The sequence below is a fragment of the Passer domesticus genome, chromosome Z, assembly GCF_036417665.1.
Source record: "Passer domesticus isolate bPasDom1 chromosome Z, bPasDom1.hap1, whole genome shotgun sequence".
NCBI classification, from domain to species: domain Eukaryota; kingdom Metazoa; phylum Chordata; class Aves; order Passeriformes; family Passeridae; genus Passer; species Passer domesticus.
In genome coordinates, this window is record NC_087512.1 from 32,800,471 (window position 1) to 32,861,418 (window position 60,948).

General features: G+C 37.2%; 1 protein-coding gene across 15 annotated transcripts; it reads right to left on the reverse strand.

The window, feature by feature from the left end:
- Positions 1 to 13,725: 13,725 nt before the first annotated feature.
- ZDHHC21 (zinc finger DHHC-type palmitoyltransferase 21) lies at positions 13,726 to 60,684 on the reverse strand. Of its 15 annotated transcripts, none has more exons than XM_064404798.1 (11): positions 59,989 to 60,434; positions 59,758 to 59,890; positions 59,038 to 59,195; positions 57,605 to 57,697; positions 54,192 to 54,390; positions 53,327 to 53,425; positions 50,504 to 50,615; positions 49,450 to 49,588; positions 40,318 to 40,434; positions 26,969 to 27,012; positions 21,276 to 26,476 (listed from the first exon to the last, which is right to left on the reverse strand). In XM_064404798.1, exons 5-11 carry the CDS (start codon positions 54,343 to 54,345, stop codon positions 26,344 to 26,346), a joined length of 798 nt encoding a protein of 265 aa, XP_064260868.1. In that variant the 5' UTR covers positions 54,346 to 54,390; positions 57,605 to 57,697; positions 59,038 to 59,195; positions 59,758 to 59,890; positions 59,989 to 60,434; the 3' UTR covers positions 21,276 to 26,343. The 15 variants fall into 15 exon arrangements, 13 of the variants coding, with proteins under 13 accessions (XP_064260868.1, XP_064260874.1, XP_064260873.1 ...); XM_064404804.1 differs by lacking the exon at positions 59,038 to 59,195 and adding exons at positions 55,049 to 55,183; positions 55,294 to 55,450 and having other exon boundaries at positions 59,758 to 60,434; XM_064404803.1 differs by adding an exon at positions 55,294 to 55,450 and having other exon boundaries at positions 59,758 to 60,434.
- Between the last annotated feature and the right edge of the window lie 264 nt (positions 60,685 to 60,948).

Sequence of the window (60,948 nt, forward strand, 5' to 3'; positions counted from 1 at the left end):
CAAGGATTCCACTGAAAGAGCCTTGATTTACAAATACTCATGAAGGAACGGTGCTGTGGCTGGGATGCTGAGGCAGTAAACTCTGCTTAAGAAACATCAGTGCGCCTGCAGAGGTGCTCTGAGAGTTAAAAACCTCATCAGACTTTCAGGATAGCGCAACAAATCTCGGTGGTTTCTGAAACTATATGAACTGTTACTGTCAGGTAGCAAAATTATGCCTTCATGCAAGGAACAAGCACAGTCTGACCTATTTGGTGAAAGAAGCTTGTTTAATATCCTTTAATGGGTGATTTTTAAAGGTGTTATAAAAGCAGAGTTTCTCCAAACGTGTATAAGGTAGTTAGAGGAAACAAACACAAGTCAGAGCAAATGGAATACGACTGGTTAAATGGGACAGCTTGGTGTGCCATAATAGGAAGATGAAGCATTTCAAGTATATAACTGGTTTAATTTAATGACACAGTATTAACAATTCAGTTTGATCCTCTACTTGTTTTTAAGGAGAACATAGCTTCTATACTGTATCCATGACTCTCAAGATAATAGGTTTTGGTAACAGCTTTATTTTACAGATTTCTTACCCTGAACAAAAGATCATATAACTTCATTGGTTCAAATTTATTACATGGAATAAATCAGAAGTCTTTATTACATGGAAGAAATTAAAAACCCTCTGTCTCATTTTCTTGAGCATTGGAAAATTTACATCTAGTCTAACCAATCTAAGCACAATCTTTCCTTGACTTGCAAAGAATTAAGTTCACTTCCACTGGCAGGTAATATCATTCCATATTCCTTAAGAAATGAGTCATCATTTAAAATGATGCTACATAGAAAATCTCTCCCTTAGTGCTGAATATCTTTGAGAAACTGCTATTCTACAATGACAATTTGAGAAATTACATTTGACATTTAATATATGTTTAGCAACATAGATCTATCACTCCATTCTACTGCAAGGACAGAAAAATTTTTGGATTACATTGAACATTCAGAAGAATATTTTGATGTTATTGCAAAGAACGGGATCTGTTAAAATATTGAAAGCGTGGCTTTGTTTTGTTTTGAATTCTGAACAGTAGTAGTAAAATTTTAAGACAGTTAATTGCACTACCGCATCACAGCACAAAATGTTAAAGTTACTATTAGCAGTTCAAAAATAAAACAAAGCTAGTTTCTAACCAAATAGGGCTTAAAGATTTGAAAGAACTGATTTTATTTTTTCTCAGTGAAGCTCTTTCTTCTGCAAACTATCTTTGCATGATGCTATAATTGCAATGCCAGTTTTAGCTAACACCTGGCTATCTCTTATTTCGAATTACTAAAGGAGTGACCTACTCAGCTTTTTTTTCTGAATAACTTCTGTTTCTAAATTAAACTGCAAAAAGAAATTGCAGAAAGCTTCACCTGTCTTTAATTTAGCTTTTCCATTTCTCTCTTGTTTTTTGCTTCATTCAAGATTGCAATTCTATTGTCTCACACTAGAATCCTGAAAATATATCTTAAAGAGAAAATGTGTTTTTGACAGAATTTTCAGTCCAGTAGTATCAAAGCATAGAAAAATCAGCTTTATTTCTTCATAATTTGGATTCAATCATCATCAAATAAAATTGGAGGCCATAAATTCCAGCTAGAAAACAACCTTTTTCACATAGGTTTTTTGTTTTTGTTTTTGTTTTTAAATGGAGCAAAGAAATCAAATATCTGGGGGGAAAAAGTGAAAGAGTCAGGTGATAACTTCAGAACAGAAAAAGCAACTTTATTATGAGTTGCACAGAATTTCTGCAGGTCCTACAGAAGATTCAGATACAGCAAGGTGCCATAGCCTAATGGGAACACATATTTCCTCAGTCATAATACATGTTCAGAGAAGTTACAAAGTATAATTGAATAGGTACACAAAACACCGATGTTAATTACATCTTGAATACTACAGTTGTGTAATTCTCAAGCACATTACTGAAAGTACAATTGCATTTTGCATGTTGCAGATAGATGCTTTAGAATTACATAGTTGCTTTCTCCTGATATTGGTGAACTTTGGATCGTGCCATAAGCCAGCACAGTGCACACACGTTTATATACACAGTCACAAGCACACCTTCCCACAAACTAATGTTCATAGTACTGTTGACATACAGTTTTCACCATAAGAAAACAATTAACATTGCCAGAGTGAGCAGACAAACTGAGGCACTGTCAGAGTGCCTGATAAAAGTATGAAGCCCAAGCAGAAAAGGTAACTTTGCTGAGAAGGTGCTGCAGCTGCTAAACACCCCACAGTAGCAAATCTAACTGGAAACACAGTTATAACAAGTGTCTAAAGACAGAGAGGAGTTCGAGAGGTATGTGCTTGTCAGTAAGCACAAATATATTTTTCTTGGGACATATTTCAAAGGGACACATTTTTTAAAATCAGCAATGAAAGAGTATTGAAAGTGAGCAAAAACACCTTAATTCTACCTCAGTACATGCTGTTAGTATGTGTGTAATGTAAACAACTGCTACTGTGTTGTGTTTTTGGTTTTTTGGGTTTTTTTGTTTGTTTGTTTGTTTTTTTGGGTTTTTTTTATTTATTTTGTTATTGTTGTTCTTGTTGTTTGGTTGGTTGGTTGGGGTTTTTTTTTAATGAAGTAAGATTATTCTAACATTCCCTAATAAAAAGCATTAAAAAATAAAGCTGAACATGCATTCAGTATTTACAGTTCTCCATACAAACCTTTCTGATTTTAAACAAATTTATTCTGAGTTGTCCAATTACACAGATTACCTGAGCCAAATATTTTTATAGACAGAAATTCAATGGTTCTGAACAAGAACTAAAAAGTGAATATTTATAGTGTCTCATAAGTCTAACAAACATGTCTTCAAAAAGATGTCTTATGGCTCATCATTCAGAATAACCATTAGGTAGTCAGTAAATGATCTTGTGGTATGTTATATATGTTGTTGCCACTTATGTAAAGAAAACTGAACAACTGCTTATGGATATAACCTTATATCCTTCTACCCACTCCTTCCCCTGAAACTTACAGAATTATGATCTAGTGTTCTAGGTGCCCGAATAAGCACAGCATGTTCAATATGTCCACAGTTATATTGACATTTGTATCTAAATCATTTAATTAAAAGTCATTATTGAGAACAAAGGATTCATTAACAAGCTGTACTTCTGAACAACTGATGGAGTTGTTGTGTTATGAATATCATTTTAATCCAAATTAGAAAACAGCGCAGATGTGCTGCTGCAAAATATTGACATACTGCAACTCCCCTGGAATGTGATTAACATTTGTGTTAAACCAAAAAGTACATTAAAACCTGGATTTACTAATAAAATTAAGGATTGGAATAATTCTTTTTAATGCTGAAATATAGCATCTAAATTGTTATTATTTTAACCTCCACTTGGGATTATTTACCCTATTAATACGCCTTAATACAACATGATAAACTTTGTATTGACAGATTTTTTTATTCCGAAATTTTGTTATGATGTCTTTGATCATCAGATCAAGCCATTAAGCATAACAAAATGTGCAGTATTTACAATAGATCAGAAGTTTTCATTGTCTCTGGTTAGTTCTTAATAAAATCTGTGATTTCAATACTTTTTTGCAAGAGTTTGAAAAGGCCGTTTTTTCATTATCTCTACTGCAGATGGATGTAAATTTGTGCACAAATATAGGATTTTGGTATTGGGATGAAGAGATTTTTCTTTAGAATATATATTTTTCCCCCTATACAATTGCATGAAAATGATCTGCAAACCAGAGACATTGATTCAGATTTAGGCACAGATTTAAAAAAATAGCTTTCAAGACGTGCTAGATGTAAATATTTGGAATCTTTTCACACAAGAAAAACCCAATAACCTATTAGCAATTCCATGAAGTTTCATAAATAACTACTTAGATTTTAATTTCGAGACCTGTAAAGCGATGAACTATTAAATTTGTGAATTCAATCACAAAACCTGATTTTGACTATAATCCCAAACTAGCCATTTGTCATTAATAAAGGGACAATGAAAAAATATCTAGCTTTTCTATGGGTATCATTCTCTCAATCACCCTCATTAGCATTCCTCCCCACTTCTAAGTGGAGATTTTACAGCAAAAGAAGTTCTTTATTATTTCCCAACTGCACTGAATAGCACTTTACAGAGACAGGTTCTGTCTCTTCACTTCATGTCCTTTCCCTCATCACAAAGTTTAATGCAAAAATATGATGCACAATTAAGATGGTCATATTTACACAATTACAAAAGAAAGACATAACCAGTTAGCAGATTTCTATATATTCAGTTATTTAGTATATTAAAAGTTTACTTTTGTTTGCATGTGGTTGTTTATTGCATTCTAAGTAAAACCTTTGCCCTTTTATGTTTTAGTAAATATGTCTGAGTTTAGGAGAACACAGAGGGGGAGTGTGTAATATATGTTTGTTTGGTTGTTCCCTGACAAACCACGTTTTTATTGTAGCCAAATAAAAGAATATGAAGGAAATAAACAGCAAGATAGAAAACAAAATGCACCCTAAAAACTTAACAGTCATTCCACTTAATTTAAGGAGAAAGATAGAATGTTGTCTTTCTTGATGAGACTAGTTCAACATAATTATTTTAAAGTTATCAAAAGCCAATATTGTAGGTTTATTCAAATGGAAGTCGATACTAATATTTACATGTTGCAAAGTAGTTATAGACAGTTTATGTATAATAAAATCCCACTAAGTTAATAATGATGCTTGTCATAATAACATTTGTTAATAAACTTTTTTATAACTATGTGTAACCATCTTATACAATATTTCCTGTTCCCCATAAGGCATTTACAATTCTGTGTTTACAATCATTCAAGAAAAGCAGAAGCAGAAAGATAAAGTCTGTCTTCCTTGTTGTTTCACTCAGAAGTCTTAATGTTTTACTTACACTACATATTTTAGATAGGAATGTACTGTAAATAATTACACAATAATCGTGATAATATTTTGCATGCTAAGACATTGCAACATGAGGTTTTTCTTTTCTGAGAGAAAACAATTTGTATTAGTAGTGCACACACAGGTTTACTTTAGATTTTACAGCTGCGAATTTGAAAGTTAGAAATATGATGCAAAATAGAATGCAGAGCTAAAATATCATTGGATTTTTACCCATACAGAACCGTCAAGCATTCTTAAACTCCTTTTCCAAAGTGTGCATGAAATACACACTCAAGACAATGAACATTTATTTTACATGTATTTTACAGATTAACATTCAGGATAAAATACTGCAGTGAAAGTATTGATTTTCTTTTCCCTTTGGAAGCAATGCCATCTCACTGAAAGGTATCCTTAGTGAGCACTATATTAAACTTAACAAGTGCTGCTTAATAAAAGCAAACCTTCATACATGCAATATTAAGGAAATACACTATGCAAACATTTCATAATGTCCTTGTCTAAACAACGGTCAGTCACTTCAACAGCTCTACTCAATAATGTACAAAATTACAAGAAAATCTGATTAAAGATCTAAACCTGAATCAAAAGGTGATATTAAACAGTGTAACCCCCAGCAAAATAGCAAGTTAACAAAACAGCTTTTTATCATCTACATTCTACTGTTCTTTTTAAAGTTACCCCAGTAGTTCAACAAGTAGCAAAGACAGAATAATTCTTCTTCCCTGTACCCAGAAACCACAGAAACAATCACAAGTAATAACCATAATTTAAATTAAATACTCCCTTCAGGTTTGATACTCTCTCTGAAGGCACGTATCAACGTATCCACCTTTGGAAAGATAACGAAGTCCTTGCAAAGCAGTGTAGGAAGGCAGTTATAATCAGAAACCTGCCTTCTGTCCAGGCACTGGGATGTGCTCTCCACTGGTGCTCCCCAGACCCACTGCCCAAGAATAAAGTGCCTATTGTCCCAGCACTGTACTAATTGTAAAAATGCAACGCATGCAGCAAGCATTATAATTATCCAGACAAACAAGCAAAGGCAATCAATGAAGGAATGAAAAGGATAAAAATACGCCACCAGACAAAGCAACCCAAGAATGAAATTAATATTCATACTGGAATGCAAGCTAGCCAAATGTCCCTTTCACGGCATAGCTATGGCATACAAGAGACCATTGTCCACAACTGAAAAAAATCCATATGTGGAGAAAATTTCATGTAGTTCTGCTGTGGAGAAAAGCTTTTCATTCCCAAAATATTTTCTCCTGGTCTCACTGTTTTCATTAAGTAAAGTTTTGGGCTCCTTTGCCTGGTAACATTAAAAAAAGTTGTCTTTCAGGATCCGCCCTTCCCTGAGCTCAGTAAAGTTTTAATTTTTTCCAGCTCTCCGCTTTCATTTGCAGCTGTATAAATATGAACAAAAAAGCCATGCTCATCCAAACAAAGAAAAAATGGACTGAATATGCATATCCTCATTAACTAAATTTAATTATGACAAGCAGCATATTAATCAGTAGTTGCTCCAGTTACTGCATTCATTGGTAGGGAGGAGGACTCCAAATTAAAGAGAAGCGTGGGGGACAATCGCATAGTGATTAGGAGGCTGCTCACAACATGATACAATACACTTTCTAAATAATTATTCAGAGGAAACAGAATAAAGAGGCAGATTGCTCTATTTTTGAGACCAACTCAAGAACAATTAGCCAAGAGCATGATGACAAGGCTGCTTTCTTTTTTTCCGTGACTGCTTCCAGCTCCACGTTCTCATACCAACTAGATTGGCAAACTGAAAAATTTGCATTTCACAGGGTGCAAGGGTAGGGGAAATAAAAAAAAAAAAAAAAGGAAAAAAAGAAAAAAAGAGGAGAGAGAGCTGAGCAGGAGACAAAATAAAATTGAGAAAGTAAAATAAAAATTCCATGCTGTACTTGCTGCTGTTTTAATGAGAAGGCCCATGCTCCTACAGCAGCAGAGAAACCCTATCTATCTCACTGTGATGTTAGGAACTCTGAAGAGTCACTGAGCTGGAGCCGCAAACTGCGCGCTCTGAACTTTACAGCACGTGCATTGCAACAGTAAGGAGGAGTTCAGAAAAGAAAAAAAAAAAGCTTCCAGGGAGAGGAAAAAAAAGTTATCACTCCAACTTACCATCCACCAGGTCCTGGCTGACATGTCATAGCAAAGCTGCCATTTTATGGAGCTGTCCGATGCTTTTCCTGCCATTACGCTGTCAGCAACCTTCATCAGATGCAGCTCAATGGAAGATAAGACACCTAATCAAGAAAACATCAGCAGTGGCTTGCTGGGCTACATGTAGGCCAATCCTTATCACACTGCATCATGGGAAAAGCTCCTTTATTAGCAAGAACTCCAACCTCACCGATATAAAGACAAGGATCAGGTCTTTTTTTTTTTTTTCTTTTTTTTCTGAAGGGATTGGTGAAACCAGCCAGCATTCTTTGTGTATCATGTGTACACCAGTTTAGTATCTCACAAGTGGGCGGCTAGCTGCATTGCTGGGCTGCACGGACTTAAGTTTATTTGCATTCTTCTCAGTTGTATATTGTTTGACATGATCCATGGTCAGCTCTGAGTGCAAGAGAGGAGGGGGAAGAAATTACTCTGAATTAGGATCTTCCCCAAGAAGGACAGACGGGTTCAGCATCACAGTAGGGCCCTGGCCCAGAGGTCAGAGCACACGTGTGTGCACACGTGGATCTGGGCGCTCGCACACGCATGCACGGGCGGGCGCCCGGGAACACACAGGTAGCAGCTGCAGCAGGGTGCAGCAGGGGCTGCCAAAGGCTACAAACTCTGGAACTGGACATATGGAAACAGTTTAACTCTTTGCAATCAGGTTTAGCAAGAAATAGGAAGGCTGTAAGTCCTCAGGAGGAGATGGGAGGTGCAGTTAGAATTTCAGTGATGCAGACTTTTCCTCCTCCCTTTCCCATGGATGCTCTTGATTTTCTCTGCTCTGGATGATCTAGCTGAGAAGGGGGAAGTGAGTGGGCAGGGAACTATTTTAATCACGGCTCCCTTCTGCCCCACAGCTTCAAGTAATTTGCCTCTTCTACATACTGCCACCAGGGTGAGAAGGCATTCTTCCTACAAAGTTTTCCTTCTGGGGCTTTTTCTCTAATGGAAAATCTGTCATTCCCTGAAGGAAGGACTAGCTTAGAAGAACAAATAATTCTGACTTTGTTTTAAGGTGCAGAAAAGAAAAAGTACTTACATAAGCACACAGAGGAAATCCATAAACCCTGGCTTACATTTAAAAGCTATATAAAGGACTGGGATTTGCCAGTCCTGGATGAAGTGATCAGCATCAGTTTTACAGATGTATTGCAGATCCTGTATGTCCTTTAGCAATAAATCTTTCTTTAGCAAAAACCAAATTAAAGCAATTGCCCTCTCCACATCTCCAAAATTTTATCCTTAAAATGAATACTTTAAAATAGTAACAATAACAATAACAACAGAAATAACAACAAAGCAACAGCAAAAATTGTTTTAATTTTTTAATTATTATTATTACTACTTTTTTTTTCTTTTGTTTTAACAAGATCAGCTCCTGAGTTAAGGGCCCATTTATTGAGGTCCTGAAACACTGACAGCACCTAATGAAATGACTCCCTGAGCCAGTCCAGAATGCTGAAAACAGAACAGCTCTGTACTAGCACTCAGTACATCAAAATATAAGAGCTGTTTTCCCTTCTCTCTGTGTACTACTGAGGCTGGCTTGCAGCCTCAGTTTCTCAGTTGTTTTATTTTAAATGCACATGATGAAACCAACATCAAAAAAGTCAGACCAAAAATTAACCAGGATTTTGGCCAACTCAATCCCCTAAATTTGCATAGATCTCTTTCTAGAAACGTTTCTGTATAATAGATGAGGATGTGTCCTTTTTAATTTCATTTAAGTCACAGTGATCAATTGGGACATGAGAAAATTTTTGAATACTGTAAAATCTGCCTATGATCAGGTGCTACAGGATTGCTCAGCACATTTAGAGTGCACAGGAGGATTAATTCAGGCTCCATACCCTACATCCTGCTCAAACCCCCTGGCTTTGTGATAAACATTATAAGGTATGGAGAGCAGCAGCAGCAGAGTTTTATCCAGTTTTTGGCAAGCAGTGCACAGGCAGATGTCCTGAGGCTGAATCTTTAATGTGGCCTTCACTAACAGGCTCATCATGGTGGGACTAGAGAAAGCTGTGGGTGTGACATAAACCCTGGACACAAATAACCCCTAACTTCAAACATGCTAACAAGCATATTTGCCAGCACAAGGGAAAATGGGACTGATGTTGAAGAGGGAGATTCTCTGCAATTTCCCATCCACTGAAGTCTGATCACAGGTGAAGTGACCAATTGCTTCAGCCACTAATCTGCCTTACTAGGGCAATTCGCAAATCCCCAGCAGCCCTGTGACGGCTGGGAGTGTGAGCCCACACTTTAGGTAATCATGAGCCAGTTCACTGTGCTTAAAAGAGGATAAAAGTTTTATCACACGGTAGCTAACTGAGAGGTCTCAAGCTGCTCTCAGATGCCCAGCCTACAGCAAATCCAATCGTGCAGCAACTTCTTTTACTAAGTCAGTCAGCAGTGGAGATTCTCCATCCTAGAAAGCTCCTGAAGTTTCAGGAAGACTATGCATCTCCTATAGCCACAAGCTATAGGAGAAAAAGCATGAATATTTGCTTTTGTACATCCAGGATAGATAGAGTTAATGATAAGCCTCCCTTCTGCTGCAGCACGTTGCCTTCTGGCATTAGCTGAAGGCAGAATGGGGATTTCTGGCACCCAACGCCTGCACTGCTGGTCAGTGTGTGCTCCCCCTACACAGGCTGCTCCCATGCCTCATCCTGCCTGCTGGGAGGTCTGCCTTTCTCCCAGCCATGCCTGTTTTGCAGATGGACTTTTTAAATTGCTGTAATACGTGGAGAGACCACATCTCCTATGCAGCTTGAAGATACAGTCATAACCAACATAGACACATATGTTATTGGACAAAATTTTTCAGATGATGACCCTTTTTCCTCTCAGAAAAAGATAGATTTATGAAGAAAACATATAGTACAATAGGCTTGTTACATAATAGCAATTTCAAAGTAATTCAGGCTTCCATATTGATATAAGTTTGGAGGTATTTTAATGGAATGATTTTAACTTTCAAGTGAGCTGGATTATTTAAATTAATTTTTCAAGTGAATTTGACACAAATTTCTTTTGGCTAAACATTTTTTAAACATTTTCAAAGGAAAAAAGACATGTATGAAAATATAAAATTTGGCAGAACTAAAATCTGTTTAATATTTAAAATAAATTAGATGCAAGCAAGTTCACCCACTTCTAATATCTGTCTTCCTAACACATGAAGAAATAATTGCCAATTTGGCTTTTCCCCAAAGGTTTAGGTTTTTGAAAGGTTTGTTTTCTCTAGGCTGACTCAGCTTTTGATTCTGCTCCATTTCATACCCAGAAGGAACCTTTAGGAATGCTTTAATTTCTATAAGGTCTCAACACCTACTAATAGGCTCAAAGAATTCACAGTGCTCTCCTCTGGAAGACAGACAGTGCTGGGACAGAGACCTAAACTAGTACTGTAGTAGAGAACAAACTCATCCACACTTGCACACACTCCTTGGTGACGGGCTGCAGCTGGGAGATCAGTCCCAGCTATTTACATTGACAGATTTTACAGGTTTTAGATAGGTGTTTGGAAAGCCCATTTGGCGTTCCTTTCTTTAGCCAGGTGTGCATACAGCCCTGCCTCAGAGATTCATGGGAATCCAGAAGGACTGCTGATCTCTAGAACCTCAGGAGACTTCCCCACATTGCTCCTCACCATGTACCTTTCCTGTTTCTCCTGCTGTTTTCTGGTAAATATTCAACATAATTGACAGATGCAAAACCTGTTGAAATAAAGTCACAATGAAACATCCCTAATGGCATTAGGCCTTTTCATTTCTACTAAGGGAGCAGTGCATGACTATAGAAGCCTGACAATCTGCTGCCTTTGACTGAGTTACATACCCTGGAAAATATAAATTGGATTATTCCTTTATAATGTGGCAGTAATGGGGGTGGGGTATAACTGCTGTTAACTTTGCTTAGCCTTTCTATTTTTCCTCATTTGACATTAGTGAAGAGACAAATAAAGATTAAAAAATTAATAAACTATGGCAGTATTTGCCCAAGAAACATCTTTGCTGACTTCCAGAGTGATGAAAAGCCATCATTCCTATTAAGCCATTTTCTGGGCATCTTACAACCAGACACTTCCCTCTTTCTTATGGGTAGAAATGTCTCTTCTTTTGTGAAGCTCTAGGGTATCCAAGACATGGCAGGATACTTCCAGGAATGCAAAGGGCTCCACAGTTAAGTCACAATGATTCTTGGCAGAGGATCCAGCAGAAGCCACAGCAGTTCCACTGAAAGTAAAAGTGAAGGCTGACAGGGAGGCCATCTAATAATGTTCTTCCAACACTTATACTTCTTCTCCTGTCACAAGTGCCTGCTAGTCTTCCAGTCCTAGCACAGCACTTTTTTGGGACAGGCAGAAAGAGGATGGAAGGTACCATCTGGGGTGGACAAGCTGGCTTCCAAAAGGCTAGAGACTTAGTTCCTGGTCTGTGACACTCAGGAACAAAAGTAATGCTAAAGTATTTGTTTCAAATAGTTTTTGGAAATAATAGATGTGAAGTGCTGACTAGCAAGGCAAATAAGTGAAAACTGATGTTATATTCAAAAGCACACATCAGTCCAACTGAGAGGCAAATATGATGGTTTAACTTGAAAAAGGAATAATGATAAAATTTCATTTTGTCAAAAGAACTGATGATACCTTGTGTATATATGTATACATGCTTGTGGGCTATGATACATTGCAAATTGGGCAGAAGACAGTCAGATAGTCAATGATGGAGACTGGAATATTCAATTGTACAAGAAAAATGTATTAAAATTATTCATTTGCATTATTTCCATAAAAATAATCCATGTGTAATAATAAATCCAATGCACAATAAATCAATATGCTAAATTTCCAGCATTCTTTGCATTTATTTCTTTAAAACAGTTTATAAAATGCAGTACGTAACTTTTTTCATGTCTAAAAATAATTTTCCCAAAGGAAAACCATTATTCAAATGTGGAGTTACACTCGCCATTAAAAAAAAAAAGTTTGACATTTAAGAATTGTGTCTCACACAATCATTCTTTATTCAGTAAGTACCTGTTTCATGAGGAGGGTAGCCTTTAATGTTCCGTACAGGATAATACTCCATCCATCTCATTTGTGGATTGGATTTCATCCCTATGAGCAATGTGAGAATCATACAAATCTGAATTGTATCCCCTGAGATGCAGTGCTAAGAAGCCCAGTAATAAATGGAGGCCATTATGCTGCCTGCTCACAATTTCCTTAGAAGAAGGGATGGATTCTTTTCACCTTCTCTTTGAAGAGAGGGGCATACTGATAGGCTTTATCAAATACAGTGCACTTTTGTTACTGGATGTGGAGCAGGCACTTTACTTACATCCCATCTCCAGTTCAGTGGCTGCCAAAACAGCTCTATCAGCCAAGACCAAAACACTCACATCGTGTTCACTGTGAGCTGGCGTGGACAAGAGTAAAGGCAGAGGGCTCTAGGGAAAGCAGTGCCCTTACCCCAGAGCATTGCAAATCTGAGGGGGTGGCCTAGGTACTAGAAACAGCAAAGCTGATTGCTGCCCGTTCCTAGGACATGGTAAGCAGTAAAGGTTTGGAAGCCAAACTCACCCCTTAGCAGCGACTCCTTGCAATTTCACTGCCATGAAATGCTCTTCCTTTGGCACAAGAGTGCCCAAAGGCTGCAGTGTCACACTGTGCCCTCACAGCCATGCTGAGTGCACTCAAGGTGGGCAGGAGTGGGGGGATACTGTTGGTGCCCAAAGCCAGCACCAGCCTCTGGAGCAAACATATCACTTACACTATTGAGAAACCACTTACGCCACATATATATCAGTTCACAACTGCTGCTCTTCTCTCAGGCTCTATCCCATTCTTTTCACACTTCACAATTTCTCAGTTCTTCACACCTCCAGGTTAACTCAGTTATTATTGGATATATTAAATGCATAAAAAAGTCTAGATAGATTTCCCTTATTTAATATGATATGGAAATAAATTCTTTCCAAACAAAAGTAGGTTGGCAAATTTTCATGCTGCAACACATTCCTACTCTATTTTAGTTCCATTTTACATTCATTTTCACAACTTTAATTGTTCCCAGTATATCTTTCTATATTTAGCATTAATGTTAGTTTTGTGTGAGAGGAGGCTAGCTCCAAGACATTTTCTGCTTTGTCTTCCCTTTTAACTCAGGTGTTTCCTTTGCTTGCAACCCATCAGAAGTGGCAACTTTTTCTCCTAATTTGACAGACTTAAAACTTTTGCTAGTGATTTTGCAGTTCTGTATGGTTTGTATTGGGTTTGTGCAGCAAGGTTTTGGAAGAAGGAGGCTACAGTGGTGGGTTCTGTGAGAAGCTGCTGGAAGCTTCCCCCACATCCAGCAGAGCCAATGTCAGCCAGCTCCAGGATGGACCCACTGCTGAGCAAGGCTGAGCCTATCAGCAATGGCAGTAACACCTTTGTGATAATATATTAAAGAAGAAAACAATAGTTCTTGCACAGAAATAATTGCAGTCACAGAAGAAACAACCCTGCAGACTCCAAGGTCAGTGCAGAAGGAGGGTAAGAAGGTGCTCCAACCATGGGATGTGAGATTCCCCTGCAGCTACGAAGCAGCTCTGTCCCTGCAACTCATGGAGGTCCATGCTGGAGCAGAAATCCTCTTTCAGCCAACTGAGGAGGCAGGAGCAGGCAGATGCCCAAAAGATAGCTGTAATTCCATGGAAAGCCCACTTTTTGCAGGATCTATGGCCCTGTGGAGAGAGAAGCCCATGCTAGAGCAGGTTTGCTGACAGGACTTGTGACCTCTGGGACCCATGCTGGAGAAACCCGTTCCTGAAGGACTGCTCCCTGTGGAAAGTGACCAACGCTGGAGCAGTTTATGAAGAACTGCAGCTGAAAGGATGGATTGAGTATGCAAACGTTCATGGAGGACTGTCTCCTGTGGGAGGGCTTTCACACTGGGAAAGGACTCCCCTACTTGAGCAGAAGCAGAAGCAACATGTGATGAACTGACCACAACACCCATTCCTTGACGGGGAGGAAGTGGAGAATCTGTAATAAAATTGAGCCTAGGAAGGAGGAGTGAGGCAAAGGTGTTTTTAGGATTTGTTTTACTTTTCACTATAATTTTCTGATTTTGATTGGTAATAAATTCAACTAATTTCCTTATCTCAGCTGGCTTTTAATTATATTTTCTCTCCAGCTGAGGAGGGGAGAGACAGAGCAGCTTTGGTAGACATCTGGCATCCAGCCAGGGTCAACCCACAACAGGGCTTCTGGGGCCACTTTGCCTACAGCAAGCAGGTCTGACATTGAGTCCATAGTCACCACATATATTGAGTATTCTGCCTGTCTTCTATCAGCTGTGAGGACTGCTTACCTCAGTGTGGGTGAGAAGATGTGGGAGTTGAATTATGACTGACAATCATTGCTCCTTAGCTAGAGATTGTCCAGGTAACCTCTTGGTATGGCAGACTATGGGATGGGAAGAATGTGATGGATAACTGGCTAAAGGACAGGGATTTTCCCATGTGGTTAAATACCAGCTCTGGGCCCTTACAGAAAATTGTCCCAGTGCAGATGGACTGGGCATGGCAGGTGCCTTGGTTTGAGTGCTGGTCAAACCAGAGATGGCACAGTTGGGCAGGAAATATGGTCTCCAACAGTTTTCTTTGATGAAACAAAACTCCTGAGAGGGGAAGTGCAAAGAAAGGGGAAGGCCCTGTTCCAGATAATTTCTTCCAAGAATATTTATAATTAGATCCTTAATTTCATTTTGATGTTTTTGGCAGAATTATGTAAAAGGGGTTTATTATTAGACATGAGGCACAGATAGTGAAGTCTCCTTGGTTTGGGGGGGCATAATAATCTGCTGAGAATAATCCAGTGGTACCAGTGTAGCTAACTGGCTTATCTCTGAATAAGGCTTATGGTTATCTTCATTCCACCTGGCTGCCCAGGTAGTAACGGTAAATGATTTCCCCATGATGAGCATTTTCGTGCTCTTCCACATCCTCACGCATGTCATAGTCTGAAAGCCCATTTTGCTTGTAAAGAGAAAACTACAGAGGTATGGTTAGCTTTATGTAGGGTGAGGCATTGTAGCACAGCTGCAATTGATTTCACCTGAGTGATTTTCAACTGAAGTGAGAAAAGGGGGACAATAGGCCAGGACTAAAAGAAAAGATCCTACTTAAAACATCTAGGAACTCTATTTCCTATTAACTCCACTTGACCCATCAATGTTTTTGACAGCATCTGCCAGCAAAAGGAGACTTCCTTATATGTTGATAATAATCATAATTCTCTCCAGATCCTAAGCAAGAATTCTGACTTCACTGAGCTCCAGGCTGGGTAAGGCCCAGCACCATTCTGTGATGAATGCTAATGAGGTATGAGGTTTTCAAACAGTGTTCAGCTGCACACTCAACACAGTGAGTCTTTACTGCTGCAGACAGTCACAGAGGCTGTGCTATCTCACAACTGAGTATATGCCTCCCTTGGCATAAGGTTGATTTCTATTTGGTCCTCCAAGAGACCACCACGAAGAGTCCCACACAGGGGGTATAGAAGCAATCCCTGCAGATATGAGATGTTAATGTAAGACCTGTGATTTCTCAGCAAGTCTTTTTCTGCTGGAGTGCCCTGTTGTTAAAAGACTTGCATGTGCCATGATCTGCTCTTCTACATTCTGTCCTGCTCAGTTCTAGAAGGTTGGTACTGTTCCAGCAAACAACACTTCAGGCTATTCCTCAGTTTGCAGCCCATGGTAGGAAAGAGATGTGTGAAGGGTCTATGCACACATATTTTGCCTTGAGTTTTGGTTCTAGATCATTGGACCTCACACAGGTGTCTGTCTGATGGCAGAGGGGGGGATTGAGTTTTCCCAACAAAAGCACTAGCTTTTTAACTGAGTAGTTATCAGCATTCCTGTGACTACAGATGTGTGATTTAGCTACCTATCTATATATGCTGGTAGTAATCAATGCCTGCTACTGTGACTATTGCTATTGTGCACAACGCTATTGTAACTTGATACAAGTTTTGACATGCCTTATTGTTTAGGTGTTTTCTTTCATTTTCATGTGTTTGTGCATCTTCTTTTGTCCAGTTTTACCATATGAAGGTTAGAACACTGTGGGCAGAGTATGAAGTAACTCAACAAATTGATAAATCCTCTGCTGCCCCATTAGACATCACAAACCTGCAGGGAAGAGCCAACATGGGTAATTAGAAGTTCACAGGGAGCTCAGTGGTACAGCACTGTAAGAAGCTAGATCCATTTCTTTCAGTTCGTCATCTTTCTATACCCCAATGAAGCACAGAACAGCAAGCTACAACAGAGAAGAACAAACTGTGTATAAATAGAAAGAATTGTAACATTTAACACAGTTCACATCTGGAAAAATTACTACCTGTGTGAAAACTGCTCCAGGGTGTCAGCAGGGTTTGTTTTTTAAAGCTTGTTTCTGAAAGGACTTTATATAATAATGTAGTTCAATTCATCTGAGCAACTTAAAATTCTAAGGACATATTAGACAAACTGAATGAATTATTCTAAAACACCCAGCCACCTCCTCTGGGTGATAATAACTGAAACATATTTAGTTAATGATAAAGACTTCTACCTTCAAATGCCTTTGGAAAAAACTGCACAAAATGTATGGATTGAGATAACATCCTGCAAAGAGCTCACTAAACCTGGAGTTTCTGTCCTCCTCAAAAACCAATTACACAGTGCATATTTGCTATCCATTTTACATGATAAATAAATACAGCTCAACATTCATAGCATTGGTTTTGTATACAACCCAACTGTAAGACAATACAGACCTTCACATTCAAAGACCTTAGACATTATAACTGAAAGTGCATTTAAGGTAGGTTTGCCAAAATTTTGTTAGGCCTAATAATGGCAAGTCGTCATATGGAGGCTCATCAGTATTCTCCTAGATGGAGACATAATATCTTTCTCTCCAATCCCTTTTAAGCAATACATTAATATATTTACTGCCTATCTTTTATGAGAAAACAAACTGCTCTTTCACTCAATCACATATTTTTTCCAAACAGAAACAATGTGCTAAAAAAAAGTCTAATCTTTTGTCAGAATCAGCTGCAAACAACTCAGAAAATTTGCCATTGTTGACTTTCTCAAACAAAAAAAATGCAATTGAGATAATTGTTTCAACTAAATGCTGCTCTGCATCATCTGCGTTTATTAATTCAAGATTTATTTGTAAGAATAATAGTTTCATTCAGACTTCTCCAAAACTGGAAAATTGTTCCTATGAATCATACATGCACACTGATTTCAACTGTGACAATTTTTCTAAATTTTTCTCTTTCTTGAAAAAAAATTGAAGTCAATTTTTCTCTTCTTTCTTCTTTCTAAGCAGATAAGATATGTAGGGAGTGACACATCTGAAGTGTAACATTAACATCTGGCTTTTCAACTGCCTTTGAATTAATTTTTTAGAAAACCGCACTGCACTTCTATTTTAATGAGAACACACTCTGAGGTACATAGGTATCAATTTGGCTGGCTAGTACATTCAGAAAGGAAAAAGTTTGTTGCTTTGAAAAAGACATGCAGGTGAGAAATCTGATCAATTGGACATGACTGTGGCTGAACTTCAACCATTCCATGAGTGCTCCATCTTCCAAGTATCTGCAGTTTTGACACAGCTGAAATGTCTAGTTCTTGAAAAGTAAGATCTCTAGGGAATTTGCTATAAGACTCGGGAAGGGTGCACTCAGTGTCCTATCCAGACGCACCCATTCATAACTCAGCTATTCCACAGGAAAGCTCCAAGGAATTGTGCTTGACAGAACAAAAGCAGCTGAACTGATGGCAGCAGAAAGGATAAAGAGACCAAATAAGACTTTTCACTGCTATTACTTGAAAGTTAATAGAAACTTAGTGACAAAAATTTTATCGCCCACCCATAGGGAGATGTTACTCGAGATATGGAGGATGGTGCTACATCTCTCTGTTCATCTGCAAAAACAAGCAAGAAAGAAGGGTCACATTGCTACTCACATTGCAGCCTCATCTCTGCCTGGTGTGCTGTGGCTGCAGTGCTGTTACTTCCTTATCTTAAAACGACATTAGGTTAAAAATACATGCTTTATTCATCAAACAAGGTTCCTGACTCTCCAATATGCAGAAAAAAAAAAATTAAATAAAAGAACACACTTGGACAAGCAGAAAAGGCATTGCAGCTCCTTTCCTAGATCATGCGTGTTGCTGTGGCTTTTCACTAACGAAGGATATGAAGGTAGTATCCGTTGCATTTGGCTCTGTAGCAATATTTTTTCAGATTTATGAGGCTATGAGATCATTTAACTAGTCTAAGGAAAAAAAACCAGCTTTTTTGTTCTGGGAGTATTGAGGTAGAACAGGGAAACCAAATACTGATTTTTCAGTGCCAGATTAAAAAACCTTGACATAAAGCTGAACAACTGATGATGCAGAAGATGTACTTCTGGTGAATGAAAAGACTTACAATAAAAATTTTCAGTTCTGGCTGTTAGTGATAAATAACCAGAATTATTCTTTATCCACACACATGCTGCATGTATGTTTTTGTACGAATATGCTGTGAATATGTAACTCTGTAAAAAAGAGCCAAATTAGATTCAAAAAGGTATTTTCAATTTCCTTATAAGTACTTTCTATAAAAAGCCATATACATAAAGCTTCAATATTTGAAAGCAAAATTTGTCTCAGCTGATTTCCTATGACAGGCATATCTGTTATTCTTAAATTTAATCCAAATTTGAAGTAGAAAACTAAATAAAGTTTCTTATGTGATCTCTCTTCTTGGTGTATCCAAGAAGTTCATGGGAATGAGCTGAAAAATGCATCTGCTTCAAATTCCAGTCACCTATGCACTGCTGGGATGTTAGGTGGCCCAAATTCCTTCCTTGTGTGACATGTGGGATATGGCTGTTTCCTCTGGATTATCCAGATTTCTCTGACATGGGCAGCACACCCTCAGCACTCCCTTGTCAGAAGTCCAGGTGTCTTCGCTAAGAGAACCACAGGTCACACAGAGAAGTGAAGGCAGATATTCTGAGCCCCAGACTTGCAGGCTAACCCAGAGAGTTAGCATCCATCAGCTATCAAAACAAATGATCACATTCCACACCTACAGCACTCAAACCTCTGTACTGTCCACACTTACGTACCTTACACTTTGCACCATATATACCAAAAAAGAGGAGCCCGTTGTGGCAGCCAACAGACTGGATTCTGGGGTTTGGGCCCCAGCTACAGCAAAGTCCAAGCTTCATGGAATAAAAGTAAGGTCAGGAAACATATGCTAAACAGCAAAATCATGCTATATTTGGGAATAAATTATAACTAGGGCTTAAAAGAGTTGTTACTTTTCAGCAGCACCCATCCATTATTGTATGTTTATCTCTGTGCAACTGAAATACAGCTTTTTGGCTTACTCCATACAAAGCCTTTGCTGCACATGTCTGTTCTCACACTAATCCTTCAGCAGAGGGAATGTTTTTGAGATGGGAAGTCTAATGAGAAAAATATTGTGAGACTAGAAGATATACAAAAAATGTGCTATTACTAATACAAATTATGGCCAGGATTTTTTTTTTTCAGCTTAGCTTAGCTTCTTTTTATTCAGACTAACACATCCTCCATCCTTCCCCGAGCCTATTTATTCAGCTTGAAATACATAAGGTCAAATTTTCCCTCCAACTGCCCTTCCACATCAGTATTATTTTGGCTCATATGGGTAATAAATCAGACTACAGGAATGTTTGCATGTATTTGTTCATCTGTACTAGCTGGTCACCTCTTAAATTTATAGACTCAAAAATACTTTTTGAGTTTCATTCAGTTTATCAACTGACAAAACATATCAAGAAATCTTTTCAGGAGCAACACATCAAAAAGTATTTTCAGGAACCTTAGGCACTAAAAATACTGGAGTGTATATTTTAAAATTACTTTTATGGGCAACTGGAAATAGATCCCAGTTTCCACACATTGGAAAGATAGTATGCACTCATAAAAGCCTGGAAAGATTGCTACGGAAGTGATTTTTATTACTGTTATTAGCAGAATCCGGTTCTTGGGTTGAAACAGAAGATGCAAGGCCCGTACCACAAACCATCACCAAGTAGTTTGTGCCTCCTGATTAATGACGTGCCACAGTTCAGCTAAGCTAATAATTTCCTTGCAGACATAACCACTGTTTTTTTCTCCTTGGGTTTACTAGTCTTGCAGTGATCTTCCCAGGTGTCTAAAACCTTCCCTGTACTTCTAAAGCTGAGACTACTGGTTATACCACACCCAGCAGCTTTTGTTTTATTGCTCTCTAAATTTTTTTTCCTGTGGCCATTGCTGCACTTCTTTTTACACCTTTAAAGCCAGTTATCTTGTCTGAAATAGACCAAAGCACGTGAATTTTTCCTGCATCAAAATCTGACATAAATTCCCATGTACACAAAGCAGAAGAGCTGATGACTCAGATTCATTTGTCTCTCTCAAAAACTGCTCTAAGGATAAACAATCTAATACATTAAAAACAAACAAACAAATCAACAAGCCAAATATTAAAATATTTAAAAAATCCCAAACTCTATTTCTGTAATTTGAAAATTACAGAATTACTATATAAATCTTAGTTGACAACTTCATCAGAGGTTCCTACTCTGGCTGTAACTAGGCAAGAAAATTAACTAATGCTGTAACTAGTGTTGCATACCAACATTAGCTGGTAGACTACTCCTAACAGAGAAAGTTTTCAATATTTCCATCAACATTCAGCTTTTCTCTTAAATGCAACCAGCAAAGGTCAGATAGTGAGTACCTCACTAACTATTCAGCAATTTTTCACAGTTCATTTTTTCAGAACAGTCATTTGGGATTGTAGCTTTTTTACTTCTTACCATAAAAAATATACAGCAGTGAGAGCAATTTATAACTTATAATTCATAAATTATATCATTAGAAATGTTAGAAATCAGATCTGAAAAATATTAGTAAACAATATACACAATTTTAAATCAATGTAAATTAAATTCAGTGAAAAGAAAAAACTTTTATTTTTTTATTTAAAAATAAGATTTCATAAAAATACAGGAAAAAAATTCTCAGTAGGAATGAAAAAATAAACCATAATTTTAATAAATTTTAAAGAATTTCACAGAAACATTACATGAATGAAATTGACAAACATAAAAAAAAAAATACATTGCTTATCAGCTGAACATAGTCATCCATTTTCAGATTTGATTAAAAGAATACCAGAGTAAGCCATCCTGTTCTGATATTATTCAGTCATTCATCTTGTACATTACCATTCAGGCATAACCAGTTAGAATTATGAGTTAGACCTCATAATTTTCAACTCCAGCAGGAACTTCATTCAGCATTATTTGAAAACAGTCAAGATCAAACTTGAACAAATGAATAAATGAACAGAGATATAAGAACAAATGAATAAAACTCAATCACATGCCCACATTTCAGCTACAAAATTCAGAATGCTAGTTTACAAAAATCAGTACTATTTTTCTGCTTGTTAAAGAGATAGATGTTAATTTTCTGTCTGCAGATTACTCTGATATACAGATATGAGTCCTGGTAATGTGCATTTAAATACCCAGAAGTGCACACATATTAGAAATTAAATTTTCTATTTTCTAACTTGAAAATCTGTGTAAATGTAAGTTATTCTTACAGTTATACAGTTGATACTTAGATGGCCCTTATTACTACAAGAGGCTTTAACCACTCTGCCATAGCCTGGCCAAGACACAAGATGCCACTGGATAATTTCAGCAGAACTGAAATCCTAGGCCTTATGCAATCCACAGATACAAGTATTTCAACACCTTCTAAGGGCAAATAGCCACTAAGAAAGTAGTATAAAAATCTTTTGAGGAATGTTTCCTGAAGTATTCAGTCATGTAGTATGTTACCTAAGTATGGACAATGTATAATTATACCTAAGTATGGACTGTTCTTCCCAAAAGCAGTTCCTAGCACCATTCAGCACCACACTGTTACTTTTGAGATCCTAATACTTCAACTAATTTAGAATAGGTTACTTCTAATTTAGAATTAGATTAACTCCTTAGTGGGAGAAAATCACTTCCCTCAACCTTTTTGCTGCACTTCCTATGATGCAGCGCAGGGTATAGGTGGTTTGCTGTGCTGAAAGCACACGTTACCAGGTCATGTGGAGCTTCTCATCAACCAAACATGGTAACATAAACAATGAAATACCCTGGATTCTGAATGTAAACAACAATGTGATTTGTCATGATCGGCTGGTTTGGGATGAGATAATTTTCTTCAGGTTAGCTAATGCAGGGCTGTGTTTTGGATTTGTGCTGGGAAGAGTGTTGATAGCACAGGTATGCTTTCCTTTCAGCTGAGCCAGAAGGAAACACAGTGACAGGGCCTTTTTTGCTCCTTACCCATCAAGGAGGCTGGGAGTGCACAAGGAGTTGGGAGGGGACAGCTGACCCCAGTGACTCCAGTGATATTCCACAGCACATGGTGTCATGCTCATCAAACAGAGCTGGGGGAAGGTGGAACACATGAATGTTTGGACTGACGGTTTGTCTTCCCCAGTCACTGTCACATGCAGTGCAGCCCTGCTTTCCTACAGCTGGCTGAACACCTACCTGACCATGGGAAGCAGTAAATTAATTCTTTATTTTGCTTTGCTTGCTAGTATGGCTTTTAGTTTACCTATCAAACCTATAGATTGTCTTTATCTTGACCCAAGAGCTTCACATTTTTACTCTTTCAATTCTTCCCCTCATCCTGCTGGGGGGAAATGACTGAGTGGCCGTGAGTACTTAATTGCTGGCTGGTGTTAAACCAGGACACATGACATTCCACTTGGTGTTTTATTAGCCATGTATTTATAAACCCTTTAATCAAAATAATTCTCAGGAATATCTGAAGGACAGCTCAGAACATATTTTAAAAGTTAAGTATATTAATAAAGACAGATGCATAGAAAACCTATTCTTAAAATTCCATGTATATGAAAATGCAAGACTCATAACTCCTCCTCAAGAGTGAAAATTACTGTGCCCCTGAACTACTAGACCAGCTGTGTGATGAAACCTCTCATTCACAGCAACAGATCAGAGGACAGATTCACAGATATTATTTAAGACATTGTCTTTTATTTTAGACATCAGCATTTTTCAAGTGAAATCTCAAATCTGTGATTATGAGAAGATAGCAAGTTAACATTTTTTGGTCCTACCAGAAGTGATCCCACACTGCAAATAAACCAGCTACTTTCAAATTTTTTTCAGGGAGGAGTTCATTGGTTCTTCAAGTTCTCTTCAAGCTGCCTTTCAGAAAATCAAATATTGCCAAGTCAGAAGATAATATTCACTTTTCTCAATAAAGTACATGTTGTTCTGATATTATATTAGGATGAAACTTAGTAACACTGTCTATAAGATTATTTTTAATGCATAAAAATGACAAACACTAATCAAACTTTAAAATATAGTTTCTACTAAAAGAAAGAATCCTAAGGAAGACTTTCTTTCCCTAAGGAGGGAAAGAAAGCAATGGTCAAAGGATTCAAGAATTTCAAGGTCTGGAGGATTTTAAATTGCTTGATAAAAGTCTGATTTTTCCTGACAGAACAACTCATTCTGGAAATTAGTTTCAGAAACATTACTTGGAGAAACTAATAACATGATAGGGTGCTTCAGCTGAATTAAGAAAAAAATTACTACTTTTGCCATTTTAGATGCCTCTTATTCAAAGAATAAAGTTTAGTACCTCCTAAAATGTCAGGACTCCCCTTTGTCCCCCAAATACCTAGAAAAGGGACAAAAATGAACTAGCAGTCTTAACTATGTTGCCAATTGATGCGTATCAATTATGATATCATCAATTATGATGAATATTATCAGTTATGATGAGCAGGAGACTGAGAAAAAGTAGATTTAAAAGGAAATCAAACAACATGGAAACATCTGAGAACATGAATTTGTGAAATTAGCATTTTTGTTTGAGAATCAGGCAAGATTTTGATGTTCATTGCTTGCTGGAAAGTATAACTGTTATTCCAGCCTGAAACAGAATACTGGGAAGCTAAACATACAATTATATCCCCCATGATAAACATACCAAAAATAGTTATATTCTTGGTTCTCTTTCTGAATAAGGTTCAGAACTGTACAATCCGCTCTGAAAACTGATTAGCATTAAAAACTTCGAACTATGTTTTGCTCATGAAACATTTAAATATTGGCATGGAAAATGAAATATTATTTCCCTGTATATTCCAGACACCAAAATAGCGAGGGGAAGGAAAAGAAAATAACAGAGCCATTGCTTTATTATGTATGGATTCCTTTCAATTTCAAGCACTGCTTCAGTCTTTTCATCCATTTCCTCGAGCTTCTTTTTCCTTCAGTATTGCTGCCAATATGCCAATACCACTTGAGAGAAAGTCTAACCTCACTACACAAGGCATGAGAAAAAAAAGAAAAGGAAAATAGCTGAACATTAGGCTTGAAATTTAAATTAATAAAACACTGCATCTATTTTTAATAGGACAAGAAAAATAAAGTTGGATCAAATGTTAGACGTTTACAAAAGTTTAAAGTTCAAGTGATTTTTAAGATGCAATTCTTGGAACTTACAGCAGATCAAAATCTGTTAATTCAATAAAGGGACACCTAACATTGGCACTAACTGTACTAAGACTTTAAGAAAGTTGATCTAAAAATTTTTTGCAAACAGCAGTCATGAAAAATCTTACCCTTGTTTTTTGAAGTAACTTTTACTTTATGCACAAACTACATGTGTAAAATCCTGACTTTGTGTCTTTTATTGTGTCCTGCTGCACGGCTGTTATTTAGGGGGGATCCTAGTCCTGTTAGACTATTCAAAAAACACAGTAAGCAGCATAACTGGAAACACTGAGCTGTGAATTTCTCCTAGAAATCCACAGTAGTTTTCACAGTCACCTGAAGTTAATATTTCTATAGACACAGAGGGCTAAAGTAAATGCAAAACTTTTTCAGATACAGAAGACTGAGCTGGTACTTTGGAAATAATTATCATTTTACCAGATCTAAAAGACGCTTTCTTTGGTTAACAACTTCCATACTTAAAAGGGAAAACAAGCTATCAACATCAACATATTACCCTATTAAATATGTTTATATACTTCACTGTTCGTGTTAATAGCAAATCTATATTTATGTACAAATATTTTAATTACTTTTATTTCAAATATACAAACAGACCAATTCCAGTTAATCAAGACTAAAGAAAAGTAAATATAAAATTTTTAACTTCATTGACAATATACTCTTTATGACACATTATACTAACTACATCTATATTTTTTAAAAGTAATCATTCTAGTATTTGCACCATGCAACTACTTTATTGATTATTGCTGATTCAAATCCTTGGGATTTAGGGAAAACGTGCTTTGTATCTGCATAGTTTACCCTTAAATATTTAATCCCTCTCACTGACATAAAGACATGAACACTTTCACTAACATCATATCTAGGCCAGAAGATAACTGTAAGCTGTTCTCTATGTAAACACACACATTTGTGTGTCTCTACAAAACCTCTCTGAGAAAGGTTTAGGAAGTACTCTGCTTCAGCTCTCAATGTTACCTTTTATAGTGCAGTGCTGCAGGATTACTTTTGCATATCATAAATAACTGGCAGAATCACAGAATTTTAAACATATGCAGCAGCAAAAAAAGACATTATTATTATTCAGACAGACCTACTGATAAAAATCCTAAAAAAAAATTTCATGGTAGAATAAGACACTTAGTGAGAAATCTAACTTCAGTGCTTTCTACACAAAAAATAGAATAGAACAAAAAAAAATAAAAGGGAAGAAAAAAAGACGAGCCAGTATCAAACTGCATGAAGGCTACATTCCAATTGTTTGTTTTTGGTATTAACTTCGAAGACAACAGGAATCCCTTTGGAAAGCTAATTTGAAAGTAAATAAGCCTGAAGTTGATTGTTTAACTTGCCTCAATTTCAGAATAAAATCAAGACCATAACTAAAATAATGCCCGGGGCACACTGTGATGCCTGCAACTGGATTTTAATTGACTTGAAGACTGCCATAGTCCTATTATCATAAAACCTGTAATGCACTTCCAGCACGGAGGACCCATCTGTGCCCACCATCCATCTGTTTAGACATGATTGGCAAAGTGGTAGGGAACTCGCAGTGGCTGCCGCTGCCTGAAGGGAATAAACCACAGGATCTTCCAGTGAGTGCCAAAAACTTCTGAGAAGGTCTGCTGCCATGGCTTTCGGGGCCTCGATCTACAGAAGACAGCATTATTAGTGAACGACAGCATGCTCACAGTGCACTTCAGTCAGCTACAACAATGTAGGTTGGCTGGGCATCCAATACTGGACCCTGATGAATTGTGTCCAAGCATCACAAATACAATTTTTATTTCATTACAACACACAGTTGAGACTTAACTTTGGAGAACAGAAACTATCTGTGTCATCAATCAAACAAAGGCAACTTCTGAAGCACAGGAGACCTCAACATTAATGAAATGTATGTCAAAACACTGCAGAAAGTATCCTTTGATCTGTATTTTTGAAAAGAAAATATAGTTCCACTGGATTTGAGTAGGGAAAGAAAGGGAACAAGATGCAGCTATTTTGTGTACAACCACTATTAAAAGATTAGTGAGGTGCTGCTACAGATAGGAGGTACAGAATACAGTAACATGCAAAATCATCTTAACAAACAGCTACTCCCTTAGCATTTCAGTAATGTAGGAATTTTACAGAACTTACATGTCTTCACAACAGTTAGACATTTTTTCTATACTTGTAGTGTCCTGTTAAAGAGGAAAAAAACCCAATGAAAAAGTACTTCTTTACATTCTAAACTTTTAAAATCTCATTATGAAAGCAAGTAACCATAGCAGGGAATTAATTATTAATGTACACTGTTTTGACATTAGTTCTGTAGGTAGCACATTACACATATGCCATATTAGTTTTAAATGAATGTGAGATTACATATATAAATTTTAACTCAGTCTGTTAAATTTTTTTACAGGCATGATATGAAACTATACTGTGTAGTTTGACTACAATACCAAAGAACGCCAACAAAAAATTACAGCATTATTACAGCTAAAATTAATTCAGATATTACAATTAATGCACAGGACATTTAGAAGCAATGTGTATACAGTCCACTCTTGCCATACTCTCCACAAGCACACATTCCAGACTTGGAGTATCCCACTGAGATAACCACAAAGCTACTAAAATGCAGTCATTAACAGATGCAACATTTTGAAAAGCAGGAACTAATCAGAAGTTTTAAAACCATTAGCTTCATGAGTATTATAATGCAAACAGCACAACTGAAAATGTACCATGAGTTTCTATAGTTCCTACAATTAAATACAAATACAAAAATTGCTCTCTTGAAACAGAAAAGCTAATAATGTGCAGAGTGAAGGCAATCCTGCAACTAAGAACAACTTAAATTCATACCTTAATTATAAAATATTAAGGAAAGTAACAGACCTGTTTTACCTTAGATCCCCAAAAATAAAACTTTTAAAATTACCAATAGTGCTTTTTTTTCCTCAGTTTTCGCTATGGATTTAACAAAAAAGCTTCCTTTGTGAGTATCATGTAGGGGGTTTCAATACACATTTATAGTTCATTACATCCCAAAACCACTTGTGAAGTTCAAAACACAATAAATTGAAATATTATTCATTATTTCAACTCCTTTTCATTGCTAGTTTGGTGTTTCCCTTTACTTTTCACTGATTCAGGCATGCGCATAACACACCTGTCCAATTACAGTAGAATTTGAGTAAGACCAATCGTCCCAATCACATACTGACAGAAGGACTGTGGTTTAATTAGGCTGCAACTTCATCATCATCTGGAAACATTATGTAGCACTAAAAACCACACTGTGCTCCTTGATTGTTCCCGCATGCAATTCAGTGCAGGCATTGCTGGGAGTCCAGCCCCTTCTTTCAGGCGGTTTTAAGGGGGAAGGGGGCAATGTGAGTGGGAAATAGCGTACAGGAATCTGATTTCCTGCTCCACCAGACATGGGTGGCCCCAACTCCCTTGCCAATTTTTTGTATTCTGCTTTCCAGCCCTGAAGTGTTTTGGAACAAAATCCCTTACCACGCACTAAACAGCAAAAATCTTAATTCTGTCCATGGCCTATCCAGCTGAATCCCAGATGCACTACAGCAAAGGAGAGAAGTCCCCTTTTCTCATGTCAATCCACCAGGATGCACAAATTCTTGCCTAGAAGTTTGTGTAGAGAAGGCATGCCCAGTCAAGGTTACAGAAACCACACTGGCCCCATTGTCAGGTGGGTTTTAACATCCACGCAGCAATGACAGAGGAAAGGACTGGAGGCAGCAAACTATAAATACTGCTTGTTGTTTTGATTGCCATAGATAAACTGCTGCTCCTCTCACATTATGGGCCTGTCTTCCCTCTCTTGCCACAAGCGTGGCATTACACAGGTCATTCTCCTTGTTAGGGCAGGACCTGACTTCATAGCCAAGGAATATTCTGCTTCCCAGGACTGGCTTTTTATTCAGCTTGTCAGAGAAAACACCAAATTTGCCTACCACAAAAATTCAGACCTGGCTTTTTGAATAAAAAGGACTAAATGAACAAGAGATTACATCCATGGCATTTCAGCAAGGTGGTAATACCATTTTCACGAGATGCTCCTTAGCTCCTTTTGTAACTGCAAAAAATATCTCAGTTCTAGGAGTTATTCTCTGGTCAACCCAAAGCTGTTTATCAAAGAGCACAAAATAATATTAGCATATTTGAAAGCAATAATGGCAAAAACAATAACATGCTACTCCAGACTCCAAATGGACATGTAGCTATGGAATATTTATTCTACCATTTCAAAAGAAGGGTCTTTAAACCAGCTTCAGGTGCAGAAGTAACATTACCAAATACCTTAAACATGGCTTTCTGCTGTGTTTCTGCACATTGCTTATTCATTAATACACTTGTACTTCCCCCTAAAATACTGGTTTTGAGATGTTTGGGGGGAAATCACAGACTGGAAATGGAAGATTGTATTTCATTTTAACTATTGTCATGGCATGTTATCAAGACCTGAAAGGTTGTCAGGGTCTGCTGCCCTCCAAACTGTAACCTGGTAAATTAACTAAGTTAAAGTACCAAACCAGGAACCAACTTACATCCTTTCCTCCCTTCCCTTTCCTGTCTTCCCTTTTCTCCCTTCCCTCCCTTCCTTTGTCCCTTCTTCATTGCCCACCTGCTTCCTTCCTTCCTCCCTCCCCTTACCTTAAAATGCCAACATACACTTCAGATTACTTTTGCTTTACAGTAAAGGAACTGGGGCTGAGCAGTAAGTCCTTTCCTTCTTGGATACTTTTTTGACATTTAAAAAAAATTTAGAGCCACATTTTAAAAGCTGCAAACTAGCAAAGAAACATTGCTCTGAAGTTCACCTACTTAACAAGTACTAGTGACTGAACTTAAGAAACAAAAGACCTTCCCTGCCCCTCATACCTTCCCTCCCCTAACATTACTGCCAAACAGGCTAATTTGAAATGTACTTTCATTTGAGAGTGAACCAATTTACCTTTTCCCATGAAAGTGAAACTTCACAGCACCCCAGGAAAGTCACCTCTGGAGACAGGAGATGAAGGAAAAGGAGAGTACCACAGTAGAGTTTTGACCTGTTATTTAAGGCTTCCTTCTCAGACATGAAGTTTTTTTTCCTTTTGGAGACAAAGGACCAGAATAACCACTATTCTTCTGAATGAAAAGGTGGTCTGCTCATTTACACATCTCATAAATGTTTTCCAATCAGAGTATCATCTCTCTTATGCATTTGATGTACACCAAGGTTTTGCTACAACATCAGAATTACTGTGTTCAGCCTAAGAGGCTTTGGCTGTCTGCATCTACTATCAGCTTGGATTACTATTAATACAAATAGAACTGTGCTAAGATTTTTTTCTAGACTCAAAGCTAATGTTAAAACCTTTTTTGAGCACTGGCACTCATCCAAAAGTTTGAAATAACTTGGTATGAGCAAACATCACATATCTATGGAGTCCTAGTAATCTCTAAAAATACTTTGAAATTTGCAATTGAATACAAGATGAAATTGACCAACACAACTGATTAATTTGACACAATGGATCACCTAGATTCCCAAAGTCATCCAGATTGAAAATAAAAATTGCTCCTGCACCTGGTTATTCAGAGATACATACCCAATGATAAGCATCTTAAAGCAACCACAGGAAAAAAAAAATCACACCTTAGTGAAACAGGAAAAATAAATTAGAGGAAATACACACAGGAATAGGAATAGGAAAAGGGCAAAGTGCTCAGATTCTGTTGAGGGGAGAAAAAATATGGATTTTTTTCATTCTAAGGATATACTACAAATCCATAAGAGCAGTTCACTTACTCTAAATGAAGTAAGCTACTGCCACAGCTAAGACTGCTATAAGAGGAAGGAGAAGAATGGAGAGAAAGGGATGTATGTAAAAGCACTGACAAAGTCCTGCAAACCAACCTCAGATTCACTCACAAATGAATGCATCCACATTAGCTCCAAAGAGAACTGCACCTTTCACATCTACGCTTCTATTTAGCATAACCAACTGCCAAAAAAAACTTAGCAAGATCACATACACTGTTTAATAATGTCCTGTAGGATGGCTTTTATCATGAACTAATTCATCATGAAAAAAGCACATGCAAAGGATATTTTTCACTTCTTGATCCATGTTTTCAGATATTTTTCGCTTAATGATTCATGTTTTCCAAAGTATAAACTGTAATTTGTAATTTACCAGACTAACTCCAAAGCATGCAGCTATAATTCCTTATTCAGTTTTTCTTTTGTGTTTGCTTAAAGCAATCATTACAGCTCTATTAAATCCTTGCAGTAGTAGAATGCAAGCATTATGCCATGCTTTTAGTATATTCACAGTAGATGAATCAGCAGAAAAGTAGGACGAAGCAGAAAACAAAACTTGCAAGCCTTCCGGGATGTGCAGCCTTTGCTTTTATTTAAAAGTTCAAGACAACACATCCTTTATACAAAGGATTTTTTTTTGTCTTCTATCTAACATCATTTCATGGGGTGCATGCAAGTGACAGATGAGCAACTCAAGAATATAAAATACTAAACACAGAAAGAATACATAGTATTTGAGAAATTTTCTTTTCTTTTGGCATTAAATACATACTGAGTTTACTTCTGGCCACTTCTTAGCATTCTTTCCTTAATCTAGACTTTTCATATAAGATGGCAATTTTATTAATTACAATTATGTTCAGTCTGAAAACTATTAGTTCTATTTAAAGGTTAAACACCTATTTCAGACTCATGTGCTAAATGAAAAATAAAGCTAAATTCTGTTACTTCTAGGGAATAGTTCTGCACTCCTCTGTGTTCTGATTAATTTAGTTAAATAGATTTCCAATTTATTTATTGGTTATTAGATACGGACTCAATGAAAAGAAACCATCTAAAACAGAGGCACTACAAGTAGATCTCTTAACTTCAAACTATTTCAAATACATGGCATGTTTGCTGCAGACAGCATGACGAGAGACACAACAAAACATATTATATTTATTGATCCTTACAAATACCATACGACAAAAATACAAGGGAAAAGTATTTAAGAAATAGCTGCTGATTTTCTTCACAGAGAAGTCATTTTATGATGTCTAAATCTGACCAGCAAAATGTACTCAGCCCCTGGGACTCTAATATTATTTTTATAGTTACTTACCTTCAAGTGGTTAAAGGTACTACCTTTACTATTAGGAAAATATATTAGTTAATGGACTTCCTCTTTGAGTGGTGAACCAGGGATAATTCTGACATGATATCTGATTATATTTATACTCCTTGCACAATATAAAATCTGATTACATTTTCTAACTTGCACTTTTAAATTAAAATATTGTAAATTATTCATTTCAATAAAAATATTAATATTTATGTAAGACCATGCAGTGACCTAAATAAAAGTGATGATATCTTTTGCTACCTGGAATGTCTTACATTTCTATTTATTCCTACATTTTAAATAGCTCATAAAAGAGGGTTTTTAAAAATAAACGAATATTTTATTTTTATGGTAAATATGTATTTAGAGAAGTCAGAATACTTTCATTAAAAATGCTAAACAAAGTGCAAACCTATTTGAGAGAAATAAGGCAGAGATACAAAAGAATTTACACGGTTAACAAACTCGTATTCAAAGACCAGGACATTACCAATTCCTGACAATTTAATTTATAGAACTTCATGCAGTCTTCTAATAGGAGATCTAGCTATAGGTGGATTTAAGGTAAAGACAGGAAAAGGGGAAGGGATAAGAATAATGAGGAAGAGGAAGACAGATAATGTTAATATTAGTTTACTTTTTGTTAGTAATTTCCAGTTATTCTTTTGGGGTTATAGTTTATACATGCTTTGCTTTCCCTCTGTAATTATTTTATAGCTTACTCTATATTGTAGCCACATAAAGAATACAACTGCCTGGAAATCCTAATTTCCCCTACCAGTCCTAATTTTTAATATGCTAAACTTAATTATGAGGATTAATAGTTCCTTGATTACACTTCTGCCATGTTTGAAAAAACAGGAAAGCCCTTAGTATTCACTAATCAAAATAGTATTTAATAGATTATCTGATTAAAGATATGACTGCAAATATTTTTAATTACAAGTTACTTATTAAAGACAGAAAGCATTTCAGCATAACTAGATCACTTGTCACTTGGCATATTAAATGAGCAATGGATCAATACTATACAATATACAAAGAAATAAAAAGCTCTTGATTTTACTAACAGAATAACTGCAGCTACATTTTCATTATTTTTAAACACAATCTTTGTGAAAAGACTGGAAAACTACCTCGTAAAATACATTTGCTAATTTAAGGTGAAAAGGAGAAACACTGCAACAATAAAAAACAAGTATCAACACTTTGAAAAGCTTCTAGGTAGGTACCATATTGTGCACCAGGCAGGCTGTTGAAAACTATTTTCCCTTCTATCCTTCCTACAGAAAATAAAGCATAATTTCTCTTTTCTACATCCAGAAAGTACTGATGCAACAGGATACTGGCATATCACTGTACACCATTCAAACAGTTAATTAACAGGAAACCCTGGTAGCATTAATTAAATTAATAAAGTCACTGTCCACTTAGTTTATGATAATACATCCACTACCTTGCACAAAGGCCACATGGTATCTATTAAATTTATAAAAGCCTATCCATTAAATAGTTCTGCCCCAGAGAAACAAGTTAATTACTAAATAATTTCAATGAAAAGTTTTCCTCTGCAATACTAGCATAAATCACATTAAATCATATTTAATGGACCATAATGGAAGAATTAAGAAAATTTCTTTTCTTCCATAGAAATAGTTTGTTGCAACATATGGAAAAATGAAAACGCTGTTCAGTGTTTGAGATAAAAACAATCAAAGGTAATCCTTTAAAATTAGGGTTCAGATTAGTCTCTGCAAAGGATGCTGTTTAACTGAAACATCTGGTAGTGTTATGTTGAGAGACAGGCCTTTTTTAACTTTGGAAATGAGATTAGTAGATCAGTTATTTGTAAGTGTCCAAGTAATTTCTAATTATTTTATCTGGGTCACAGATAATCCGCTTTTACAGGGCTCCCACAATGACATCAGAGGATCACTGTTGAACTGATTATCCTGTTACCTTCCACTATCCATGGGAAGACCGGATTTTCCTTTTGTACAGAGAAAGAGAAAGAAGTGGCTGATTGCTTCAGACAGGTGGCAGCCAACAAAATAAAGAATACTACAGATCTTGAGAGGAAGAAAATCTCATATATGCAAAAGGTACCAGCTTTTAAAAAATGGTCAACAAACTGAATACTTCTTAGCTGTATCTGGTACAATTTAAAAACTCACTAGATATGAACAAATATAACAATAATCAGAAAAGCCATAATTTAAAAAACAGTATGCCTTGTCATTTTTTCTGTGTTTTGTAGAAATGCCTTGTAGATCAAGCATAACTAACAGAAGAATCCTGCAGTATAAACAGAACTGGGCTTATCATCATTTAACTCTTAATCTGAAAAACATAGAGAAATAATTTCTTAAAACTAAAATGGAATATGAGTGAGAGAAATGCAAAATCCAGGAGCAATCTTCTATTAATATACACATGAGCATCCTGGGCATTCCACTTTTTTAAAAAGACTAAATAACAGCACTCTTTTTAAAAGAGCTCCGTACCTTCAACAGTCATACATCAGAAACAATCTGGGGTTGATAAAACAGACATTTTTCCTTGGTGAATTTATGCTTTTTCCTATGAATAAATAGGCAAGTTATGGAGGGTTTTTTGAGGAAAACAAACATCTGTTACATATAAAAATGAGAGAAAAATCCTCGAAAAACACATGTCAAGAAAATATGTTTTGAGAAAGCAAGAAAGTTTCTGGATACTATCTGATTTATCTTCCCAATAAATTTTATTATTTCATATAACAAAATCCAAAAAAGCAAATGGAAATAAAAATCAGTAACACAGATATATCCTTCTCAATACTTTCTTCTAGCTTAAATGCAAAACACTCTTTTCTAGATAAACTTTGGTTTTGTCACTTCAATACAACATTATTATTACATGCAAGCAACTGTTGCACAAGATAGATTGTCTGCATTTTTTTTTCCCCAGAAGATTTTTAAACTGTCTGAAATGGACCAAGTGATAATTTACCTACAAATCATACTTCCATGACGTATGACAAAGCACCAATAAAAACACACACCTCTACCTTCATGGAATTACCTCCATGTGTCTACACTGGCGCTATCTTGTTACCTGTAGTAATTCAGGCCAAAGACTACTTGTGCAGTACAAGCAGCTAGAGGAGGTCTGAAAAGTAACAATAATCTTCAAAATTGTTACTTTCAGTAGGAGAGTAAAAGAGTTGCACCCTTGTAATGTGTAACTCACAAAATTCTTTCTGGTATGATCCTGTCTTACTTAAAAAAGTTTCCGTCTACTTTTCAAACAATGTAATTTAAAAATCAGGCTGTCTGAGAATGTAAGAACACAGGCTCCAGTTAAGGAATATAAAATTCTAAATTGCTCTACAAGAAATTACAGGGAACAGAGGAATGGTAAAGAAAGTAACAAGAACTAGAGACATGCAGGCCTTCAACATAAATGCATAATCATTTTGGAAATTACCTTTGACTGTGTTTTAATTCATGGGTGAAACCAGTTTTTTCCATCCAGTTCTCTAAAAACTTGAATATTTTAAGTAAGAATACTAATTGTTGATGAGATTTTAAGAGTAGTATCTTCTTAAGAGTCCTAGAGTTCCTGAATTAGGATTTTAAATTTCTCCCTATTTCAGAGGCTTATGAATTAGAGAGAACCTAGATACTTCTATTTCCAGAATATCCAAATAAAACTTCCTCAAGAGTAATGTAAAATACTTGCCAGAAAAAGTATCAAAGTTCAGGATGAAAACAAAATTAGAGGCAAATAAAGCTCAAGAAAGCAACTGGGGAAGAAGGACAAAAAGAGCCATGTGCCCCTTCTGACAGAAGTGTGTTTCACATATGCTAGTTTCTAGGGAGAAAGCACTAATCCTGTATACAGAGGCCACCTCAGCTGCTCCTCTCTTCATCAGAACAATTCATGTCAAAAGTTCCTCTAAGGACAGTTTTTGCCAACCAGCTGTTCTCCTCTCATTGCAGGAAGTCACCTCCTTTGCTCTTTGGCTTCCTGGACCTCCAAATGACTTATGAATCGACTTGTGCTAATGATACCCTAATAGTGATACCACAATCACAGTGGTGGCAAATGTTCTCAGAGAAATTACTGTGTGGTAGGTCTATTAATCACCTTATCAAGCACTACAGCCTCAGGAACATTCTCTCTGTAAGACACAAATTTTAGTATACAACTTTACAAAGTTTTCATTTTTACCAGAGAGCACATTTTTTCCAAGCACCTTGGAATAGATATCAATACCAATATCAATAGATATTGAACACATATGAAGCAGGATAACGGCAGAACACATATAGAGAATACATTAATATTTTTCTTAAACACCTTTTAAAAATTTGATCTACTGTTATAACAAATGACAGTTACACAACGACAGGCACAGATCAGTCAACTGCGCAACAAACCTGAATTTTGCAAAGTGCCAGCACACATGCAGAATACTTCACCTGCCCTTCAGATTGTGCTGCTTTGCTTTTCTTTTTGCTTAGTTTTTAGCTACTGCCCCATTCCAGAAAAACATGATGTAGGATATGAGATATATTCTTTCCATTATGCATTCAGCCAGACATTTTACAACTTCTGAAAATATATATCAAGGAGAAGAAAATGCCAATCCTATGAAAAGCTAAGAAAAACTTTGGCTCCTTTTTATGGTTTGTCAATCTAGCACTTAGTTAAATTCTAGCAGAGTGTAATTCTGCTTCTAAAAATGCAAATTTATTCTACACATTAAACTTTATCAATCTTGGTGCTATGGCAAAAGGATAAACCTCTGTAAATATAAATATAAACCAAGAATCCGGAATTTTTTAACAAGCATATCCAGTATTCCTCAAAAACATGGGCCTTAGCTTTATATTACTAAAATGCAACAAAAACAATAGGCTTCATTTCTGGAAAATTATGTAATGATGGTCAAGCAAGTTTACCTTATGGAAAATCAGGCAGTCTTGTTACAAAAGGGTTAAAGTTTGATTAATCTTAGATTTATCTTTCTTTCCAAAAATTTTTGCAGCACTTGTAATGTTAAACACCAATGAACCTTAACCTGCTGGACTCATTCAGCAGCAGACTGCATCCACAGAAGTTCAGATCACAGACTAAAAGTTTAGACCACTTACTGTCTCTGCTATTTAAAATAATATTTTTTTTTTTCCTAGGAGTTGTGGAATTAGTCTTGGTATATGTTAAACTGCAAAAAGGGGCACAAGAGCATGAACTACAAAAATGTGTATTACCTGTTCTCCCATACAAGCACAAGAGTTGCTTTGTCTCTGTCAAAAGGCCCATGCTCTTGTCCCTTACACACATCTCTAGGCAGCTTCAGCAATCACTGGAATTAATGCTTTCAAGAATAGCCATGGAGCAATTCATATGACATGAATGCTTTAACTGCATATCCATGCCTCCAAGAATCTTAAGTTTGTTTCAAGGTCCTTTTCTTCATATTACACTTTAATGATTGTATTCTGTTATAAAGTTTTAATCTACACCTTATACTAAGTTAATTTCATCACTAATTCCATATTTAATATAGAGCTCATTTCAGATACCATTTGCTTAATTTACACAGAAAGGCTAGATGCTGAATGGTAACTGCAGCACAGTACACAGTAGAAACATCACTGCTTCTTATGTTCATGGTTCATTGCTTCTATAGGGCTTGAACACCTTGCATACTCAATGTGCTCAGCTTCTGGGTGGGTATACCAGTTTTGTTGTTTCCCTACTTTACCACCACAGGTATGTATTTTTGGAGCCTGCACAGAAAATACTAATTCACCTGCTGCCTCTCCTTTGCCTTTTCCAGTTGCTAGGCAAAGCTGTCAGTGGTTATGTAGGAAGCAAGTCTCCACATTACAGTGCTGGCAATCAAAAACCATTTGTACAAAAAAAGTTTCTGACACCACTTGTAGACTAAGCACAACTGCACCAGACTTGCTTTGTCTGTTTGAAAGTCTGACTGATTGTTGCCAAGCAGATTTCCTCAAAACGGCTGTGTTATTTATTCTTCCTAATTCTGTATTTGCAAACAAAGGAAAGAAAAGGGAGAAGAGAATTGTGCTGCTGGTATGAAATGCTTTGAGTGGGGGATGGACTACATGACCTACATTCTTCAGTGAGTCAGTGCAGCAGTACCCACATGGTGTGAATTAATTAAAATTGGAGATACACCAGTAATGGATTAATACTTCCTCAGCAATCCCATCAAGCCTAAAAACTTGTCCATGTAACAATAGCCCCTCTGCTTTTGGGGGGATAGGTAGGGTGCAGTGAGAGGCCCTAATGAAGATCTGTACTTTTTAGCATCTGCCTCTCATAGACCATCCACATCCACAATTACTGTAGCACGTTTGTTTTACAAAGCTTGGCAAAGACAACAGAAAGAAGTGTCCAGGCATACTGCAGTTCAGCAATTATGATTTCAGCAGAATAACTGGAGTTAAAAATGCTATTACCTCACACCTGTTCCAGTGTAGCCGCCAGCTTCGTAAGTGAATAGGATGTACTTCACAGTACATACAACTGACAGAGAAAAAATACTTTACAGCAGTTTATAAATAGAGTGCAGCAGCCTGAAAGCGTTAAAGCTCAGGACAGCAAAGTTACAACTGGGCATTACTGCCGTTTACTGTGGCAGTGCAGCTGGTATCCTTTATCAGAACAGAAACAGCACAGGTTTCAGGTATATCTGACAGAAACAGGTTCAGTCTGAGAGGTCTTATTTCACATCCCGTAATAGTACCTGAATGGATGCTGACAGACACTGCTAAAATTTAGTCCAGCTTCTGGCAGCACACAGAGCAAAATTATAAACTTAGGGTCTGGTTTCCTTGTTTTCTTCTGTACCCTATCTGTAGTTTAGTGCAGTACTGATCAGATGGGGTTTCTGATCCTTCTCATATATATATATATCCATTTAACAGAAACTAAAATGACATTCATATTTCAGTACCTGAACAATTAGGCTCATGAAGCATCTGTCTGCCTCACCTGTTACTGGTGAGCAGAATTCACCACGTCAGCTAGATAACCACCACAGTGGTAGTATAGAAAAAAACAGCCCAGCTCTAGATGATGCAGACATAAAGGCAATATTTAAACAGGGAAAACAAAACCTGTCAGCAAGACCCTGGAAGAGAAATCAGGCACACAGTAAAGGTGCACAAAGGTAAATCTGTTGCCTGGGGGTTAAGAGTACATGTAGAACACATTGTGGTGCAGTAGCTGGGGAATGGTAATAATAATAGACAGTAATAATGGCAATAATAATAGATACTATAACTACCACGACAGGAAAAGCAAAAGGCAGTAAATATGTAAACGTAATACAGTAAAACCAAAAAAGCAGCATTATTACTTTATCTAACATAATTTAAAATTACACTGTAATTTTTTTCCTTTATCCAATACAAAAGAATTACACAATACATTGGGAGGTTTTCCATTAAGTACCACAAACTTTAATACTGTGCAAACCTTCATAATTACAAAGTAAAATCTGAGGCAGATCTCCAACAGTTGTAGCAAAAAATATGCTGCCATCTTGTACATTACTGCCTTTAAAAAAAAGTTCAGTGGGCCACATCATAGACTCTTTCAACATGCGTACAGCCAACTGATGTACTCTCTCTGTCGTGTTGAACAGTATTTTAGACATTTGTATGGATTCTCAAGATAACTTCAAAAATCTGCTGGCAGCTATTAACTTCTAAGGTACAGAACAGAATGTTACACCAAAAGAAGGTTGTTTCTTGAAAGTATTACATTATCAAATTCATTTAACTGAAAAATGTTTCTATGCAGAGGGTATTTTTTTCTGTGTATCTAAATGCAGAATACCCACCTGGACTGTAAATGGCACAATTACATTCCATAGTTTAGCAAATAAAAAGATGAACATAAGCACATTTATCAAAATACTTAACAAAGATGCTGTATTCTCAACATCTGATTTATCAGTTAGTCTCACTGTCACATAAATTTTGACCAGGCTACACAAGAGTTTAAAATAAAAAACAGGAATCAACTACATATCTTGTACACTGTGCAATTCCAGGCCAAGTTTATTTTACTAATGAGTTTATTTTACTAATACAAATCAGGAAACTGACTTGAAAGTGGAATTACTAGACACTTGTTTGTCAGAAAGCTTCTTAGATTTCACTGGTGTCAAGAAGCTTGACAGACCATGTATCAAACAAGTGCCACATAGTGCAAGTATTCTTCTAGTCTTCCCTTGTATGCAATCTGCTTTTCTTCTCTGACTAATTGTACTGAAAATAAAACTAATATATACTTCTAAAATTAGATACTTACAGTGAAAATACCCATTAGCTGAGTGTAAAAGAGTCGACTTATTCCACCGAATATTATTAGACCCATGAAGGCAGATATTCTTAGGAGAGCAAGTTCATGTCTAAATACAAATACATCCTAGAACAAGACAGAAAGAAGAGAGAGACTTTAGCAGTTACAAACTAATTGAAGTCTTTGAACTAAGTGGAAATAGGAGATAACACCTGTAAAAGCTGTTCTCAAAGCCTTAAAGCTGAAGGCAAATATTGGATTCTGAGCTACGTTGCACATAATTGGTATATTTATTTATGTTTTAAAAGCAGAAACCAGTAAATTTTCTTAATACAAGTTAACAGTTGAGGGTTTATTTTGCCAGACTGTTAAAGAAACTCCTTCAAGTAGTTAAGGTTTTGGGAATAGATCAAACTCAAACGGATTATTTCTCAATCTTCCATCTCAAACTGTGCCAGACTACTACACACAAGCTATATAATACAGGACAACTACTCTGTTAAATGGTCTGATTTATTATACCTCGGCTACCAGGCACAGCACATTTCATTTTTACATCACCTCTTCTGAAAGAAAACGAGCATTCCAAGATTGACACCTGAAGACTGACACCTACAGAGACTGACACCTACAAAGTCCAAGTACCTGTACTGGATTGTTCTTACTGTAGTGCTATTATCCAATATAAACTTATCTCCAACTTTTAAATTTTGGCCTTGAGGTAGATTACGGCCACTTTGGATAAGGGTGAACAGTAAAAATGCTTCAGGGCACACAAAAATATGGATGTATTTGATCACCTGCATTGGAAAGTCAGTTCTCAACCAGCAGACAATATGAAAAGCATTACAGAATGTTATGTAACGTCTACAAAGGACAGAGCACCTATTTTTTACCCCATAAGAATATTTTTATGTGGCAGTTACATTAGGTGTGAGTTCAGACCCCATTTTCTTAATTTTAAGTCACAATTATGTTCTCAAGGCTGTCTTTTGAACATACACATCTGTTTTTCCACTTACAAAAGCTAGATAGTGGTAGGAGAGTATGAAAACCTTTCAAGTAAACTTTATATTACAACCAGACTATAGAAGAGAACTGAATGAAAAAACCAAATAAAACAAAAAAACCCCAACCAACCAACAAAACAACAACAAAAAAAACCAGCAACAACCCCCCCCTCCCCACACCAATTCTTATGTTCAACCACTAGAACTTGAGAAAGAAGGATACTGGGTTTTAATTAAACAGAGAATAGTTAATGCAAATTGTTTAGCAAAAGAAAATTCTGATTTTTCATTTAAATAATTTCCATGAAGGTTCAAAATATAAACCCCGGAAAAAACCATTTAAACTGCCTAGTAAAGCTATGAAGAAAGCCAGTATTTAATGAACAAGTAGAAATCACTACTTAAGCAGCTAAAAGCAAAATCAATCCTCAACAGTCTTTTCTGAACTATTTTAACAGTCCATTCCCTCTCTTCTCACTTGTTTATAATGGCCTTTCCTGCTGCTGTAGAAAATAGATTAATTTCCATTTATTTTAATGCTTCTTGCTCATTTAAATGGGTTAATTCAAAGACAAATCAACTCAAAATAAAAGCAGTCATACTATTCTTTATTTCTGATGGCTCATGGACAGCTTGTGATCCACCAGGAGCCCCAGGTCCTTTTCCACAGAGCTGCTCTGCAGGAGGTCAGCCCCAGCCTGTGCTGGCACTTGGGGCTGCTCCTCCCCACGTGCAGGACCTGGTGCTTGCCCTTGTTGAGCCTCACCAGGTTTCTCTCTGCCCAACCCTCCAGCTGATCAAGGTCCCACTGAATGGCAGCAGAGCTTTCAGGTGCATCAGCCACTGCCCCCAGTCTGGAGTCACCTGCAAACCTGGGTGCATTTGATCCCTTCCTCCACTCCTGGTCATTGACAAGTAAGTTGAATAAGATTGGTCCCAATATTGATCCCTTGGCAATGCCACTGACTGCAGGCCTCCTGCTGGACTCTGCTGCACTGATCATGACCCTCTGAGCTCTGCCTTCAGCCAGTTCTTGCTCCATCTCACTGTCCATTCCTCCCATCCACATTTCCTGAGCTTACCTAGGAGGATGTTATATGGGAGACAGTGTCAAAAGCCTTGCTGAAGCTCAGGCAGACAACATCCACTGCTCTCCCCTCATCAACCCGTTCTGCCATGCCATCACAGAAGGCCATCACGTTGCTCAAACATGATTTGCCTTTGGTGAGTCCACCCTGACCACTCCTGATGAACTTCTTTTCCTTTATGTGCTTGGTCACGGCCTCCAGAGTGATCTGTGCCAGCACCTTTCCAGGGATGGAGATGGGGCTGACTGGCCAGAAGCTTCCCAGGACCTCTTTGTTGCCCTTTCTGAAGATGGAAGTGACACTGGCTTTCCTCCAGTCATCAGGCACCTCTCCTCCATTATTTTTCAAACAAGATGCACAGTGGGCTTAGCAACAACATCTGCCAGCTCCCTCAGCACCTGTGTGTGCATCCCATCAGGGCCCATGGATTTATGGTTTTGTCTGCCTAGCCGATCTCTAACCAAACCCTCAATGGCCAAGGGCAAGTCTTCTTTTCTCCAGCCTTCCTCTCTTGCCTCCAGGGTCTGGTATTACTGAAGGATAGCAGTGAAACCTGAAGCTATGCAGTAATTCACTCTGCCCTTTCTGTGTCTTCTGTCCCCACGTTACCCATCTAAATTCAGCAGCATCCCCATATTGGTGGGGATCTTTCTAATCCTTGTTTTGTTGCTGATATACTTGTAGATGCCTTTCTTGTGGTCATTGATATCCCTCAACAGACTTAATTCCAACAGGCCCTGACTTTCCTTGTTGTATCTCTGCATTCCCTGTCCATAGTCTTACAGTCCTCCCATATGCCCTCTCTCTTTCTCCACATTCCTAGCAAATGAATTCCTAAGCAATTATGTGCTGGAAATCAACACTGGGCCTTCAAATCTGTACAGACTGAACAACATTTTTCTATAGAAAACCAAAATATATGCAGCAACTGAGTTTTTTGGCAATCAAACTTTAATAATAGAATGAATTACACAATTCTACATGGAAATAGAAATATATAGCTCCATGAAAACAGAGGAAAAGACCATTTTAAAAAGTAATAATAATAATAATGATAATGTATTTAGGATGCTGCAGCTTTGCATAAAAGCTCCGTGCAAGTTGGTTTTATTATTCCTTTTTAGAACTGACAATAACTTTTTTTCAGCTGAGAAAACCAATCAAAACTATAATCAATCAAAACTAGTCAATAATTAACCAATCCATCTTTCAACATGCTTTGAACAGATCCTCTTGTTCAATAGTATTCACCAGTCTCAGTGCAGTGTGAGTACTGAGTTAGTATGATTTTGGAGTTTGGAGTACAGGCTACTTCTGCTAACAGAAAGAACTGTACAGACTGAGCCACCAACATACACACAGATCAGCTGACCTCACCAGTGCATGAACACTCAGCTATCATAGCACAACAGGGTTTTGTTCCACAGCAGCTTTTTTTTTACATTGCACCAGGCTGTCATATACGGCCTTGGCACAGATGTTGAATGCATATTCTTAACAACATGAGAGCTTTCCTTCAGGTAGCCTCTTTCTAATCTTCTTTATGTCAGCTCTACAGCCTAACTGGCCTGCCAAAACTGCATGTTCACATGGGTAGCTGCCACTTCCTTTCTATTTAGCATTTCCTACACCACACCACACAGCACTCCCCTTTGGCTGCTGCTTTTTCTATAGGTTTCTAAATTCCATTTAGCTGCTACTTCTATTCATCCAGTCAAACTGCAAGGATTCTTAGTTACCCATAAAAATGCATACAAATGTGAACAATAAGAACTTGTCACAAAACATGTGTAGGTCTATAGGATTATGTTGCAAAATGGACTACAAACCATGAGATCTGGTACCTTTATCTCAACAGGCAATACCGGAACATTCTACAGAAAAAAGGCTCTGGGATAGATAAACAAGAGACCTCCTCAACCCCACAGCAGAACACATGCCTCATCTTCATTTGTGAGCACCAACCACTATAGATGACCCCTAGAATGAATGCTACCACTGACTAGGACAACAGCTACCATGGCTTTATGTTACCATACAGGAGAGATCAAAAACCACAATGGGTCCAGCTCTAGACTGTAGTAAGACCAATGCTTCCAAATTCAACTCTCTTTGTACCCTACCAACAGCAACAACAAAAAAAAGAGCTCAAAAACATATAACAAGTCCCTGCCACGTGCATTATTGTGTTATTGTTTTCAAGGATTTATAGTATTCCTTTAAAGCAGCACACTGTATTGAGGACAGAGCTTTTGGCAGAAAACACAGGAGTATTGTATCTGTTCCAGAATAGACAATAATCTTCATAATTTTTCATTTACAATGGAAAATTAATTTATTCAGTCTTTACTGAATATTATACACACAGAGATTAATATACAAGAAAATACATAAAAAGAGCTCTCTTTTTTCTTGAGAAATGATATTTTGTGTAACACATGATAACCTGGTTATCTGTGCTCATTTGTAAATGCCTGGGATGTCTGCCTCAGACCGCTGATGAAGTCAGTCTATCAACTTTATATAGTGGATGTTGCTTTGATTTTTTAAGACTTTCTAAAGCCTTCTGATGTTTGCATTCTTGTATGAAACTTTCTCACACACTTTTCTGTAAACAACTTATTGTTTGCATTCTTTTATGGAGGAAGAAAAATTTGATGGACTGTTGGTTTGTCCAGTGTCCCTGGAGAGGTAGCACTTTCACCTTCCAATCCTCTGTCACCTTTGGAAATCTATAAATGTAAGAGTCAGAAAATAAACTCTCTCTTTTCCCTGTCTGAGAGCAGCAGCATGTCTGCGTCGTGTTGTCTTGTGTCCTGTAGCGACAAGTGTATAATACAAAAGAAAACCAGGCTTTTCAGAAAGCAAACTAAAAAATACAGACTGCAGGTTTTGCAGGAAGAAAGAGGAAGGACTTAATATTCATGTACTGTCCTTATAACTACTGTAGGACAGCAGGGTTGGGTTGGTTTTGCAGAATGCTGAGAAGAAAAATGTTGATGCTTTTCATTTTGAAAACCTCTCCTGTCTGGTATATAATTTTGTGATTCTAAGAGAAAAAGTTTCCTGCAGACTCTCTCTACAGTACAAATGGACTTTGGATGATACATATTTCCAGATTTTCTTTAACATTAGTCAATGCATAATATTAATATTATTGAAAAAGATAATTTCCCAAAGTCAAAGACAATGATTTGTAATTGCAGGAACAGGAATAAAATAAAACTAAATCAGAGCAAAGGCGCCTAGGTTTTTGTATGTCAGAAGGTTTGGCTATGACAATTATTGCAGCAACATCTCTAGCAAACAGAATATATCAGCAGAATTCCTTTCACTTAAAAGATCAGAAGCCTTCTATAAATAAGGTAAAATATACTGCCAAAGCATTTACTTTTGCAATTTGACCAGCTGTATCTAGAATCTGTGCCAGTCCAGCCATGGACAGAGCAACTATGTAGCAATAAGTCTAGTGTCTATTCTTCTCATCACACTATTCAGAAGACTGCTTCCTAAAATATACCGGCTTCCTGACATTTTTTCATGAAGATGTAAAATTAAGAATATTCCTGTGTTGACCTCTGTAAATCACCAAAGCTTGCAGAAGAACTAATATGCTGATTTTATTCAAACAATGCATTTTTCTTGTGCTATCATCCCACATCATCAATTTAATTACCATCTCCTTTATTTCTAGCAGTAATTGCACTCCTCCTGCTGGACAAACAGAGGTAACAACCATAACCTAAATTTCTGGCAGTGTATCAGTTACAAGAACCAAGACTATTATGAAGCAATTTTCTATAGTAAGAGGTGAAGCTGAAAGATTGCGTCTCTAGAGAAACAGCTTCCTCCATTACCTTTAGAGCTATCACGCTTAACTCAGACTAGTTAATTAAAAATTTTGGGGGTTTTCTGTCTCGACCCTTTAAAAAAAAAAACCACAACTTTTAATTCAGAAAGAGATACTAACATGCTGGTCAAAGTTGCATAATGCATTAATCAGTACTGTAATAAAACTATTATCTCACAATAGCACTAAAAGCAATTTTAATTCTACAGCCTCTGCGGTTTGTACTATTTTAAATCTGAAGAATAAAAATTAAGATGAAGGCACACTGCCAAAAAATTCACTAGTATTTTAATGAGCAAGAATAAGCTTATTCCAGATGGCTGTTTGGAAAAAAAAAAAAATCATCCAGTTCTTTGAATCTGTTCTAAACACTAGCCCCTGTCAACTCAGAAAATGTAAGCTCTCAGTTACAGCCAAAATTTCAACAAAGAACAGTGCTTTTTGTCAAAGGCTGAAGGTACTGCACTCTCTGGAATGCTGTGGTACCTCAGCTTTAATTGATATAAAGGAGATAAAAAGAATCTTGCAGCATGCTAGCCTAAAACCCTAACTACTACTAAGCCAATCTTTTCACCACTCCTGTTCATTTCGTGCCAAAAAGACATAGTTCTGACAAATTATTCTGTGGCACAAATCTATACAGCATCACATCCTTAGCAACTCTTTAAAAAACCAACTTCATGGAACTCTGGTGTCATCTTCCAGGCAAATATGTTGACTAGGCATGCCAACTATTTCTCTATTTCACTGTGTGCTCTCCTATTCTCCAGCTGAAAAACTGAGAAAGCTAAACACTATTTAGTGTTACACTGTACTTAACAAAAGTCTGAACAGCCCAGATCTGCTGTGTCTACTGTTTTTCTATATCGTGTAAACATATTTTTCCTCTCTGAGGCACAGAGTACTGTATAGTATAACACAGATCCACTTTGTAAAAGGAAGAGTGTCATTTGAAGTGTTCACATATGGACGTTGATAAAGCCAAAAAAAAACCACAAGTAAAACCAAACAAAAGTAAACAGAGCAAAGTAAGTGATTTCTTCCACAGTTCTCTGTAAACTTAGGCAGCCAAAAACACAAACATGATCCCCTCTTCAGGCAAACACATTAAAATGGGTTAAAATAATTGTTGCACGTGTATTCTGCCTTCTAACCTGTCACCTGTCAAAGCAATATGTATTAAAATTAGGCCTCTATCCAAACAACTTCAAATGAATTCAGTTATACTCACAAGAACAAGTTTTATACATATTCATACATATTATACTTGGTTTTTGAACTGTCATTATTAATAATTATTTATCATCACCTCTTTAGGTATTGTAAAATATCTGAAGTAAACATGATTTCCATTTCCCTCTCTTGCACAGACGGCCCTCAAGCAAATAATTTGGTTACTTCTCATACTACTTTTAAAAAACAAGGCTGACAGAACTTTGGCATGTTACCTAATACAGTGTAATTACATGAAGCAATACATTCAGGGAATATTCACAATAAAAAGGAAATACCCTACAATGACATTATACTATTAGAGACCAATAAGTCTGTTTCAGTGCCTATGGAAAGATGCTTCAAGCAGACAGCAAATTATTTTCTGTTCCATACTTCTGAAATCCCTTAAATGATTTAAAGGGAAGCATTGATGCAGATGGAAAAAAATAATTAAATTCCTTTAGAATACAATTTTTTTCAAGAATGAGATACAAAAATCATCAACTTTGGAGCATTCTACATAATAAAAACTTGGTATCTATGAATTTGAATATAGCACTTTAATCAGTTTTGGATTAACCAAGTAATATAGTCTTGCTACACTTGCAGCTCTCCTTTGCTACATCACCTTCATATACACTTCTATGGGAACTTCACACCCACTTCAGACTGACACAGAAACAAATAAGAAGCTTGGAAGACTATGCCCCATCCTTTTCCAGAAGCAGAATTTTTCACAAAATGAAATTCTTATATAACGTAGGATACAAAATCATATGACAAACTTTAGTTGTTAAAAAAAATGGAATTTTTTTTTTCCATTTCCAAGGGACTTGCCTTACTCACAATGCAGGGTCAGGTTCTAGTAGCCTGGGAAGATGAGTATGATATCACCAGCAGGCAGTATGCTGGAGTGTCACATCAACACAGAATTTAAAAATCGTCTGCACCTCAGTATTTGGAAAGAATCTCAACAAAATTTAGAGTGCAATATCTGAGATGATCTTTTCTCTTATGACATTTGGAATGTTACCTAATTTTGAAAATGTTTTAAACTTGTTTTCTAGGTTTTTATCTTTAGTGTACTTGTATTTGTTATAGTTCAGTACAAAGTTCATTTCAGATTTAATCTGTAAGTTCTTATGATTCTTCATAAGCAAGATAGCATATCAATTTTCTAATACAGAAAGTGTTCTAACTTTGTTGTTGTGGCACTTTCAAGCACTGAGCAATTTTCAAGCAACCTTCTTCAATATTCTGAATATTACAGATAATAGGCATAAATGAGCACCAGATAGCAGCTTTACAATATAAGTTTCATAGTAGAAGGAAGTCCTTGATTTTTTACTCTACTCCAGTCCCTAAATCCACTTTCTCTGTGTATACAACTGCTTTTTCTGATAACAAGACATCAAAACACTGTAACTATTTATATGTAGTACTCATGAAACAAACCAAAGTTAATTCTCCCTTAACCCACATAACCTTTTCAAAGCAATAGAAAACACTGCTACAAAACCAATGTATATTTTTCTTCTTGCAGAATGATCACGTGTTTTTCTTCTTTCTTAAAAAAGCAGTATCAGCTTTTTAAAACATTACATTAGGATAGGTATATATTTTGCATAAATCTACCTTGGAAAAAGTAAAAGAAAATTTTAATATATATAAAGTAGTTACCTTAATTCTTTCCAGTACTGACAATCACTTCCAAAGAAAGCTAACTGGTTCTTCCCTCCTTTCCTATATTCCTAAGAGAACTAGTGTTGCATTTTTGACACAAAGAAATCATATGCCCTTTCATAAAAATATTTTGTTACTTACCATAAATCAGTTTGCCTACTTAATAACATACAGCTAGTTGAACTCTCTTCACTAAGAGTGAAGCTGAGCCACCAAAAATGTGCATTAACTAGAAGCCAAAACAAATTACATTGTGATACTATTTGTTTGCTTCACAGAGAAAACAGGTTCTTACCCAGTTTTCTTTTTTCAGAGGCAAAAAGTAGTAGTAATGGCAGAAGTCAAGTATCAGCGTATAGGAACTAAGGATCTGGGCGTAGAAACACAGCTGTAAAAACAGCCAGTGATTGTCTTCACCAACACAATTATTAATCCTGTAGAGAAACAATGTGTGCATGTATAAAAACAGAAATACAAATACTAAAGTTATGATACTGTGAATAAAAGATTTTATGACTGCTTAAAAAGCAAACTACTGGATCCCTTGCACCACAACTTAAAGCACAGGTTGTGCTACTGAGATCATTGCTTAGAACAGGAGACACACTTCTCTATTTTTATATAGCAAAGATACTGCTGCAACTTTAAGTAAAACTCTAGTGATAAAATTGTTTTTTGAAAGTATGCAAAATTTCACAGTAATATGTCTTATCTTCTGCTACTCAATACATTTCACAGGTTGTGAACTACAGGAGTGTAAAAACTGGCAACGCAAACAAATGTTTTTAAATAAATGTGATCACAGGCTACCTCAGTAACAAAGAAATATGACTTAGAAATGAACCAAAGGCACAGAAGACAATACAGGAATCCCTATTCAGAAACTCCTTCTGCATACTCCAACATGAAAAGAGTAAAGGAAACACAAGGATTCTATCTGTATTAAGTACAAGATCAAAGGTTACATGGATACAATTTCATACAAGCATTGGCATAGACAACAAGCTAAGCCAGCATGACAAAAGCACTATACTAGTACTATTCTCTGAAGTAGAAAAACTTGACAAAAAAAGGTACTTTGAAAAATGACTAAACCAACATAAGGGAATCCTGTCCTCTACAGTTTGTCTTCTAAAAATTATACCTGAGAACTGCTTTCAGAAATGTTTATTTTCACTTACTGGTACATATAGGAAAGCTCAAATTTATTACTTCCTTGCTTTAAATGCCTAAATGATTAAGTACCACTGGGAAATAAATAGGAAAAACGCACAGCAGTCAAGACAACAAATTTCAGAATGATTCACTAGAACAACAGTAGATAATTAGAAGAAATGTCCTGGTTTTACCATGGACAGTGGTGATCCATCCTCCTCACACAATGTCCACAGCGACTGCAATGGTGTGAACGCTTTGGTCTCATCATATTGCATTTGTTACATAACTCCCAGTGTTCTCGTTCTAGGTGGAAATGTAAAGACATGTCAGAGAGATTTAAACTCAGTAATGTGTACTCGTAATAAATCTCTATGCTTGTAACTCTAATTAAAAAAACAAATCTTACTATGATCTGAGAAGGATAAGTACCACATAAAAAGCTTTTTCCCACTGTGACCTTAATTAAACTGGAAGATATTACTGCTACTCCATGCCAGTTTCCATCTCCAAAATGCCTTCTCTTCCTATAAATTTCTACACAGTAATTATTACAAAACACAAGCTGTGACTCAGACAAGGAAGACTGCAACTCAATAATTTCCTTACATTTCTACTGTGAAAAATTATCTATCTGCTAGACAGAATCAGGATACAACCTCACTGCTATTCCAGAACCTCCTGAGGAAATACTGCTAGCTAACTAAAATATAACACACAGTGAACACTTCAGGAGCATCTTCCAAGTAAAAGCATTTCAATGACATGCATATCACCACATGCAATTTTAGATATAAGACAATCAAAGAAAGAGATAGAGGATAGGCTTGTATTTACAAATATATACTATTTTTAAATTACTAATGTGACATTCTTTAAAAGCTATTCTCCAGAGATACTGACTAGCGGAAAGTACCAGGAGTACTATTGCTCAGCTTGGCTATTATTTATATCAAAATGCCCCACCCAAATTAGAGGAATTCTTTGAAAATGAAAATTCAAATTATATGTTCAAAAATTTCATCTTCACACAGGAAACAATAAGATTAACACTGAAATAATTCCAGTCACAAAAGCATATATTTTCTGTCTTTAAGGAAAACAGGTGGACGACTGAAAAATACTTCGACTGTTCAAATTGTTTCTACCTAAATAATCTTTCCTGAGGCACAAAAATTTCTCATATCTTAGGGATAGAGGGGATAAAAGGAAAAAAATCTTAATATTTATAGTAGGACATTCTGAAATTTTATACTTTAAAACATTGTCCCAGTGTAAACAAAATGAAGTTATATTTAGCACTTCTGAGCCACCTGCAGGCAGCTCTAATCTGGTCTTTCTTACTGCAAAATAACATTTGGATGCTGGAAGTAAAGAAACCAAATATCTGAGATCATTAAACTAGTAATAATGACAGATGGAAACTGATTCACAATCTGTTCGCATAAATCCAAGGTCACAAAGGTGTCACTCACTAATGGGGTAGCTACCAGCAGAGTTCAGAAACACCCCAACTCATTTTTAACACAATTTATACTATGCAAAAATGTATCCTCCTGTCAGCCTAGCACATACCAGACAATTGGAAGTGCTACCTCCAAAAGTAAAATACTCCTGATATATCACACACCAAATCAAAATATCAAAGTCATGACCTAGCCTAAATATTTCACCTTTGGAAGTACTTATTAAGTATGACTGCCATATGGACTCAATAGAGCACACAAAGGTTGGAGAGCTACACAAAGAGATACTTTAAATTTAAAAAATCTATTTGCGTACAAACAGAATTTGCACTGCCCCTGGTATTCTGAAAGCAAATGAAAACTCCAATACAAATGTAACTGTCTGTAACTAGCGAGCGTCTTCATTATCCAGCTCAGGTCGCAAAATCCATGTTGCTCCTCCTGCAGCAAAACCTCTGACTCCAGAACCCAAGTCTGAAACACCTGACATTTAACTGCACCAGAGGATCAGCTGCCAGAAGCAGAAAGAACACTGGCATGAGATTTTCTGCCATTAGTGGTGACACATCTGAATCCCAGGGAGATACACCCCTTTCTACAATAGGCCGTCTACTTCATGCACCTCATACCATCAGCACTAAGGCCAAAAAGATCATGTTCCCAAACACATCATCCTAGATTTTCAGTTATATCAGGAAGAGAGAACAAAATTTAATTCTGGGCATCCACCACATCTGAAGACAAGACTGAAGCATGCACCCTCACTGGATGGGATACATTTTCTTCATTCATGAAGTGTTACCTGTTAATGTGACAAAGCTCATTCTGCAACAGCCCTACTCCACTCTAAACTCCTAAGTAAAAGCTCTATGCATTAGATAATAGCTCCCAACAGTTCATAAAAATACTGTCATTAAGGTTTTAAAATTCCTCCAACTTCTGGAGCACTGGATATTGTGGGATAAATTTGCAAGGACAGAAAGGACTTGCTCCATTAAGTTGCTACTTTATAGAAATGCAGTGTAATTAGCACCATGGTTTGGGTTTTTTTTGTTAACAGCCCACACAATCATAAGACTCTGGAAAAAAAGAGCAAAAAATACACAGGTAAACACCAGCATAGGACTACCTTCCACCACCGTTTTCAACATCGTATAAATTTACTAAGACAAAGGATACAGAATTAAAATACCTAGCCATCTACAAACATTTTTCATTAAATATTATCAAGTTAGTAGCACATGCATTATGTTTTAAAAGCCTAGAATGCAAAAAAAAAAAAAAAAAAATCTTCCTGTGGAAAAATTTCCTAGTAGAAGATCCTACATAACTCAACCTTCTGGCAGAATACAAGTTTAAGAAAAAGAAGTTTTGAAACTACACGATGAAAAATGATAGAAATTTACAACTTTAAAACAGTGACATATTAATTTTATTCAGCAGGGACAGCTTATGGTTTCCATTAAATCTCACAAAGACAAATTCATTCCTAATTATTTTGAGGATATTAAAATAACTTTCATTCAATTATATAGAAACAAGTTAATGTACCTGTAATTGATATCTTTGGATTTTCAGGTAGTTTTCCTGGATCTGCTACTGAGGCTCTAAATAATGAAGCTACACAAAACAATGAGCAGAAGTAATAACCTAAAAAAATAAATAAGCATTTGTTAGACTTTTTCATATATGCAAAGTACACTGTATCAAAAAATACAGATGCTCCAGAACAGAGCGGGAAAATACTCAGCCTTCTCATTCAATTCCAGATGTATTTTTGATATTAAGTACACAACATTAAGTATTCCCCAATAAATAGAGTGAAAAAAGTAGTAAACAGTTCTGATAGTACCCGCAGGTGCTACTATGACCATACCACAGTTTTTAAGAAGTTTCTCCCCCATCTTACCACACAAGCACCAATCACACCACACCTCAAAGCCTCCATTTGAAAGATATTCCCAATAGTGCATCTTCACCTTGAAGTTTGTTCCAGCCATAATTCAAGACTTTTCCTCAGCAAACCTATCAGCAAAACTTTTATGAGCTAATCCATACAGGAACATATGACAAAACTAACAAAACTTAGTTTGTTGCCAATCATCACCACTATCTGACAGGCACTCACAGATGTGAACCTGAAATCCTGTCAATAAGTTCTAACCACAGGACCTGAAAGCTACGTTCAGGCTTTCCACCAGTTTCCACAAAAACAAGTTCTACAATAACACCTCCAAAATGAAGTGCCACAGCTTCTCAGAACACAATAACACAGGATGCATCCACTACTCCTACCCTTTATCTTACCTTTTGTCTTTACTTTCATGCTAGTTTCTATTTTATGATAGGATTTTTTTAAATGTATATTAAGTAAAAACACTCTTTTATTAGTAGATAAAAAGTCAAAATTACTTACAAAAAACTGCCACGACTGAAATATTTCCCTCTTCATAATGAGGAAAAAGGATGACCTTTGGAATGAAGATTGTATTATACAGCCAGACGAAGATAATTAGGCCCATGCAACACCAACCCTGAGGGTCAACCACAAAGTGAATTCGTTGCCCCATTGAACACAAACAGATAACAAATTGTCAGGACCCAGGAAGATAATCCTAAAGAGACAAATAAAAGAAATATTTTTTAAAAAAAGAGTAAATTTACAATTATAGTGCAATCTATAGGGTTTATACATTCAAATTCGTACATTCAAGTAAGAAAGAAAAAAACCTGTCAACTGTTGGTTTAAGGAATTATATAAAAACTTATAAACATTTCACATACATTTTTTAAGCGCCAGGTAGCAAAACATTTTATGAATTCATTAATTAGTTATATCTCGCTAAAAAGTAACATTTATCACCAAGATGCAAGTAAAACCACTACCTGCGAAAACTATTAAGCAATAGGTAATACAGCAACTGTCAGTCAGGTGGTAGCAGCAAAGAAAACTCTTCCATCAAAGTAAAAAGTTTGTAAAGCAAATAAGAAATATAGGGAATTATTTATTTCCACAAAGATTCAGTCCACCTATCTATTATAGTCTGCCCCTGTATTTCATGGTTGTTTTCTTACAATTTTTTATGCTAAAATAGTCAAAAGCTTCACTAAGAATTCGGTGTTTCCTTGTTTAAAAAGTCCTTCATGACATTAATAGCAAACCAATGGAGAAAGGAGTCATTATCCTGACATCTTTCACAGATTATTAAAAATATCACACAATAGAATATTTTCTATTAATCACATTTAAAACATCAAGGTTGCCATCCTTACCCTTTACTGGGGCTGGGTTCCTTTTGGTTTTAGGCTGAAGAAACCTCACCAAGTCCTACAATGTGAACTTCCGAGCTTCATAAACTGTTCTCCATAACAACACAGCACTCAGGCCCTAACCACCATTCAGCACAACTATCACAGAAGTTGTATCACAGAAGTTGCTGTTATTTTTTTGTCAGACTACTTTCATACACATATTTTATTACTGCACTGCACACACAAATCCCAATCTCCTCTCTTACCCATTAGTTTCCCCAGTTTCTGGGCTTCAGGAATCTTGTTTCATTTCTGATGGTTTCAATTCCTTTCAGCTTCTACTTGCTGCACTGAAATTTTGTTTATCAAACATCTCTGTTTCCAAGGGTTTTGCTTACTTGTTTCATGTTTTACTGTCCTAAGCTGCATTCAAAATTTAATTCAAAATATTATTCACAAATTTCATTGTCTTCTCTTCTTCTTCTGTTAGATGTTTAATCAAAATCACACCCAAACAAGCTGTCATTTTCCCACACTTCTCCTTTGTGTTATTTATATCACCCTTTGTTTGTTATTTTCTAATGTAACATAGGAGTGTTCCTATTCAGATCCCCACCACGTATTATTCAGATCCCCACCAAGTTCTTGCAGCTACAGAAACCCCCACCACAAGAAGAGAAGCAGACAGAGCCTCAGCTTGTCAAGCCGGACATGTCAAGCCTCTAAGCTCCAGCACCAGCAGGACAGATCCTGTTCTGCCTGCAGCTCTGATCTACAGAGCAAGTTCTGGCAGCACACATGGAAAGGAAACTGTCAAGGAAAGCCTCTGAGCCATCTGTGCCCGAGTCCTGAGGCAGTACCCATACTGGGCTACTGGGGTGAGCAACAGCATGGAGTAAGGAACAGTGGTGGGTCCCTGCTCCTGGGACAAAGGCACTTCTGCTGGCTCAACCTGTCACCTGGCAAAGTATGCTGCTTGCCAGGCTGCTGGGTCCTGGATACCACGGACTGTCTACTACGAGGCTGGTAGTGGTCTGGCCCTTAGACTAATACCCTCAGCTGCTCTTCCATTCAGGAACCATGGACAGAGCCAGATGGGAGACCAGGAGTTCACCAAACATGACTACACAGTTAACAGGGTGCTGACCAAAGTCTAGTAGCCAAGTGGTGTCTCGTTCATGCTGCTGATGAAGGAGGAAAACTTCAGGAGAAGCAGACAGATCCTGCAAATGTGCAAGTGGTTGTGCAGCATTTACATCCATAGAGCCCTTGATGAGGCTCAAAAACTGAGGGTGAAAGGGAACAAATTATATTAAATTATATGGATAATTATATGGGTAAAAGCATCTTTGCCAAGAGGCTAATTATTCGGCTTGGAGAATGCTTAAATAAGGAATGATGACAAAGGAAGGTGGTGACCTCTGAATGAGCAAGGAAGTGGTGGTCACGGCTTGCAAGCAAAAGATGCAGGATGATGTGGAAAACAGAGATCTTATAATCAACCAAACCAAGGTGAAGTGGGGCTGCACCAAGTGTGTGCACACAACTGACACAGGAACACCACTTAAGTGCACTAGGATAGAGTTAGGAAAACCAAAGTCATCCTAGAGTTGAATTTGATGAGGGATATGAAATTCCAAGAGAGATTTGTACAAGTACATGAGCAGCATAAGGATGGCTACAGAGGAAACATCAGCCTGCTGCTGAAAGTATCAAAATCATACAAAAATGTCAAAGCACCTTGTTTATCTTGCTCTTTCATAGGTAAGACCTGCCTTCTGGAATCCCAGGTCCCTGAGACCTGTGAGAAAGTGTTGAGGAGCAAAGACTTACTCTGAGCAAGGGAGGATCAGATTAACAAATTTTTAAGTGAACTAGACCTAATACTTTCGTGTCACCTGCTGAGATGCCAGCCTGAGTGCTGAGAGAGCTGGTTTTGTCATCCTTTGTTTGGAAGATTTATGCTGATGGACGACATTCCAGAGACATTCAAGAAAGTAAGTGCAAATGAAAATCCTGTTTTCAAAGACAAGAAGAAGGAGCTAGGCAACTACAGGCCTATTAGCCCCACCCTGGTCTCTGGGAAGGTAAAAGAAACAATCCTGGAAACTACTATCAAACACATGAAGGACAAGAAAGGGAATGGGAGTAATCACCATGAATTTACAAAGGGAAAATCATGCAGACTAATGGAAATATAGAGGCCAAAAAAACACTAATGTAGCTACAAACACTGCTGACCACTGAGGAATCCGTCTGTTTTTCATCTTACCAGAGCAGAAGAGATTCCATGACTTCACAACACTTCCTCAGAAAGGGAAATAACAGCTCAACAAACAAAACAGAGATTTAATTACTGAAAAATACAGAGATTTAATTACTGAAATACTTGCTCCTGAGTGACCTATTTGTACGATGTGTGAGCAATAAGCAGTGAGAGGGATTCAGTAGAAAACATCTATCAAGAAAATATATTCCAAATTTTTATCCCTCAGTAACTTACTTTTGCCTGCATGACCATATTCACTTTTATAACCACAAAACCAAAACAAATATCAGCCATGTTCAAAACCATACCTTGGATGGCAAAATCCAGAATTAAGCGAGAACTACACAAATACAGGCCTCACTCTCAAGACAGGGTGATTTTTCATCTGTCTTCTGTATCTCCTGAAAGAGACAAAAAACAGTGTGATACGCAAACAACCATTATCACTTGTTTGAAAGGCAGCATATAACAGGTTAATTTCTATTCTGCTTTTCAAACCCCACCTCACTGAGTAGGGCTGTCTTGAAACCAACATGTTAATTTTAACTAGCATTTCTCAAATCTCATTTCTAGGCCATTTCACAATTTTAATATATATTTAAAAGGATGGAAGAGTTCAGAGAAAGGTCTATGTAAAACTGCAGAAGTGCCAGTGTATTTCAGTTACACACATTTACTTCCTGTTTTCCATAATGGTAAATTAAGTTTTACATTTTTCATTATACTTCAGCAGCAATAGCAAATAAATGATGTCAATATATTGACTTACTCTGGCATGGGGATTTTTTTCCCCTCTTTCTCTTGGTTTATGTACCATGCATAAATATATAAAGTGTGAGGAATTAAAAAAAAGAAAGAGCTTAAAAATCGGATAACTAGGAAGGAAGCACTAGATTAAAGTTTAAGTCACAAACAAAGTGAATGTATTACTCTTTCAAGCACAGTGCCAAAAAAAGAGACGACTGATCTCATATAATTTTTTTCTTCAAAAATCATAACATCTGATCAGAAAAACTAAAACACGCAAAGAAAAAAACTCTATGAAAATGTTTACAGCAAATAAACGGAGAGAAACAATTAAGTGATTTATATCTGTATACACTCAGGATTCATAAAAGCAAGGAAATTCTCCAAGCAAAGTAATTTCCTAATTAAATAATTTAGGAGAAAATACAGAGCACTAATGTCAGAGCTTTTGTGGTTTTCTTCCTTTGTGCCCTAATTTATAGCTATTTCTTCTACATAAATAACTCAAATACAAATAATTTGAAAGCCAACAGTAGCTGTGCCTGTGGAAAGTTTCAGCTGCACCAGAACACGACTGAGTCTCTCCTATGTTACTGGGAATTGTTCTTGCCTTTCCAAAAAATACTTTTATTACAGCTTGCCTGGACAGCATTTTTTCCTAACCCTTTTCTTTCTGCCCAGTTCCATCAACGGTATCATAAACTCAGTATTTTGTTCACTACAACCACCTGCAATATGACACTTTGTGTGACATCCACAGAATAATGAGACCACAGAATGAGTCAGGCAGGCAGAAAGTCAATTGCAAGAAATGAGAAAGCTTTGGGCTAACCAGAAATGTTAAGGAGAAATATAAATTGCTTTAACAGACTCATTTGAATGCAACTTTAGAAAAATTAAAAGTATACCATTTTGCATCAAGAATGTCCCAAAACATACTTAGAAAACTGTATTCCATAAATAGACCCAACGTGAGCAGTACTCTAGTTCTCACCCTAAAAAGCACAACAGTCAGTCTGCAGACATCTTGTTTCTTGCACATTCAAGGGTGTTGCACTGATACACAACTAGAAACTGTGGCTCACTGTAGCCCTGCTTCTTAAGAAAAGTATGACTTCTGAAATCTGACTTGCAGAACTTTTTTCACAAGTCCTTAAACAAGTGCAGAACAACACAGATCAGTAACTTACTCTATTGCTCACCATGAAAGACAATTTTAAGACTCCACACAAACTGAACATGTTCCATAATACACATTCTGAGAGTGGAAAAAACACTACTTTCTAAAAAGGCTGTATCCTAAGCAAGTCAGAAAAAAGAACAAAGAGTAGAAACACAAGAGAGCCACATTTCTCATAATATTTGTGATAACTAGGGCAAGGCAACAACAATCAACAGCCTTCCCCAATTTCTGGATCCAGCTGCATTTTCACACCAGTGACCTTCCTGAAATCTGAAGAATTACTGCCAAAGATAACTGATACTAAAAAAAAAAAAAATACTTCAATGGGAAAAAACAAGGTGGACTTCAAGCAATCAACTAAACTTCTATTACAAACCAGATTTTAAGGAAGTCACGTTATCAAGTGTCAGAACAGAATTGTCATTAAGCTTTTTGCAACATTTCTGTTTAACAAAACAGAACAGATATCTGAATAGCCAGATACTCAAAATGAGCAACAGCATATTTGTGCTATGACAAAACCCCACACACCTGGCATCTCTCGTGTTTATACAATGGATGGTTGCAGCACAGACCTCGGCACAAAGCGGTTGTTAGGTGGCTGTTGACAGGTTTGTGGAGGCAGGCAAGACATTCCCACCCAGTTACTTTTCATTGATAGGATCTAGCAAAGCACACCTGTAAACACCTACTGCCTTTATAAAAAATGAGATTTGGGCTTGGAGAGGGATATGGCTTGACATTAACATCGGCACACCTTACCCTCCTTATCGTAAGTCCATCAAAACTATCTTCACCTACTGCTGACCAAACAGCCACCTGTACACAGATAAAGTATGTTGCTTTAAGAACACCACTGTTTGGATCATCAGCCCGAGGTGAACGAAGACCTGCTATTTCATCTGACTAACTACTGGAGCTGGGAAACGAAAGTGTGAAACCAAGGGACGCCAAGGCCATCGCACTTCCTTGTGCCGCGCTGCTGGAACACACAGGTCATCAAACCTACTACCACCTCAACACCAGCAAACACCCTCCTCCTCCACAGGGCAACCAGCACCCTGGACCTGCCTGAAAGCGACAGCACCATTTCCTTATTTCACAGCCGAGGGGATACCCGGCAATTCTGCCCAGGGTTTGCCCACCCAGCTCCCTGCACAGACAACAGCAAGGCTGCAGGGGAAGTGCAGGGATGGAGGCAGCCCCGCAGGAGCCCGCCCGCCGGTGCCCGGTGCCGGTGCCCGGTGCCCCCCGCCCCGCCCGCGGCGCCGCTCCCGGGCCAAAGGGGGTCGCGCGCGCCGCCCCCCGCCCCGGCACGCGGCGGAACCAACCGTGGGCTTCCGCCGCTCCAGCCGCGCGTGCGCGCTCCGAGCGCCCCGGCGGGCGGGACCGCGCCCCTCAGGGAGGGAGCGGCGGAGGCAGAGCCGCCCTTCGGACCCGCCCGAACCGGCCCGGCTGCCCCTCGCGGCCGCGGGGCGTGGGCGTCTCGCCTCCAGTGGGAGAGGCGCGCCCACGGCGGGCACGGCGGGGTCTGTGCGCTGGGTGTGTGCAGCGCCGGAGGAGCCGCCCTGGAGGGGTGGTCTGCCCTGCCCGGTGGGAAACCCGTGTGACCCATCAGCCAGATTTCCCCAGGGCTGGAGCTCGCTGTCTCTCGGTCGTTCCCGAGCACAGGCTGCAGTCAGCATGAGCCCTTTTCCGTACTTTATTTTTGCAGCGTCCCTT

Bases quoted from the DNA above. Each gene is read 5' to 3' on its own strand.
- ZDHHC21 (XM_064404805.1), bottom strand. From the start codon at position 54,345: ATGGGGCAACGAATTCACTTTGTGGTTGACCCTCAGGGTTGGTGTTGC. The intron at 49,589-50,503 runs GTAAAACCAGGA...GTTTCTCTACAG, and splicing joins ATGGATCACCACTGTCCATG to GATTAATAATTGTGTTGGTG. The intron at 40,435-49,449 runs GTAAGAACCTGT...GTCTTGTTCTAG, and splicing joins CTCTGAAAAAAGAAAACTGG to GATGTATTTGTATTTAGACA.